At 43.5% G+C, this 71,406-nt stretch overlaps 4 protein-coding genes and 1 pseudogene across 5 annotated transcripts in view; 3 read left to right on the top strand and 2 right to left on the bottom strand.

Annotated features, from left to right (window-relative positions):
* Positions 1 to 1,449: 1,449 nt before the first annotated feature.
* On the top strand, positions 1,450 to 38,027 carry LOC115129980 (collagen alpha-1(XXVIII) chain-like). Its single transcript, XM_029660771.2, has 36 exons — positions 1,450 to 1,757; positions 2,041 to 2,210; positions 3,511 to 4,085; positions 6,949 to 6,969; positions 7,100 to 7,159; positions 9,806 to 9,859; positions 9,948 to 9,992; positions 10,180 to 10,206; positions 10,297 to 10,341; positions 10,835 to 10,879; positions 11,083 to 11,136; positions 18,531 to 18,599; positions 18,699 to 18,767; positions 18,913 to 18,981; positions 22,740 to 22,808; positions 24,216 to 24,284; positions 29,083 to 29,151; positions 29,266 to 29,334; positions 29,443 to 29,514; positions 29,630 to 29,698; positions 29,832 to 29,903; positions 30,004 to 30,072; positions 30,163 to 30,231; positions 30,363 to 30,431; positions 30,516 to 30,584; positions 30,712 to 30,780; positions 31,552 to 31,620; positions 31,756 to 31,824; positions 31,911 to 31,991; positions 32,123 to 32,158; positions 32,251 to 32,287; positions 32,424 to 32,981; positions 35,894 to 36,153; positions 36,742 to 36,973; positions 37,276 to 37,467; positions 37,568 to 38,027. Exons 2-36 carry the CDS (start codon positions 2,060 to 2,062, stop codon positions 37,570 to 37,572), a joined length of 3,657 nt encoding a protein of 1,218 aa, XP_029516631.1. The 5' UTR covers positions 1,450 to 1,757; positions 2,041 to 2,059; the 3' UTR covers positions 37,573 to 38,027.
* A 4,055-nt stretch (positions 38,028 to 42,082) lies between these two features.
* On the top strand, positions 42,083 to 47,255 carry LOC115129766 (kelch-like protein 41b). The gene is made up of 6 exons (XM_029660462.2): positions 42,083 to 43,342; positions 43,598 to 43,755; positions 43,879 to 43,986; positions 44,871 to 45,056; positions 45,239 to 45,385; positions 45,783 to 47,255. Exons 1-6 carry the CDS (start codon positions 42,233 to 42,235, stop codon positions 45,892 to 45,894), a joined length of 1,821 nt encoding a protein of 606 aa, XP_029516322.1. The 5' UTR covers positions 42,083 to 42,232; the 3' UTR covers positions 45,895 to 47,255.
* A 456-nt stretch (positions 47,256 to 47,711) lies between these two features.
* Positions 47,712 to 55,454, top strand: LOC115129981 (2-oxoglutarate receptor 1-like). 2 transcript variants are annotated; one of them, XR_010463889.1, is made up of 2 exons: positions 47,712 to 47,792; positions 49,495 to 49,777. XR_010463889.1 is itself a non-coding variant. In XM_029660773.1 (2 exons), exon 2 carries the CDS (start codon positions 54,167 to 54,169, stop codon positions 55,223 to 55,225), a length of 1,059 nt encoding a protein of 352 aa, XP_029516633.1. In that variant the 5' UTR covers positions 47,730 to 47,792; positions 54,127 to 54,166; the 3' UTR covers positions 55,226 to 55,454. The 2 variants fall into 2 exon arrangements, 1 of the variants encoding a protein (XP_029516633.1); XM_029660773.1 differs by lacking the exon at positions 49,495 to 49,777 and adding an exon at positions 54,127 to 55,454 and having other exon boundaries at positions 47,730 to 47,792.
* On the bottom strand, positions 50,030 to 51,753 carry LOC115129872 (uncharacterized; annotated as a pseudogene).
* Positions 55,455 to 58,474: 3,020 nt separating the features above from the next.
* LOC115129767 (heparan-sulfate 6-O-sulfotransferase 3-B-like) overlaps positions 58,475 to 71,406 on the bottom strand; it is a 76,964-nt gene continuing 64,032 nt past the window's right edge. The window contains exon 2 of the mRNA XM_029660465.2: positions 58,475 to 60,487. Coding sequence (XP_029516325.1) covers positions 59,722 to 60,487 — 766 coding nt within the window. The 3' untranslated portion in view covers positions 58,475 to 59,721. The remainder of the gene's footprint in view (positions 60,488 to 71,406) is intronic.

Genomic DNA, 71,406 nt, shown 5'->3' on the forward strand with positions numbered 1-71,406 from the left:
ACCTTCCACAGACATGTTCTAGATTGGTTAGTGCTATCCGGGATCCATGGGACATCCCTACACTAAGTCCTAACCTGCTAGGAAATCAAAGAGAACGCCAACTCTACAGATTGCAAGCACATTGTGAATTGCATTAAGTGTTGGTTGAGAATGTGCAGAGATGCTATGGATTGATGATTTTTAACCACCTGGCTGCTCGACTTTATGTTAAAATGATGTCATCAGCTATCAGGAAAAGGTGAATTGATGTCCTTGCCAAACTCCTTTTCAATTCACTGCACATGTGTACATGCACCACACGATATGTACATCACACTGGGAAAAGACGTCAGATCACCATCTTGTCATTAAGCATGAATTCAACTTGAAATGAACCAAACTGTGAAACATTATAGTTGCTAGATGGTTGAATTGAACTGTGCAGAGATTCCTTTGGGCTGATCAGCACCATATAGGAAGTGTTAGAGAGATCCTCGCCATGTTTTACTTGTCTCCCCATGAAAGGGAATGGTATCTGAACCAGATTTGAGCAGGCCTATTTCTCATGACGGCATTCTTGCGTGGCAGCTCACCTCTGATTGCTTTCTGCCTCCAGGTTTGGAATACTGTGAGCTATAAAAAAAAACACGCTGTCACCACCAAGTGCACAGCTGGAGAAGAGCTGCATGATTCTCCTTCTGGCCGCCAGAAGTCTGCGTATGGATTTTCACTACCTTTGCATGAGCTCTATATTCCAGATATGTTTGAACTCAGAGTGGAGTGAATCAAAAGTTCAAGAAAAATGTTTTCCTATTTAAAAAATGCCAATCCATAAAGACAAGGTGAACGGGGTATTGTGAACTGAAACTGATTGTTGGAGTGCTAAATTCTCTGGAGGAGCAGCTACAGCTAATGTCCTAAACAGTTTTATAGTCTTGCCTCACCCCCTGCAGCTGCAGCCAAAGACTAGTGCCTTCATATGAATGTGAATCATGGAAAATTGTGCTAGCAAGGTGCGCTGCCTAGAGCCCTAGAAGTAAATCACTACCAGTCTCCTTACAAAAAAAGCTTTGCTTTGTTCTGTGGGTGAAGCTTCCGGAAGCTATTATTCCCAGAATGAGACATCAGGGCAATATGGGGCAGAAATGGGAATTTACCCTGGTCACCAGTGGATAATAGTAAAAGATACGAGGCAACAAACAAGAATGGACAAAGGCCCATAAACTGATTACAACTATAGTCTTAATAAATTGGATCTTTGCTATTACAGCCCGGAGGTGCCATCCCAAACTCCATTTATAAAAAAATTAAAAAACGATTATAAAAATAATATTTCACCCCCACACTTTACCCCAGCTTTTAGCCCTGCCCCGTGAGAGCTCTTTGCCCCACCCTTCTCCAAACATGGAGTGGCTGTGAGTGAAAGGGGGCTGGTTCTGCCTCTACTGTACTCACTGTGTCTGTGTGAGGATGGCTGCAGCTAAAGAAACCTCAGGAAACCCAGTGTGAACCAGAGCACAGACCTCCACAGACCCTCTACTCACTGCTGCCGTACTGCAGACATCCTACTTGACCTGACCAGCTCCCATCCTGCAGACTGACACCATCACAGGAGCAGGAGTCTAAGTGGAACTTAACCTGAACAACACTTGAAACTGTCTTATTTTTTCCTCTGCTTCTCTTGCTCCCTCTGATTCTCTCTTTCTCTCATGTGCATCTTTCCCAATCCTGAACACTGAGCTGAGTATATTGGAGACCTGAGCCTGCAGCACTGTATTGTGAGTATGTGCAGGATCAAGTTACAATGATACAGGTTATGGGTCTCAGTGTTGGTGTGCAGATTTTCATGTGAGACAAGTTTCTACCTGAACACAAGCTGAATTTGCTGTTCTGGCTGCCCCCCCCCCTCTCTCTTTCTTGTTCTCTCTCTCTCTCTCTCTCTTTCTTGTTCTCTCTCCCTCTCCCTCTCTTTCTTGTTCTCTCTCTCTCTCTTTCTTGTTCTCTCTCTCTTTCTTGTTTTCTCTCTCTCTCTCTCTCTCTCTCTCTCTCTCTCTCCCTCAGAGGAGGAGAACAGGTGGTGATGTCCCCTTCTCTGTACTGGATCTTGCTGCTCTGTAGACTCCACAGTCTCTGGGCTCAGGATGACTATAGCACCCATGATGATAGAACCATGGACAGGAGAGCCAAGAACCAACTACTGACAACCAACGTCATACCCAAGAATGGCCAATGTAAGAGTCCCAAAAAGTATTTATTTGTTTTAAAGGAGAGACACAGAAAAGTTTTTCTTAGACATAGTGTTGGCTAGAAATGATAGGATATGTTCACTTCTGAAAATATTACATGGGTAAAGCATCCATCACCGAAAAAATGTGTGGCTACAAGAAAATCTCATTTTAAAGAGTCATTGGCAAATGATGGGATCCACTTAAAAAATGATTATATCTCACAGCCAGGCTTAGAATCCCATCCATCTCAGTGGCAACCATTCTGTTCCTTGAACGTTTTTCTCCCTCAAGAGCTGGGTATCCCCGGGCACATTCTTTCGGACACGTTTCTTTGAACATAAATATGATTTATTCCCGGTTTATATTGGATATGTGCCCTCGCTCCTTGAAAAATATTGTAGGTTAGGATGCCTTGTGTGACTCGTTTCTCCGAGAGCCTTTTAGATATCAGACAGGAATCAGGAACATCAGTTCACAGTTCAAGTCATGGCTCCCCTCCAAGCTTCACTTCCACCTTGATAAATAAATCATATCAGATCTTTTCTGGGTTCAATCTTCTCTCTGAGTCATTAAGGTTCAGTATCTCAGAATTTAAGCTTCTGAGTGGCTTTGGTCTAGCTTAAGCTTCAGAGTTGTGGTTAAGTCGTTGGTCAATGTTGGTCTTGAGTTGGATGGGAGAAAGTACCTAGCTTGACCCAGACCACCCCCTGTATTTTGGTTAGCGCACCAGGTGGTGCTAAGTTAGATAGGTAGTGGGTAGGCAGGTTAGATAGGATAGGGGGCTTTCATATTTACTTTCTTTGCTTTGGTTCCGTCCAGCCCCTTTTTCCCCATATTACCGTGTGACGGAATAAATTCCTTGTAAACGGTACCACTATCTCTGCCTTTGTCATCCTTACTCACACCTACAGTCCCATACCTCTTTCACTTCACGGGGAGTTGAGTTGTAGCAGGGTGTTGCGTTCCCTCTTCACAGAGGCGTGCGTAACACTGATCTCCTGTTTTGAAATGGTAGTGACCCCCAGCTCTGTGAACCACTTACGTAATGTAGCTAGCTAATGTTGTACCCGGTACGTACATGATGATTGAACTGATGAATGATCCTTCTTTGGTGTTAACGGTGGACATGAGAAAATATCCAGTTTTACCCATATCGGATCTCCTGCTTTGAAATGGGGTTGACCCCAGCTCTGCCCTCTGCCAACCAAAGATTGACAAATTAGCGGTAGCTAGCTACGTCTTGTGTAATGTGCATGGTACATGATATATTAACAATTGGTTAACACTTTTTTCATGTTCTTAGCACTTTTGAACGATGACTGTGGCCTGGAGCTGGCCTTCCTGGTGGACAGCTCGGAGAGCGCCAAGGACAACCACGCCCAGGAGAAGAGGTTCGCCACAGATGTGGTTGAACGCCTGCAGGGGGTCAATCTCCAGACGGGCCGGGCTCTCAGCTCGCGAGCCGCCCTCCTGCAGTTCAGCAGCCATGTGATCATCGAGCAGACCTTCAAGCAGTGGCGGGGATTGGCCAACTTCAAGGCTCACATCGCACCCATCGGATACATCGGCCACGGCACCTACACCACCTACGCCATCACCAACCTGACCAAGATCTACATGGAGGAGTCAGAGCCAGGGAGCATCAGGGTGGCCATACTGCTGACGGATGGCATCTCCCACCCCAGGAACCCAGACATCTTCTCCGCCGTGGTCGACGCCAAAAACCAGGGCGTGAAGTTCTTCATGGTGGGCATCACGCCCGCGGCCAATGACATCTCCAACGTGGCACAGCTCCGTCGGCTGGCTAGCTCCCCAGCCAATCGCTACCTCCATAACCTTCAGGACAGGGGCATCGTGGAAAAGGTCATCAAAGAGATTGTAAGTGCAACATCATCACGTTTCATCATCTGGTTCAGGTTGTGGTTCGTTGAGATGTAAATTCAGTCCACATTTTTCAGGTGTCTAGAGAAAAAGGTCTCTGTAGTTTGCTGAATGTGTCTTATGGCTGTATAACTGCTTATGGTAGGGAATTTTAAATCTGTGTGGACTCCTCCCTCTTGGGAATTGGCATTCACCATCGGAATGACAAATCAGGCTTTGTCAAAACAGGGCGCCCTCAGGGCCATATTTAGCTAATCACTCTTTGGATATTACCATGTATACAACAAGCTGGGCGTTGAAAATGGTTTGAGAAGAAATGAATGCAAATATATTTGGATTACACAATATTATGTAGGCTTACTCATGTCAAGACTTGCATGCTTTATCTTTGCCGTTTGAAGAGGACTCATGTATATTTAGTGTTTAAGCATCTCCTAACAGTCTAGGACAAAGAATATTTTAGGCTTTTTGGGGGCATCCTATGTGGTGTCAACTCGCTGCGCCTGCTAAGGTTGTCATAGTTGCTGGTGATTTGGTCCCCTCTGTCATCACAAACACAGTACCGTTATATTCATACTGTTATCGCTCTAGCACCTTGTTTAGTCTTCACTTGACATGGGGAAATGCAGACATCAATATTTTTGACTGTGGCCCCTGGCTGGTGTTTCTGAGGCATTTTGTTGGAAACCATTCCGTTGTTTCAAACTATTTTAACAACATTCTTTTTGAACTGAAACCTCAGGTAAAAGTAGTCATGGAAATGAACCCTTTGATGTCTGTCCAATAAGACGGATTCGGGCATGAAACAGTACAGTAGGTCTAGAGACACAATATGAGTTCAGGACCTGTTTAACTATACCATTGGTTCTACGTTAAAACTCTGTGGAAAACTGCTGTGTGCAGTAGAAACGAAGCTCAGCAAGATCACGCACGGCTGAATAGCTCAACGAGTCTCACGCACACCCCTCGACTTCTCAACCAATTGTTGACGCAGGTGTTAGACATAACACAATCAAGAAAATCGGGTCATGAAATCCATATTAACCAGCGGCACTTGCATTAGCTACGCGCTCTACTGCTAGATCCATATGGACTGATTCGAGTTGCGTTCGGGTACCCAGTAGCACCCAGTCAACACAGCGGCTTCATCCTGTTTCAGGCGGCATCTGTATGTCATAAGTCTGTCTGTCCCATTAGCTTGTCTTTTTGTCTCTTGTATGCTTCCGTCTCCGGCAGGATCAGCTCCAATCCTCTCACGGTAAAAAATAAACAGACCTTCTGTGGCGGCTTCAAGTGCTTCTCTGCGAGCAGAAATATACTTTGGATGCTCCGAGACCATTGCACGTGGCTTGTGTTTGTTTCTGTTGAATTTCTACCATTCCCCCTCCATATAGAATGTGGCTGGCTTTCATGTCCAGACCAAACAAAACAGTGTTTGGAGAAAAACAGATTTTGGGCAACAGAATCATTCTTCTACCAGTTTTTTTTAGGATTAGGCCTCCAGCTGACAGGATCAGGTGCTGAAGGTTGTAGTAGACTTGTACAGTGAGATGAAGGCAGAGATTGAGATAGACTGAGAATTAGTCACACAGCTGAGTTTAGAGAGCCCTGGGAAAACTTGTCACTCCTGTAATGAACACGATGGCAGCGCAGAGCGCAGCAGGTGTTTATTTGTAAAGGACCACATGAGGCGGCAGGTAGCTGGGTCCAGGGGCAGGCAGAGGTTCATACACAGAGGGTCCAAAAGGGCAACAGTACAGGTTAGGGAAAAGGATAGTAACCTCGTCAGGGAGATCAGGCAATAGGTTGATAACAGGAAAGCCGATAGGCTAAAGTACAGGCAGGGAATAGGCGTCGTTAGTGAGGCAGATTCAATCACAGGAACCTCAGCACTCCAACTAGAAGTGTGTCACAAAACAAACAATACCTCACAATGATGGGGTGCAAAGAACTGAACTACATAGTGTGTGATAATGACAAACAGGTGTGTGAACAGGTGATCAGAATTCCGGTGATTGGGATCTGGAGAGTGAGCTGCGTTCAGGGGATATATGTGTTTGAGAGTGTGAGCTGGAAAGTGAGCTACGTTCAAGGGATCTACGTGTTTGAGAGTGTGAGTTGGAAGCAGACCTTACAACTCCAGCCTAAACTCTCCTGAAATGAGTAACTTGAACAGGTTAGATGCCCAACCCCATATCACTGGGATAATCCAAAATGCACCTAAACAGGTATTTCATCAATCAACATTAAAATAACCAGTCCACAAAACATTCCCCAGTGGTGTAGCCTACACGTCGTTGATAAAATATAACTTTAAACTCGAATAAATGTTGTTAAACGTTAAAGCTAGGCTGCTCGTGTTTAATCTTCTGTACAACAATAGAAGTAGGAATCTGATTGAAATCGCAAGCAACATGAATAAACATAAGCAAACATTAGCAATCCATGTTTGTCGCCAACATTTAAGGAAAGGAACCATTGGGCAAAAGTTGGTTGAATCAAAGTCGTTTCCACATAATTTCAACAATAAAATTCAATTTGATGAAGTTGAATTAACATGGAAAACTGATTGGATTTGCAAAAACGTCATCAAAGTGAGGGAATTGCATTTTCTACACCCAACTTTTAACCTAAATCCAATGACATGGTGACATTTTTTGTCGATTTCACGTTGAATTCACACTAGTTGACACCTCAACCAAATTCAAATCAAAACTAGACGTTGAATTAACGTCTGCGCCGAGTGGGAGAGGAATGTCCTGACTTTGTTCAACAGTCACTGTCTCGCCATGAGATATGTGTCGAATAAATATGAAGTGCACTAAATTTTGACCAATTATTTGTTTTTCTCATTTCACAGACAGAGTTGGCTGATGAGGGGGTAAGTCCTAGTTATCTAGGCCTACTAATCTTGATATACTGCAGCCTTCTCACACAGTATTCAATGAACTCTCCTCTTTAGGAGTCTGAACTCCTGTCTGACCCCCTATGTTGTGTCCTTGTGGTTTTAGTGTCCTCTGGCCCTGAAGTGTGCGTGTGACAAGGGAGAGAGGGGACCCATTGGCCTCCAGGTAAGTGTCTGAACATGACCAGCATCATCCTCAAGCTCCCCTCGACATCAATACATTGAGATCACAGACCCCTTTCGAATTGAACATCCTGTAGTGGATGATTACTTCAAAACTGAAGGACAGTACAGTACCAACACACAAAGCCTGCCTTGATGCTTACACGTGACATAATTGAGGGGCTTTGGTAGGCTTTAGTGATTTGTATGGTTAGAGGCGATTCATATCTGCTTCCCTGAAGCAGTGATAGTGTGGCAAATGCTTAACATTCCTGCTTCACTTTATGATCAGCAAGCTGGGACAGATATCGGCTTGGGAAAATCTGCAGAATTCTGCTGTTATAGGTTACATTAAAAAAGTATGTTTCCGGTTGATCTAATAAGGATGCATTTGTTTGTTTTTTAGTCATAGGCAGTCACAATATCCACATAAGTAAATACAGTTGAAGTCGGAAGTTTACATACACCTTAGCTAAATACATTTAAACTCAGTTTTTCACAATTCCTGACATTTAATCAGAGTAAAATTCCCTGTCTTAGGTCAGTTAGGATCACCACTTTATTTTAAGAATGTGAAATGTCAGAATAATGCTAGAGTGAATGATTTATTTCAGCTTTTATTTATTTCATCACATTGCCAGTGGGTCAGAAGTTTACATACACTCAATTAGTATTTGGTAGCATTGCCTTTAAATTGTTTAACTTGGGTCAAACTTTTCGGGTAGCCTTCCACAAGCATCCCACACTAAATTGGTTTAATTTTGGCCCATTTCTCCTGACAGAGCTGGTGTAACTGAGTCAGGTTTGTAGGCCTCCTTGCTCGCACATGCTTTTTCAGTTCTGCCCACGAATTTCCTATAGGATTGAGGTCAGGGCTTTGTGATGGCCACTCCAATACCTTGAGTTTGTTGTCCTTAAACCATTTTGCCACAACTTTGGAAGTATGCTTGGGGTCATTGTCATTTGGAAGACCCATTTGCGACCAAGTTTTAACTTCCTGGCTGATGTCTTGAGATGTTGCTTCAATATATCCACATAATTGTCCTTCCTCATGAAGCCATCTATTTTGTGATGTGCACCAGTCCCTCCTGCAGAAAAGCACCCCCACAACATGATGCTGCCACCCCCGTGCTTCACGGTTGGGATGCTGTTCTTCGGCTTGCAAACATCCCCTTTGTTCCTCCAAACATAGCGATGGTCATTATGGCCAAACAGTTCTATTTTTGTTTCATCAGACCAGAGGACATTTCTCTAAAAAGTACGATCTTTGTCCCCATGTGCAGTTGTAAACCGGCTTTCTATTGGCGGATTTGTGGATATAGATACTTTTGTACCTGTTTTCTCCAGCATCTTCACAAGGTCCTTTGCTGTTGTTCTGGGATTGATTTGCACTTTTCGCACCAAAGTCCGTTCATCTGTAGGAGAAAGAATGTGTCTCCTTCCTGAGCGGTATGATGGCTGCGTGGTCCCATTGTGTTTATACTTGCGTACTATTGTTTGTACAGATGGATGTGGTACCTTCAGGCATTTGGAAATTGCTCCCATAGATGAACCAGACTTGTGGAGGTCTACATTTTTTTTCTGAGGTCTTGGCTGATTTCTTTTGATTTCCCCATGATGTCAAGCAAAGATGCACTGAGTTGGAAGGTAGGCCTTGAAATACATCCATACTTACACCTCCAATTTACTCAAATGATGTCAATTAGCCTATCAGAAGCTTCTAAAGCTTGATCGGCTATGAAAAGCCAACTGACATTTACTCCTGAGGTGTTGACTTGCTGCACCCTCGACAACTACTGTGATTATTATTATTTGACCGTGCTGGTCATTTATGAACATTTGAACATCTTGGCCATGTTCTGTCATAATCTCCACCCGGCACAGCCAAAAGAGGACTGGCCACCCCTCATAGCCTGGTTCCTCTCTAGGTTTCTTCCTAGGTTTTTGCCTTTCTAGGGAGTTTTTCCTATCCACAGTGCTTCTACACCTGCATTGCTTGCTGTTTGGGGTTTTAAGCTGGGTTTCTGTACAGCACTTTGAGATATCAGCTGATGTAAGAAGGGCTATATAAATAAATTTGATTTGATTTGATAAAGCCATGACATCATTTTCTGGAGTATTCCAAGGTGTTTAAAGGCACAGTCAACTTGGTGTGTGTAAATGTCTGACCCACTGGAATTGTGATACAGTGAAATAATCTGTCTGTAATCAATTGTTGAAAAAATTACTTGTGTTATGCACAAAGTAGATGTCCTAACCGACTTCCAAAACTATAGTTTGTTAACAAGAAATTTGTGGAGTGGTTGAAAAATGAGTTTTAATGACTCCAACCTAAGTGTATGTAAACTTCCGACTTCAACTGTAGGTCATTGTAGTATTTCACCTAACTGACCATTTCTACTGTAGACTGTTCACTTGGTGACCAGACATTGTAGAATATTATAGTCTATCCCCACTGGATGTACATTGATGTGCCTGTACTTTAATATTAGGGCCTGTGCACAGTAATCACTGCCATTATCCTATAACAGACCAAAAATGCAGTTTGTCAAACCAGATGCAGCTGCCACACACTGATCAAATGCTACTACACCACAAATTAGGTTTTTCTCTCCATACCATGCTGATGTGATTCCACTTCCCTCCACAGGGCAAGAAGGGGAATTCTGGGGATGATGGGAACCCAGGTGTTAAAGGATCGAAGGTACTGGTGATTTGCTTTGCCTGTGTGTGTCTTCTTCCAATTAGTCTGTCATTCTGTTTTCAAAACCTTAATTCTCTCTTTCTTACAGGGTGAGGGCGGGCTCAGTGGACTTCCTGGTCGAAATGGGGAAGAGGTCAGTACAGAGGGCATACCCTAAACACCTGCTGTTATATTATTAGATGAATGTACACAGCCAATTGGCAGAGACTTCAACAACTCAACATTGCTAACTGTAAAGACAAGGATTGTGTTTTGTGGTCGGTGACAATGTTTTGATCACTGTCTCCTTGCTAATCAAGAGTGTGTTGTTTTCTACTCAGGGCAAGCCGGGCTACAAAGGAGAGCAGGTAGAGTATGAACCTCCAGATCAATATCCCTCTGGGTTTCCTAGTATTTAGTAAATATGACACAATGTACCTACCTCATTTTTCTTGTAGGGGGAGAGTGGAGAATGTGGCACGCCTGGAATCAAAGGAGACAGGGTACAGTGTCTTTTTGTTTTGTTTTGTCATCAAATGTTTTTTTAATCCCACCTTTACCAAGGACCTAAGGCAGGGGTGTAAAACATATGGCACGCGGGCTGGATACGGCCCACGAGGGGGGCCAATCCCGCCCTTGGGAGGTTAGAGTAATTTTTAAAAAAAAAAGTGTTTTAATTAACTAAGTGAGTTTGACACCCCTGACCTAAGTAAGGGACCATTGGGTCAAAGTGTCTTCTTTAGCTCCATAAATGCGAGCAGCTTTGTATTTTTGTTTAATGGTATTTTATGTGTTTAGCTTTAGTGTCACTACATACCACTCTGTTTATACTTTAGCCAACCAATAGTGTTGTTGGCTAGTTTTTGTTTGTCTGGGCTATGATGTTGCACTGATGAATGCAGACAGTGTGGAACCCATACTACTATGTGTTGACTGTGCCTCCTATGTTTGTTTGTCATGTTTTGACATGAACTGATTGACCCCCTCCTTCTCCAGGGGCCTGAGGGGCCAGTTGGCACCAGGGGAAACAGAGGGCTACAGGTAAGCCTCTGTTCTAGAATCCTCTGTGTCGCCCATCTTTGTTAAGACTGTCACAAGCTAGGTAGTTTCAATGGTTAGTCACTGACAGACCCCAGTTTACTATCTAAGTAAAAAATGTCCTTCAAGCTGTCCTCTAAGTTTCAAATTCAATTGTGTTTGTATACTTGTCCATTTGTAGACTACTTTATTCTGTCTTCACACAGGGGTTACCTGGTCCACATGGCGATGCCGGGCCTGAGGGTCTCATAGGGAAAAAAGTGAGTTTTATTTCATAAAACCTAATACATTTTCATTAAGAGAGTGTCATTCACAGAAAGCCATTAGTTAGAGGAACCACATCTGCCCTTAGGATGGAAGAGAAAGCAACTACTTTGTGACTGACTAACTGGTCTGTCTTACGTGTCTATTCACTAAGTCAGGGCCAGAATTTCCCCCACTTAGCTTCAACCCATTGATCAAAGGCAACCTTCTATCTCAAATCCATACAGATAACTAGATTATAGTTTATTGGCTGGACAACATCAATTATGTCTGGGTGTATGGAATCTGGTTTGGATCAGGTCTTTGGTTTCTTGGGTTCATGGTTGAAGAAAATGGCAGTCAGACACCAAGTCCAGACCGTAACCAGAAAAATGCCAAGTCCCAATCAAGGCCACGATAGTAATTTTGTCAAATCACCACCATAATAAGAGTGTTTCTGTGTTCATATTTCAGAACAACATATGGATTCTTTAGACATACAGAATAGTGAAAAAAATGCATGCCGAGAGAAAATAGAGCCACTCTACAATTTATTACAGCGGGGAAAATGGGCCTTCTATGTCTTAAAAGAAGGGCTAAGGATTTATAAAATTATTATTATTATTATTATTATATTATGCTTTTCAATGATGTTCTGATTTAATCTCTCCAGTTTTTGTTGGAAAGGAAAGGGTTAACACTGAAGTGAAAAAAAGATCCAATCAGGATTTTCCATTGTCTAGTTAGCTTTTGTTGTAGACTAGTTTGCAGCAGGAGTTGTTGTCGCTAATTTGTTGGCTTCCCCCTTTTCAAAAATAACTTCAACAATAAGTTAAGTTTCAAATGATCCTCATCTGGTGAGTGGAATTGTGTTTTTTTGTTGCAGCACGCTTGCTGTTGTTAGCCATCTCTTTGTTGCATTCAAACTTTAGGTGATCAGTTACTTTGTGTGCTAAACTTGAAATTATTTTTTCAATGGGAAGTACTACATGTACATTTCGATTGGGAAATGCTTAATGGTTGTGTTTTTGTATTCTTATGATTGGGACCTACTGGCTTATTATGTCCGAGTGAATGGACTACTTATCCTTTAACATCATGCTGTGTGTGACTGTTGTCTTTCCATCGGCCTTATGCAGTGGTGTAGTGGTGACTGAAGAAGCGGGTATACTTTAATTTTGCCAAAAAGTTCCCAAACAGTATGAAGGAGCCTAGTCACAAAAACACACACAGCCATTTTCCAGCCAAAGAGAGGAGTCACAAAAACCAGAAATGGAGATAAAATTAATCACTAACCTTTGATGATCTTCATCAGATGACACTCATAGGACTTCATGTTACACAATATGTTTTGTTCGATAAAGTTCATATTTGTATACAAAAATCTGAGTTTACATTGGCATGTTATGTTTAGTAGTTCGAAAACATCCGGTGATTTTGCAGAGAGCCACATCAATTTACAGAAATACTCTAAATAAATATTGATAAAAGATACAACTATTATGCATGGAATTATAGATACATGTCTCTTTAATGCAACCGCTGTGTCAGATTTCAAAAAAGCTTTACATGAAAAAGCACAACATGCAATAATCTGAGTACAGCGCTCAGACAACAAATCAAACCATACAGATATCCGCCATGTTGTGGAGTCAACAGAAGTCAGAAATAACATTATATATATTCACTTACCTTTGATGATCTTCATCAGAATGCACTCCCAGGAATCCCAGTTCCACAATAAATGTTTGATTTATCCAAAAGTCCATAATTTATGTCCAAATACCTCCTTTTTGTTTGCGCGTTTAGCCCAGTAATCCAAATTCATGACACGCGAGCAGACAAAAAGTAAAGAGGTTCTGTTACATTCCGTAGAAACATGTCAAACGAAGTATAGAATCAATCTTTAGGATGTTTTTATCATGAATCTTCAATAATATTCCAACTGGAGAATTCCTTTGTCTTCAGAAATGCAATGGAACTCAAGCTAACTCTCACGTGAACGAGCGTGGTCAGCTCATGCCAGACCTCTGACACAATCCCTTCTCATTCCCCCCTCCTTCACAGTAGAAGCATCAAACAAGGTTCTAAAGACTGTTGACATCTATTGGAGCCTTAGGAAGTGCAATTTGACCCCATAGACACTGTATATTCGATAGGCAAAGAGTTGAAAAACTACAAACCTCAGATTTCCCACTTCCTGGTTGGATTTTTTTCTCAGGTTTTTGCCTGCCATATGAGTTCTGTTATACTCAGACATCATTCAAACAGTTTTAGAAACTTCAGAGTGTTTTCTATCCAAATCTACTAATAATATGCATATATTAGCAACTGGGCCTGAGTAGCAGGCTGTTTACTCTGGGCACCTTATTCATCCAAGCTACTCAATACTGCCCCCAGCCATATGCAGTTAACATTTTTGTATTTTTTCTATACCAAAACAATATGTTCAAGTCCTCAATAATGCTTGAACCAGATCAATCTGATTGGGTGGACCTGGGCAGTAGCGGTGCGTGGGCAAAATCACTGAGGAAGCCAAGCCAGTAAAAAAGCCAAATTACAACCCATGTTGTGATAATTGCGTTGTTTGCTCCCTAACCCATTCATTCATACGCCACGAGATATATAATAAGGCCGTGACAACAAAAAGACAAGTCGCACAGTGGCGGCATAAATTCAACTACACATAGACTTATTTCATCACAAAACCGAAGAGCAACATCTGTCTGGTGAAGTCCACAAAGCTAATATTGCATATCAACAGTTACAGTTGAAGTCGGAAGTTTACATACACTTAGGTTGGAGACATTAAAACTCGTTTTTCAACCACTCCACCAATTTCTTGTTAACATACTATAGTTTTGGCAAGTCAGATAGGACATCTACTTTCTGCATGACACAAATATTTTTTTTACAACAATTGTTTACAGACAGATTATTTCACTTATAATTCACTGTATCACAATTCTAGTGGGTCAGAAGTTGACATACATCAAGTTGACTTTGCCTTTCAACAGCTTGGAAAATTCCAGAAAATTATGTCATGGCTTTAGAAGCTTCTGATAGGCTAATTGACATCATTTGCGTCAATTGGAGGTGTACCTGTGGATATATTTCAAGGCCCACCTTCAAACTCAGTGCCTCTTTGCTTGACATCATGGGGAAATCAAAAATCACCCAACTTATTATGGGAAGCTTGTGGAAGGCTACCCGAAACATTAGACCCAAGTTAAACAATTTAAAGGCATTGCTACCAAATACTAATAGAGTCTATGGTAACTTCTGACCCACTGGGAATGTGATGAAAGAAATACAAGCTGAAATAAATAATTCACTCTACTATTATTCTAACATTTCACATTCTTTAATATGAAGTGGTGATCCAAACTGACCTAAAACAGGGAATTTTTACAAGGATTAAATGTCAGGAATTGTGAAACTGAGTTGAAATGTATTTGGCTAAGGTGTATGTAAACTTCCGACTTAAACTGTATATCACCTGCAGCATGGTCAAGCAAGTTTATGTTTTCGACAGTTTACTTTAAGCTTTTGTTGTCATATGCTACCTAGCTAAAATACTTGCTAGCGTGACCTCCTTGCATGGGCAACAATGAACCAGCTAAGTTATCTAGCTAGCTAGTTAATGTGAGACTACTAGTCTACATATTGAACTGTAATCATCTCAGGCCAGTGGCACAACATATTAATTTATGGTTAGATCAGAATCCATGTCATAATCATTGGCCTGTACAGACAATTAATTCAAAACCACAAGTCCAAATCCCAATCTCCATCCATGGTTTGCCAAAGGGCCGATTTAGTAATCTAGCTACTGCAGGACATCAACACAAGCAGACCAGAAACAGACATGTTTTTCTGAAAATTATGATTGCAAAGGAAGTGATTTAATTGGTCTGAAGCCAAATCCAAACTGGCCTCTTTATGGGTGCATTTTGCTGCACCGGGACAACCCACAGTTTGTTGGCTAATTATTTTATGTATTTGTTTTATCAAGGGAGTCCAAACGCTTGCTGGCATCAATGAAATGGTACGGCGGCAACATGTTATACTCTTTTGGTCTTGCCAGAATCATATACATGGGCTACACATACTGAGATGGAGGGGCGCTGTTTCCCTCACTCGGATGATTTCTCCGGTGAGATTCAGCCACTTGTGAATTGACGTAAAATTACGAAAATACAGAGAGAGGCAAAAGATACATGATTTTATCATTTAAATGTTTTTATTGGTTAAATATTTGGGGAAGCCTGACTTCCCTTGGCATACATGATTAAACACCACTGGGCCTGGCAGTTCCTGGCTCCCCAGCGGGTGGGACTGTGTCCGCCCATGTCTACGCCCCTGATGCAAACAGCACATGATGACAATTGCACATCACAAATAGCCTACTAAGCAACACTTTGAACCAAACCTTTTCAATACCTGGTTTGCAAACCCAACGTTGCCTTAGTTAGCATTTACTGGTAGATATCATAAGTTGAAATGTCTTTCCTACCCTACCGGCTACCGATGTCATTCTTCTGTGAGCTGTTCCATGTGACAACCAGTTAAGAGCCTCTTGCTGCCTGCAGATGATATTCCACTGAAACTAGGCTGTGTGCTGCGCGCATGTGAATATATTTCACGTGCTTTGTGATTGTGTAGACTACTTTGTGTATGATTTCTCTATTGCACAACATAATTGAAAAGTCGTATACCTCTACTACGCAATGCCAACTGAAAAAATAAATACAAATAAAGTGGCTTGTACGGCTTATACTGTACCTGCATATACCCTCCACTACACCACTGGCCCTTCCTGTTTTACAAAAAGTGCACTCTCCTACATGAGTGCTCTGATATTATGGTTGCTGTACATTCAGAATCACGAACCTGTCACACACTGGCCTGGGTCCAATAGGTTTGCGACTGCACATAAATGTCTATAATAGATATAAAGACTATTAAGATATGAATGTTTCAAGAAAGGACTGTATATATTTTGCCCGTTGAAGTGGTTTTATGGCTGACTGAATGGGAGCTGATAATTCTACATTAAAAAAAAAAAGTCAAGACCAAGTACACATGTATCCAACACCGAGACAAGACCGAGATACTCAATATGTGGTCTTACAACACTGGTATCGGTCCCACTGAGTAGACCGACTAGATCTGGTCCAGGACGTTCCGTGTGGCCCTGAACCAGAGCTACTGACAGACAGATTCAAGTGGGGCCCAAAAGCAGACGGCAGATGATTGACCATGTATGTGTGCACTAATGTTTTGAATGGATACATTACTTGCTAAGTATCATCAGTCATTGCACGAACGCCACAGACCCGTTGAGGGATTATAATCGTGTTATTATCTTGTCAGTTTGTTTTTCAAACTTCTCTCAGCAACACTACTGCCAAGTCTGACATATGCCCACACTCCCAGTCAAGCATTCAGAGGCTTAATTGTTTTGAAAGAATGTTTATGTTGCTTGTTTGACTGTCATCCTAGATTTTTAAAAATGAATGGCAGACTAATGTCTTACAAAGAGAACAGTATGTAGACTAGCCTACGCACTGAGATATCTCTGCCGTCTCCTCGCACTGTTCTTGTTATCGTAGAACTAATGTCTTACAAAGAGAACAGTATGTAGACTAGCCTACGCACTGAGATATCTCTGCCGTTGTAATGATCAAGGGTCAAGGATCAGACCAAAACTCAGCGTGGTAAGTGTCCATGTTAATTTTAATAAATAAACTGAACACTGCAACAACCAAAAAACAACAAAGAGAGAGAGTGAACGAAACAAAACAGTTCTGTGAGATGAAGACACACAAAACAGAAAACAACTACCCACAACCCATAGTGGGAAAACAGGCTGCCTCAGTATGGTTCTCAATCAGAGACAATGATTGACAAAGGCCTCTGATTGGGAACCATACCAGGCCATACACATAGAAATCTAACACACAGAACAAAACAGAATGCCCACACCAACTCACACCCTGACCAAACTAAAATAGAGACATAAAACAGGAACTAAGGTCAGGACGTGACAGCCGTCTTCTCACACTGTTCTTGTTATTGTATAACAGCATGTTGATTTACTTCTATTATAATGCCATATGTCATTATTGGAACAGTGAAGCATGTTTTCTTCTTTTGGCTCTATACTCCAAAAGTTTGGATTTGAAATCAAACAATGACTAGGAGGTTAGAGTGCAGACTGTCAGCTTTAAATGTAGGGTATCTTCACCCATATCTGGTGAACCGTTTAGAAATTACAGCACTCTTTGTACTTAGTCCCCCTATTTTAGAAGAGCAAAAGTATTGGGACAATTTCACTTATGTGTATTTAAGTAGTAAAATGTTAAGTATTTGGTCCCATATTAATAGCATACAATGACTACATCAAGCTGGTAGCTCTACACATTTGTTGGATGCATTTGCTCTTTGTTTTGGTTGTGTTTCTTTTTGCCCAATAGAACTAAATGTTAAATAATGTATTTTGTCATCTTGGAGTCACTTTTATTGTAATTAAGAATAGAATATGTTTCTAAACACCTCTACATTAATGTGGATGCTACCATGATTACGGATAATCCTGAGTGAATCATCAATAATGATGAGTGAGAAAGACGCACAAGTATCATACCCCCAAGACATGCTAACCTCTCACCATAACAATTTAAGGGAAGGTTAGCGTTTTTGGAGGGGGTATGATATTTGTGTCTAACTTTCTCATGGAGAGACTATATACAAAAAGTGCTGTAATTTATAAACAGTTCACCCGATATGGATGAAAATACCCTCAAATTAAAGCTGACAGTGAACTTTTACCTCATAGTCATTGTTTGATTTAAAATCCAAACTTTTGGACAATAGCGCCATAAGAGGAAAACATGATTCACTGTCCCAATAATTACGGAGGGCACTGTGTTTGATTAATGGCTTTTAACAATAGTGATTTGAATTCTCGAGGAGTTTCAGAACACCTAGTGCTAGCCTGAACCCCTGGTAGAATTTGATTGATGGAAGATGTGTGAAGGGAAAAATGTTAACGTTTGAGGTCAGTGTTTGGTGGTGTGTGTGGTGTTGTGTGTGTGTGTGTGTGCATTGGTTTATGTGGTGAGGTAATGGCTGGGTTAGTGATGGTGGTGTGAGGTTAAAGCTAAGAGGAATTCAATGAAATGATGTCACCTCGTTCAAAGAGTTCTGCTCTTGTTGGCCTATAGTGGAGGAGAAGGAGGGAGAGAGACTTATGAATTGTTGTTGTGCCAAACACATTTAAATATGAATTTCCTGTATACTGAATTGTGTGTGTGTGTGTGTGTGTGTGTGTGTGTGTGTGTGTGTGTGTGTGTGTGTGTGTGTGTGTGTGTGTGTGTCTCTGCATGGTTACGTGTGTGTTTTGTAGGGTGAGCGGGGACATTCTGGGCCACCTGGAATACAAGGAGAAACTGGGATCGGGCTTCCTGGACACAAGGTATCACTCCATCACCCCATTGTTTTGAAAAATTAGAATTACATTTTCCCCCAACCACCTGTCGTATCTCACCTCGCGGGTGTTCAACTCTCTCTGCAGGGTGATGTGGGGTTCCAGGGGCGACTGGGGCCTCCGGGACCACCTGGCTTAGGGGAACCTGGACTACCGGTGAGTTAGCGCTACCACAATGTACGCATGCATTTATGAATACTCATAAATGACTCAGTGAAATGGGTGTTCGTGTAGCTGTATGGAGTCTATGGTTATTCAAGTCTGTTCATCATTGGTTGATTTGTTTGTTTGTGTTTCACAGGGGCCTCAAGGGCCACAGGGCGTCCAAGGAGAGAAGGGTCCAATAGGAGAAGGCTTCGCCGGGCCAAAGGTATGACTGAGCGTCTGCAGACATGTGTCCCGGTCTGGGCTCCAGATCTGTCGCTGTAAAACCAGGAACATCACACGCATGATGGTTATAGGAGAAGACGCAGCGCCATAAAAGTCCATCTGAATTACACCTCTATTTGGTATCACAGTGTCACATGCAATGGATCTATCGATCAGTGATTTATTTTTCTACTACGGAGTAACTTCCAGCATGCAGGTAGGCGAAGTTCATAGTTCAAGAGGACGTCAGGTGAACCCATACAGGCCCTGGGCTGTGAAACCCCCAGAAGCTATCCAGAACCTCTGTAGAACATGAAAGGAGTGAGTCACTCAACCGAGACCAGAAGGAAGGAATGAGTCCATCTGCTTTTCACTGGGTTGCTCAGGCACACATGGGCTACATCTGCCCAAACCAGACCTCTCTCTTTCTCCCTGCTCTTACATATCCTCTGAACTCAAGTGTTACCAGGATACGGCTATGCTATTTGCATTGCAGTGCGTGTCTTGCCTTCATAAAGATATTATGTTCTACTGTAGCCTACGCCCTTGTTTTGCGACTTGTAAGAGAATGGTCGTAAAAGCATCAATGCAAACATGCCATTCCTTTAGAAAGAGATCTGTGTTACGGTATTGACAGTATTACATACAGTGGGGAGAACAAGTACTTGATACACTGCCGATTTTGCAGGTTTTCCAACTTACAAAGCATGTAGAGGTCTGTCATTTTTATCATAGGTACACTTCAACTGTGAGAGACGGAATCTAAAACAAAAATCCAGAAAATCACATTGTATGATTTTTAAGTAATTCATTTGCATTTTATTGCATGACATAAGTATTTGATACATCAGAAAAGCAGAACTTAATATTTGGTACAGGCACCTTTGTTTGCAATTACAGAGATCATACTTTTCCTGTAGTTCTTGACCAGGTTTGCACACACTGCAGCAGGGATTTTGGCCCACTCCTCCATACAGACCTTCTCCAGATCCTTCAGGTTTCGGGGCTGTCGCTTGGCAATACGGACTTTCAGCTCTCTCCAAAGATTTTCTATTAGGTTCAGGTCTGGAGACTGGCTAGGCCACTCCAGGACCTTGAGATGCTTCTTACGGAGCCACTCCTTAGTTGCCCTGGCTGTGTGTTTCGGGTCGTTGTCTTGCTGGAAGACCCAGCCACGATCCATCTTCAATGCTCTTACTGAGAGAAGGAGGTTGTTGGCCAAGATCTTGCGATACATGGCCCCATCCATCCTCCCCTCAATACGGTGCAGTAGTCCTGTCCCCTTTGCAGAAAAGCATCCCCAAAAAATGATGTTTCCACATCCATGCTTCACGGTTGGGATGGTGTTCTTGGGGTTGTACTCATCCTTCTTATTCCTCCAAACACGGCGAGTGGAGTTTAGACCAAAAAGCTCTATTTTTGTCTCATCAGAGCACATGACCTTCTCCCATTCCTCCTCTGGATCATCCAGATGGTCATTGGCAAACTTCAGATGGGCCTGGACATGCGCTGGCTTGAGCAGGGGGACCTTGTGTGCACTGCAGTAGTTTAATCCATGACGGCGTAGTGTGTTACTAATGGTTTTCTTTGAGACTGTGGTCCCAGCTCTCTTCAGGTCATTGACCAGGTCCTGTCGTGTAGTTCTGGGCTGATCCCTCACCTTCCTCATGATCATTGATGCCCCACGAGGTGAGATCTTGCATGGAGCCCCAGACAGAGGGTGATTGACCGTCATCTTAACTTCTTCCATTTTCTAATAATTGCGCCAACAGTTGTTGCCTTCTCACCAAGCTGCTTGCCTAATGTCCTGTAGCCCATCCCAGCCTTGTGCAGGTCTACAATTTTATCCCTGATGTCATTACACAGCTCTGGTCTTGGCCATTGTGGAGAGGTTGGAGTCTGTTTAATTGAGTGTGTGGACAGGTGCATTTTATACAGGTAACGAGTTCAAACAGGTGCAGTTAATACAGGTAATGAGTGGAGAACAGGAGGGCTTCTTAAAGAAAAACTGTGAGAGCCGGAATTCTTACTGGTTGGTAGGTGATCAAATACTTATGTCATGCAATAAAATGCATGAATGACTTAAAAATCATACAATGTGATTTTCTGGATTTTTGTTTTAGATTCCGTCTCTCGCAGTTGAAGTGTACCTATGATAAACAATTACAGACCTCGACATGCTTTGTAAGTAGGAAAACCTGCAAAACCGGCAGTGTATCAAATACTTGTTATCCCCACTGTAGGTTTATATTGCCTACGAGGATAACATTACGCTTCCAGTGGCAGGTGAGGGAACACAGATCAACAATTGTTCTGATCATTCCTGAACGGTCTGGGAAAACAACCGCTTGATTACGTTTTGGGAACGCACTTAAGTAACATCACGCCAAATGTAATCTCTGTTTGGCAAAAGTTGCAACTTCGACTCATAATAGTCCAGTCAACTGACTGAGGAGACACATCGTTTTATTGCATTATTTCATTGAAACTCCTATCATCAGAGATATTTATCTGGCAGTTTACTCTGGAGAGAGTGACGGTGTGAGTTTCCACCAGTCATCTAGAAGCTTCTACTATTAGAGATGGCCTCAAGGCTTTTACTTTCCTGCATTGAGACTGAGCCCAGAGACACAGCTCTGGTTATGAGCAGCAGTGCTTTGTTGCTAGTCACAAGTTCTGACAAGTTCCAGATTCATGAGAGCTGAAGAGTTTTTCTTTTTTTAACTGCTACCCTTGTCATCAGCACCTGCTGGGGTGAAGAAATGGAAGATTATGGGGGATTAATGTGTACATTTTATCTAAGCTCCGTTGCAGGTATATTCTGTTGCTGGTTTGTCCTCAGGTATTGCTAATGCTAATGATGTAGCTGCAGAGTGTATTCTCCCTAGACCTGAGGTAACCTCTGAGGTAATGGGATATGTTTTGCACACATACAAGGCTCTCACTCTCTCTCTCTCTCTTGGCTTCAACTTTGATTATTGTGTAATTTACTTCGTTTTTTTTCTTTTAGTTTGGCGCGTGACTCTTGCAGTGATTAAGTACAAAGAACCTTCAACGACATTCAGCTGGTCGCTGTGGTTTCCATCTCCACCAGTGCTGATCGACTCTCGCTCGGTGCCAAACACTAAACATGTCCTCCGGCATCTCAACAACCCGCCTCGACCATGTGATCTCCCTGGAACGTTCCTTGGAGGTCCAGAGTGGATGCATGCGAGGCTGGGAAGATATCTGAAGAAGTTTCCAGAACACCTTTCACGTTCCTGTTTAGACTTCCTGTCTCTCACGCAGGAACAGACACAGTAAACGGACGTCCGTTGTCACCTTGCGCACCAGCCTCGGCGTGGCACATAGATAGACTTTAACACAAATGACAACAGAATGCTTGAACCTTTTGCCAAAGTGGAAGGAAAAACTCAGTTTAACGTTTCCAGAATGTTCCATTGTTCCCATCAGCCTTGTGGTTTTTCGTTCGCGGGATCATAATTGTTTTCCCGTCAATTAATAACTATCTGTGTTGCTGTTAGCTGTCATAGGGCAGAATCCTAATTTGAAATCTAAATTTGAAATCTAAATCTCTCATTGACATCAGTATATGAAATTCTGAGTTATGGGCACAGATCTCAAATTGGGATTCTGCCTTCACTGTGTGGCTGGTGTGAGTTTCTCTCACACCAGCCACACCAGCCAGAGAGAGAGAGAGAGAGAGAGAGACTGAAGAGTTGAAGAGAATTATAAAGAGCTGTGTTTGTCTCTCCGCAGGGGGACCGGGGCCTGGAGGGGCCAAGGGGACCCAGAGGACAGCCCGGCGCTGGACTGAAAGGAGACAAGGTACAGTATAGACTGTAAATAAACTAAATCTGGGTGAATGGCCTTCACACAAACACGCAGTGTTCCCCAGGAACACATTAAGAGCCTTGGGTAGGGAGTGCCCAGAAGCACTGGCATCTAGGTCTCATTCAGACTGAGGTTATATATGAGGCCCCTATGGAATCTGTGTGGTGATGAATCACACAGGGGTCAAGGCTAATGTAAAGGGTGCATCTCAATTGTCTAAAGTGGCCTCCTCTCCTCATCTTGCCTTCCTTGAAACTGGTGTTAATAAAGATCTGGACATGTGGATGGAAAGTCCTGGTTCAGGAGGATTCTTGTCTTTTGCTTTCACCTAGTCTGTGTTTTCAGATAAAGGGGAGGAGACAAGGAGAGAAATCTACTTAACGCTATTTTGATGCAGCCTCATTCTACCTGAATAACGTTGTGTACTGTCAGAAATAGAATCACGGTCCCACACTGATTATGGGATATGAATTGATGACATTTATAAACTGGGTGGTTCAAGCCCTGAACGCTGATTGGCTGACAGCCGTAGTATGTCAGACCCTATACCACGGGTATGACAAAAGTTATTTTTACTGGTCTAATTACGTTGGTAAACAGTTTCTAATAGCAATAAGGCACCTTGGGGGTTTGTGGTATATGGACAATATACGACGGCTAAGGGCAGTGTCCAGGCACTCCGTGTTGTGTCGAGCTAAGAACAGCCCTTAGCCGTGGTATATTGGCCATATACCACACCCCCTCGAACCTTATTGCTTAAATATACCATTATGAATGAAGCAAACACTGATAGAATTCCGGTAGCTGAGGATCATTTTCACAGATTTGAACATTAATTGACCTTAAAATGGTGTTTGTTTTTGGCCCAATTAGTCTTGGCAAGGTTAGCCTTGTGGTGAAATTCATTATTGGGATATTGGCAGTGCTTTCATCATATGAGGCCAATCCTTCAGCAAGAATGCTGCTAACGGTTTGGATGAATGTTGCAGTTGGCTAACATTCTGTGTTTACGCCATGTAACTTTATAACCGCCCTGTTGACACTATAAAGTGAATCATGCTGGCATTTTATAGCTGAGGCATGCATGTATTACTGGGTCGTTGGATCTGGAGTTTGTTTACTTTATTGCCTATCAAAATAGTCAATTGTGTGAACATTCTCAATATTTAATAGCAAGGGGACTAGCAGGAGGATTTTTAACACAGTAATTGTGTTATGTTGACAACTTTCCCTTAATTTTATAACAGATAATGAAAGGGTGATTATCCAGACCAATGTATATAAATTTATATGTACTTTTTGTATATTTATTTCATTAACTTTTCCTGGAAAACATCCGCGAGCTGGTGTTGGTGTAATTATAGCTATGATGCCAACAACGACTCTCTTTGTGACCCTCAGGGTGGCTTTGGCCCTCCAGGTTTTCCAGGGCCTGTCGGCCTGCCAGGCCTGGGCATTCAGGGGGAGAAGGTACGTAGGCCCACCTATTCATTATTACAGGTTTCACCAAGTATCACCCATACATCAATCACCGTCTTCTTATCGGCAGGCTCAACAGCCTTGGTTTCTCAAATGACCGCCTCGCCTGGTTCATCAACTACTTCTCAGATAGAGTTCAGTGTGTCAAATCGGAGGACCTGTTGTCCGGACCTCTGGCAGTCTCTATGGGGTACCACAGGGTTCAATTCTCGGGCCGACTCTTTTCTCTGTATATATCAATGATGTTGCTCTTGCTGCGGGTGATTCCCTGATCCACCTCTACGCAGACGACACCATTCTGTATACACCTGGCCCTTCTTTGGACACTGTGTTAACAAACCTTCAAGCGAGCATCAATGCCATACAACACTCCTTCCGTGGCCTCCAACTGCTCTTAAACGCTAGTAAAACAAAATGCATGCTTTTCAACCGATCACTGCCCGCACCTGCCCGCCCGCCCGACTAGCATCACTTCTTTGGACAGTTCTGACATAGAATATATGGACATATACAAATACCTAGGTTTCTGGCTAGACAGTAAACTCTCCTTCCAGACTCATAGTAAACATCTACAATCCAAAATTAAATCTAGAATCGGCTTCCTATTTCACGACAAAGCCTCTTTCAGTCACTCCGCCCTCATAAAACTGACTATCCTACCGATCCTCGACTTCAGCGATGTCATTTACAAAATTGCCTCCAACACTCTACTCAGCAAACTGGATGCAGTATATCACAGTGCCGTCCGTTTTGTCACCAAAGCCCCATATACTGCCCACCACTGCAACCTGCATGCGCTCGTCAGCTGGCCATTGCTACATATTCATCGCCAGACCTACTGGCTCCAGGTCATCTATAAATCTTTGCTAGTTAAAGCTCTGCCTTATCCCAGCTCACTGGTCACGATAACAACACCCACCCGTAGCATGCGCTCCAGCAGGTATATCTCACTGGTCATCCCCAAAGCCAATGCCTTCTTTGGCCGCCTTTTCTTCCAGTTCTCTGCTGCCAATGACTGGAACGAATTGCAAAAATCGCTGAAGTTGGAGGCTTATATCTCCCTCACTAACTTTAAACATCCGCTATCTGAGCAGCTAACCGATCGCTTCAGCTGTACATAGCCCATCTGTAAATAGCCCATCCAATCTACCTACCTCATCCCCATATTGTTTTTATATACTTTTTTACTCTTTTGTTCACCAGTATTTTTACTTGCGCATCATCATCTGCACATCTATCACTCCAGTGTTAATTTGCTAAATTGTAATTACTTCGCTACTATGGCCTATTTATTGCCTTACCACCTCACGCCATTTGCACACACTGTATATAGACTTTTTTTCTATTGTGTTATTGACTGTACGTTTGTTTATTCCATGTGTAACTCTGTGTTGTTGTTTGTGTCACACTGCGTTGCTTTATCTTGGCCAGGTCGCAGTTGTAAATGAGAACTTGTTCTCAACTGGCCTGCCTGGTTAAATAAAGGTGAAATAAAAAAATTAAAATAAAAAAAGTTTCAAATCAAATCAAATCAAATGTTATTTGTCACATACACATGTGGTTAGCAGATGTTAATGCGAGTGTAGCGAAATGCTTGTGCTTCTAGTTCCGACAATGCAGTAATAACCAACAAGTAATCTAACTAACAATTCCAAAACTACTGTCTTATACACAGTGTAAGGGGACAAAGAATATGTACATAAGGATATATGAATGAGTGATGGTACAGAGCAGCATAGGCAAGATACAGTAGATGGTATCGAGTACAGTATATACATATGAGATGAGTATGTAAACAAAGTGGCATAGTTAAAGTGGCTAGTGATACATGTATTACATAAGGATGCAGTCGATGATATAGAGTACAGTATATACGTATGCATATGAGATGAATAATGTAGGGTAAGTAACATTATATAAGGTAGCATTGTTTAAAGTGGCTAGTGATATATTTTACATCATTTTCCATCAATTCCCATTATTAAAGTGGCTGGAGTTGAGTCAGTGTCCGTGTCAGTGTGTTGGCAGCAGCCACTCAATGTTAGTGGTGGCTGTTTAACAGTCTGATGGCCTTGAGATAGAAGCTGTTTTTCAGTCTCTCGGTCCCAGCTTTGATGCACCTGTACTGACCTCGCCTTCTGGATGATAGCGGGGTGAACAGGCAGTGGCTCGGGTGGTTGATGTCCTTGATGATCTTTATGGCCTTCCTGTAACATCGGGTGGTGTAGGAGGTGTCCTGGAGGGCAGGTAGTTTGCCCCCGGTGATGCGTTGTGCAGACCTCACTACCCTCTGGAGAGCCTTACGGTTGAGGGCAGAGCAGTTGCCGTACCAGGCGGTGATACAGCCCGCCAGGATGCTCTCGATTGTGCATCTGTAGAAGTTTGTGAGTGCTTTTGGTGACAAGCCGAATTTCTTCAGCCTCCTGAGGTTGAAGAGGCGCTGCTGCGCCTTCTTCACGATGCTGTCTGTGTGAGTGGACCAATTCAGTTTGTCTGTGATGTGTATGCCGAGGAACTTAAAACTTGCTACCCTCTCCACTACTGTTCCATCGATGTGGATAGGGGGGTGTTCCCTCTGCTGTTTCCTGAAGTCCACAATCATCTCCTTAGTTTTGTTGACGTTGAGTGTGAGGTTATTTTCCTGACACCACACTCCGAGGGTCCTCACCTCCTCCCTGTAGGCCGTCTCGTCGTTGTTGGTAATCAAGCCTACCACTGTTGTGTCGTCCGCAAACTTGATGATTGAGTTGGAGGCGTGCGTGGCCACGCAGTCGTGGGTGAACAGGGAGTACAGGAGAGGGCTCAGAACGCACCCTTGTGGGGCCCCAGTGTTGAGGATCAGCGGGGAGGAGATGTTGTTGCCTACCCTCACCACCTGGGGGCGGCCCGTCAGGAAGTCCAGTACCCAGTTGCACAGGGCGGGGTCGAGACCCAGGGTCTCGAGCTTGATGACGAGCTTGGAGGGTACTATGGCGTTGAATGCCGAGCTGTAGTCGATGAACAGCATTCTCACATAGGTATTCCTCTTGTCCAGATGGGTTAGGGCAGTGTGCAGTGTGGTTGAGATAGCATCGTCTGTGGACCTATTTGGGCGGTAAGCAAATTGGAGTGGGTCTAGGGTGTTAGGTAGGGTGGAGGTGATATGGTCCTTGACTAGTCTCTCAAAGCACTTCATGATGACGGAAGTGAGTGCTACGGGGCGGTAGTCGTTTAGCTCAGTTACCTTAGCTTTCTTGGGAACAGGAACAATGGTGGCCCTCTTGAAGCATGTGGGAACAGCAGACTGGTATAGGGATTGATTGAATATGTCCGTAAACACACCGGCCAGCTGGTCTGCGCATGCTCTGAGGACGCGGCTGGGGATGCCGTCTGGGCCTGCAGCCTTGCGAGGGTTAACACGTTTAAATGTCTTACTCACCTCGGCTGCAGTGAAGGAGAGACCGCATGTTTTCGTTGCAGGCCGTGTCAGTAGCACTGTATTGTCCTCAAAGCGGGCAAAAAAGTTATTTAGTCTGCCTGGGAGCAAGACATCCTGGTCCGTGACTGGGCTGGATTTCTTCCTGTAGTCCGTGATTGACTGTAGACCCTGCCACATGCCTCTTGTGTCTGAATTGAGATTCTACTTTGTCTCTGTACTGACGCTTAGCTTGTTTGATAGCCTTGCGGAGGGAATAGCTGCACTGTTTGTATTCGGTCATGTTACCAGACACCTTGCCCTGATTAAAAGAAGTGGTTCGCGATTTCAGTTTCACGCGAATGCTGCCATCAATCCACGGTTTCTGGTTAGGGAATGTTTTAATCGTTGCTATGGGAACGACATCTTCAACGCACGTTCTAATGAACTCGCACACCGAATCAGCGTATTCGTCAATGTTGTTATCTGACGCAATACGAAACATATCCCAGTCCACGTGATGGAAGCAGTCTTGGAGTGTGGAGTCAGCTTGGTCGGACCAGCGTTGGACCGACCTCAGCGTGGGAGCCTCTTGTTTTAGTTTCTGTCTGTAGGCAGGGATCAACAAAATGGAGTCGTGGTCAGCTTTTCCGAAAGGGGGGCGGGGCAGGGCCTTATATGCGTCGCGGAAGTTAGAGTAACAATGATCCAAGGTTTTTCCACCCCTGGTTGCGCAATCGATATGCTGATAAAATTTAGGGAGTCTTGTTTTCAGATTAGCCTTGTTAAAATCCCCAGCTACAATGAATGCAGCCTCCGGATAAATGGTTTCCAGTTTGCAAAGAGTTAAATAAAGTTCGTTCAGAGCCATCGATGTGTCTGCTTGGGGGGGGATATATACGGCTGTGATTATAATCGAAGAGAATTCTCTTGGTAGATAATGCGGTCTACATTTGATTGTGAGGAATTCTAAATCAGGTGAACAGAAGGATTTGAGTTCCTGTATGTTTCTTTCATCACACCATGTCTCGTTAGCCATAAGGCATACGCCCCCGCCCCTCTTCTTACGAGAAAGGTGTTTGTTTCTGTCGGCGCGATGCGTGGAGATAGCGTCTCTCCAGTGAGCCATGTTTCCGTGAAGCACAGAACGTTACAGTCTCTGATGTCCCTCAGGAATGCTACCCTTGCTCGGATTTCATCAACCTTGTTGTCAAGAGACTGGACATTGGCAAGAAGAATGCTCGGGAGTGGTGCACGGTGTGCCCGTCTCCAGAGTCTGACCAGAAGACCGCCTCGTTTCCCTCTTTTTCGGAGTCGTTTTTTTGGGTCGCTTTTTTGGGTCGCTTTATGGATTACTGTCTTAATGTGACTGCCCTGTGCTTCCCGTCCTACCAGGGTATAGAGGGGCCACGGGGGCCACCAGGGGGCAGGGGCCCACAAGGAGATGGATATCCAGGGCCCAAGGTCTGTGTTTGAATGCTTCTTCCTTGACTTTACATTTGTATCAATTGTGGTTATGGCATGTTTAGGCTATCGCTAATACTAGTGGCTGTGTATGGGTGCTCCTCTCATCCATAGGGTGACCAGGGCTTACCAGGGGAGCTTGGTTCAACAGGAGAGAGAGGGGCTGGCGAACCTGGGGCTAAGGTGAGTCCTCCAATGGAAATGCAATGTGTAGTTTGTCCTCGGTGTGGTGTCACATTTGGATATGTAGTCGATGCGATGTGAGACAGACGACCAACGATCTCTCTTCAGGGTGAGCCAGGAGCGTCAGGATTGGCTGGTTTTCCTGGCCTCCCAGGAGAGGATGGGGCCCCGGGACAGAAGGTATTTCACCTTCTGCCATCTCTCCGGGAACCATAGGTTGCTACTGTACCTCTTTGAATGTGACCATTGGATTCATATGCTTTGCTTGTGTGTCTGTTTGTGTTTGTCTATATAGGGTGAACCAGGTGTTGGTGGTCTGAGGGGGCCAGAGGGAGCTGCGGGAATTGGCACCCAGGGTGAGAAGGTAAGAAGATTCCCAGGTTTTTCTCCTCACATCACTGCTTCAAGATTTTCATCTTCATTAATCTGGACAGCTGTGGTATTCCGAGGTTGCTTTTCTGTGCTGTTTTTTTGACGAATGATGCCTCTCGCTATAGGGAGATCAGGGCCAGAGGGGCATTCGGGGCTTGGGTGGGCCTCCTGGAATCGCCGGGCCCTCTGGAGCAAAGGTGAGGACATAATCCTCAATTATCATCAGTCTACACTCTGTACTGTAGTGTAATGTGGTCACACTGCGAGCTTTGACTTCTAACCTCTGACCTCTTCTAGGGGGAGCCTGGGACACCAGGTCGACTGGGTATGCCAGGACTTCCAGGGCGGGGAATCATAGGACCTAAGGTAACAGCCCTCTGTCCCAAAATGCCTGCAATTCACCATGTAGATGAGGTTTATGCCATATCATAACCATATTGTAACTGTCTGTCTCAGGGAAATCTTGGCCCACCTGGTCCATCTGGACCAATAGGAGAGACGGGCTACGGGCTGCCTGGTCCTAAGGTCACACTCTGCCACACTATTAGAATAATAGGGATACTTTTTTACCGGAATAATCAGCGTAATTCATTGATTTACTGATATTTCTTTACTTGAATCTTACTGTACTTTTATTTAATCACATAAACTTTTAGGGTGATCGTGGAGGTCCTGGTCCGTCTGGTCCATTTGGGCCCAAAGGCGATGGTTATCCTGGCACTACGGTGAGCAACACTGCTGCTTATTAACGTGTTGCTATTGCATGAGTTGTACCAGTGTTGACTCTAGTGTTTACCTGGGGTTTGTAGGGAACTCCTGGTCTACCGGGGCTTCCTGGTGAACCAGGCCTGGAGGGGCTGGGCATCCCTGGACCGAAGGTAAAGATATGGTCTGTGTGAGGGTGTCGGATCTGGGTTATTTTGGATAGTGACAACAGCCCTGGGTGAACAGAAGACCTCAATTAGCAGAGGACATCATGATAGCTGTGTGTTTTCTCCCATTTAGGGTGATATTGGCTTCAGGGGCTTTCCAGGTTTAGCAGGCCCCCCAGGCGAGGGGCTACAAGGTCTACCGGTATGTATTGTAGTCTGACATGAAGAAACTAACCTGCTAAACAGTTGGCAAAGAATCAATCCCAGCTCTGATGCGAAACCCATTTAGCCTTGTTCAGCGCCATCATAAACCCACTGAGTCATGGTGATTGATACTAGTATTACCTCATGCTGGCAGACTCCACATTTCAGATCCACCTTGTACGTGTGAACACATATCCCCAGGGACCTTGTATTCAAAGACTGCGATAATCAGCGTTTCATTCTCACGAAACATATATCATTTTAACACACTTCCAAGAACGTGTGAATATATCCCAACATAAGGGTCTAATGAGAACCATTGGGACCAGGGTGCCTATAACCAACACAATACCCAGAGCCAGCAGTCTAGCTTATAATATTACGTCCAGGTTTGTCTTCAGGCTTTTCATCTTCTGTAGCCCCAGAAGCCCTAGGGAGCGGGCAGACCTGGGGGTTGAGGTACCCCTGTCCATCACATCAGTAGGTCTGGTCTCATACAGTAAGCTTGCTTATATGTGTCAGACTATGAACAGTAAAGCCAGAGACACTCGAGTTGTGAAGTTACCTGCTCGTGACACGGTTGCCCTGTGAAATTGGGTCACTTTTAATGTCTAGGTTTGTTAAGTAAAAAGTGAAGGGTTTGTCCCTTAGCTTAGCTTATTTTGCATGGCTAGCTAGGTTTGACACAGGTAGTGCAGTGTGGTTGGGCTATGTTGTGCTGACACCTTTTGATTGATGTTGTACACATATAACTTCTGCTCATTTCTAGGGTGGCATTGGACGACTGGGCCCCCCAGGGCCAACGGGGCCCCCTGGGCAGGGTATTCAGGGGCCAAAGGTAGGCCTCGCTCTTGTTTTCAAGTGGTACTTCTATAGTAATTCGAACTAAGCAAGCAAACAAAAATGTTCTTGTTTCTTTAAAATGTTGGGTTGAGCACGGCAAATCTTCTCTCTATTTTGTGGACCCTTTCAGGGTGAGGCAGGGTCTCAGGGCGTGACGGGCCCTCGGGGGCCACCAGGGGAAGGATTCACAGGGGCCAAGGTGACAACAGACACAGTGATTTGAAGCATACGGCAGTGTATTTGAATTCGTGACCTCTGACCTTGTGTTATCTGGCTCTATGACAGGGTGACCGCGGCTCTGGAGGGGAGAGGGGCCTGAAGGGGGTCAAAGGTGATTTGGGTGACCCTGGAGTTCCTGGCCAATCAGTGAGTCATGTCATGGGTCGCTTTTATAATCAGGGCTATTCATTTGATAACATGGATACATGCTGTAATAAACAATTAACTGCAATCAGAGGAGAAACGGATCAGACCAATGTTTTACTGCTTCCTTTTAGGGCAGACCAGGGTTCAAAGGCGACATGGGCCTCACAGTAAGTTCTCAGTCTTTAGCTGTCTTTTGAGTTCACATAGTCTTTTTTTCATTCCATTTAGTCACCATGTCAATCTGGATTTTGACCCACAGAGAGAAGACATCATTAAAATGATCAAGGAGATTTGTGGTGAATAAAACATTATTTGTTGTGCTTTGTGTAGTATCATTTAACATCGATTGCAACATACGGCAGGCCTTTGTCGAGAGTGCACTGGAAAACATCCTTTCTACGTCCGAATCGTATACCTCTGCCTTGTTTCCAGGTTGCGGAATCAAATGCAAGGAGCGGCCCATGGAGCTGGTGTTCGTCATTGACAGCTCGGAGAGCGTGGGGCCGGAGAACTTTGAGATCATCAAGGACTTTGTGGCGGCCCTGGTGGACCGCGTGACGGTGGGCCGCAACGCCACCCGCATCGGCCTGGTCCTCTACAGCCTGGAGGTCAAGCTAGAGTTCAACCTGGCGCGCCACATGACCAAGCAGGACGTCAAACAGGCCATACGAAAAATCCCTTATATAGGTGAGGGCACCCACACGGGCACCGCCATCCGCAAGGCCACCCAGGATGCCTTCTACAGCTCGCGCAAGGGGGTCAGTAAAGTGGCTATAGTTATTACGGACGGACAGACGGATAAGCGGGAGCCGGTGAAGCTGGATATTGCGGTTCGGGAGGCACATGCAGCCAACATCGAGATGTACGCATTGGGGATCGTGAACACGTCGGACCCCACGCAGCCCGAGTTCCTGAGGGAGCTCAACCTGATCGCGTCGGACCCTGATAGTGAACACATGTACCTCATTGATGACTTCAACACGCTGCCAGGTAAGGCTGGTTTATCGTGTTGGTGTAGTCATATCAGAGTGATTCCTCACAAAACCCAAACAAAAAAGACCATGATTTTTGGGATTATTTTTTTTTATTTATTTTTTTTATTTCACCTTTATTTAACCAGGTAGGCTAGTTGAGAACAAGTTCTCATTTGCAACTGCGACCTGGCCAAGATAAAGCATAGCAGTGTGAACAGACAACACAGAGTTACACATGGAGTAAGCAATTAACAAGTCAATAACACAGTAGAAAAAAAATGGGCAGTCTATATACAATGTGTGCAAAAGGCATGAGGTAGGCGAATAATACAATTTTGCAGATTAACACTGGGGTGATAAATGATCAGATGGTCATGTACAGGTAGAGATATTGGTGTGCAAAAGAGCAGAAAGGTAAATAAATAAATAAAATAAAAAAACAGTATAAAAACAGTATGGGGATGAGGTAGGTGAAAATGGGTGGGCTATTTACCAATAGACTATGTACAGCTGCAGCGATCGGTTAGCTGCTCGGATAGCTGATGTTTGAAGTTGGTGAGGAGATAAAAGTCTCCAACTTCAGCGATTTTTGCAGTTCATTCCAGTCACAGGCAGCAGAGTACTGGAACGAGAGGCGGCCAAATGAGGTGTTGGCTTTAGGGATGATCAGTGAGATACACCTGCTGGAGCGTGTGCTACGGATGGGTGTTGCCATCGTGACCAGTGAACTGAGATAAGGCGGAGCTTTACAGCATGGACTTGTAGATGACCTGAGCCAGTGGGTCTGGCGACGAATATGTAGCGAGGGCCAGCCGACTAGAGCATACAAGTCGCAGTGGTGGGTGGTATAAGGTGCTTTGGTGACAAAACGGATGGCACTATGATAGACTGCATCCAGTTTGCTGAGTAGAGTGTTGGAAGCCATTTTGTAGAAGACATCGCCGAAATCGAGGATCATAGTCAGTTTTACTAGGGTAAGCTTGGCGGCGTGAGTGAAGGAGGCTTTGTTGCGGAATAGAAAGCCGACTCTTGATTTGATTTTCGATTGGAGATGTTTGATGTGAGTCTGGAAGGAGAGTTTGCAGTCTAGCCAGACACCTAGGTACTTATAGATGTCCACATATTCAAGGTCGGAACCATCCAGGGTGGTGATGCTAGTCGGGCATGCGGGTGCAGGCAGCGATCGGTTGAAAAGCATGCATTTGGTTTTACTCGCGTTTAAGAGCAGTTGGAGGCCACGGAAGGAGTGCTGTATGGCATTGAAGCTCGTTTGAGGTTAGATAGCACAGTGTCCAATGACGGCCGAAAGTATATAGAATGGTGTCGTCTGCGTAGAGGTGGATCAGGGAATCGCCCGCAGCAAGAGCAACATCATTGATATATACAGAGAAAAGAGTCGGCCCGAAATTGAACCCTGTGGCACCCCATAGAGACTGCCAGAGGACCGGACAGCATGCCCTCCGATTTGACACACTGAACTTCTGCAAAGTAATTGGTGAACCAGGCAAGGCAGTCATCCGAGAAACCGAGGCTATTGAGTCTGCCGATAAGAATATGGTGATTGACAGAGTCGAAAGCCTTGGCGAGGTCGATGAAGACGGCTGCACAGTACTGTCTTTTATCGATGGCGGTTATGATATCGTTTAGTACCTTGAGCGTGGCTGAGGTGCACCCGTGTCGGAAACCAGATTGCACAGCGGAGAAGGTACGGTGGGATTCGAGATGGTCAGTGACCTGTTTGTTGACTTGGCTTTCGAAGACCTTAGATAGGCAGGGCAGGATGGATATAGGTCTATAGCAGTTTGGGTCCAGGTGTCTCCCCTTTGAAGAGGGGGATGACTGCGGCAGCTTTCCAATCCTTGGGGATCTCAGACGATATGAAAGAGAGGTTGAACAGGCTGGTAATAGGGGTTGCGACAATGGCGGCAGATAGTTTCAGAAATAGAGGGTCCAGATTGTCAAGCCCAGCTGATTTGTACGGGTCTAGGTTTTGCAGCTCTTTCAGAACATCTGCTATCTGGATTTGGGTAAAGGAGAACCTGGAGAGGCTTGGGCGAGGAGCTGCGGGGGGCGGAGCTGTTGGCCGAGGTTGGAGTAGCCAGGCGGAAGGCATGGCCAGCCGTTGAGAAGTGCTTATTGAAGCTTTCGATAATCGTGGATTTATCGGTGGAGACCGTGTTACCTAGCCTCAGTGCAGTGGGCAGCTGGGAGGAGGTACTCTTGTTCTCCATGGACTTCACAGTGTCCCAGAACTTTTTGGAGTTGGAGCTACAGGATGCAAACTTCTGCCTGAAGAAGCTGGCCTTAGCTTTCCTGACTGACTGCGTGTATTGGTTCCTGACTTCCCTGAACAGTTGCATATCACGGGGGCTATTCGATGCTATTGCAGTCCGCCACAGGATGTTTTTGTGCTGGTCGAGGGCAGTCAGGTCTGGAGTGAACCAAGGGCTGTATCTGTTCTTGGTTCTGCATTTTTGAACGGAGCATGCTTATCTAAAATGGTGAGGAAAATTATCACTCAATGTAATCCATAGAATAGTCCTTTTCAGGATTGTTGACAAATATTTGACATTTCTATCTAATAACATAAATACATGAATATTTATGACATTTTGATCCTACCCAGGCCTCCTTTAAGACACCATAGTGTTTCATCTGTAGATGGTGTCATGTGAAGCTTTAGGTCGTTACAGTGTTAGCTGAATGTTGAATGGCCCTGGTCAGCTGACATAGTGAAGAAAAACTTCTGCCCCTATGTTAGCAGTAGGTCTACTGTTATTATACGGTGTGGTCTGTACATTTACCTAATGTACCAAGTTAACTGCATCAAGTTGCCGCGAAGTCTCCAAGGCTAATACCAGTACAATGTGATTCATCTCCTGTTCCAAGTCATCACAACTCCTGTTGCTCTGTGGCTCTCTCTCTCAGCTCTGGAGTCCAAGCTCGTCAGCAAGTTCTGTGAAGACGAGAACGGTGGTCTGATATACAACCGTGTCACCAACGGCTACGGCAACAATGGATACAGGAACGGGAACAATGGGAACTATGGCAACGGGGGCAATGGCTATGGAACCACCAACCAGGAGGACTTCAACAGGAGGCGAACAGTCACCACTACCGGCACTCAAAGTCAGGGTGGCAGCGTAGACCTGACCCAGCCTATCAACCCTGGCACTGCCACAGTACAGGTCTTTACAGCACATTAACAGACATTTAGCAGAGGCACTGGCCAGAAAACAACCTACTCTCAATGTATAGTTGACATGACTTGCATGCTCCATTGAACTAATGACAACACTGTCTCCTCTTAGTCTACTGTACATTATCTCACTATAGTAACACTGTCTCTTCTTAGTCTACTGTACATTATCTCACTATAGTAACACTGTCTCCTCTTAGGCTACTGTACATTATCTCACTATAGTAACACTGTCTCCTCTTAGGCTACTGTACATTATCTCACTATAGTAACACTGTCTCTTCTTAGTCTACTGTACATTATCTCACTATAGTAACACTGTCTCCTCTTAGTCTACTGTACATTATCTCACTATAGTAACACTGTCTCCTCTTAGTCTACTGTACATTATCTCACTATAGTAACACTGTCTCCTCTTAGTCTACTGTACATTATCTCACTATAGTAACACTGGGCTTGTTACTCTGTGTCAGGCTTTAAAACGGTGTATTTGTGTTTTGCTACTAATTGACAATAGGGTAAGGACTTTGTTGGTCCTCATATTTTTCCTTGTGTGTTTGAATTCCTCCGGGTCCAGAAAGGGCAGCGTGAGGGAGGCCAGGATGGAGGTGTTTACACCCCAGATTGGGGGACTGGTCGCGGGGACGTTCCCACGTTGAACCGCAACACATCCTCCTCCTCCAGGGATTCCTCATCTTCCAATACAGGAGGGTCCTCTTCCTCATCATCATCAGGAACGTCATCTTCATCCTCAGGGTCCTCAGGCTCTGTCCAGTTAGTGCCTGCATCACGACCCGCACTTCCCAAAGGTATGTTGCAACAGCTGGGAGAAGTGCTATGTCTATGTGGTCATAGAAGTCTACCCTGTGTCTGTTCATTAAGCTAACGGATTGAATCATATGAGCTGTTCAGATTACTACAAAGCCTGTCAAAATCAGTTACTGAATGATTCCAACTGAAATTGACCCACATTTTGTTGATGCTTTAGCTATATCTGCCAATGAACAGAATCAGTATACTAGTGTGCCATGGCCCCTACATCCTGATATAACATCTATTTATTTAGTGGGCCTTCACTAACGGTCTTCTCTCTGTGTTCTGCCCATGTCAGAGTATGTGCCTCTGGACCCTCGCTGTGCACTGGTCCTAGACCAGGGCCCCTGTCGGGACTACAAAATGCGCTGGTACTACGACAAGCAGGCCAACGCATGCGCCCAGTTCTGGTACGGAGCCTGTGAGGGGAACCAGAACCGCTTCGACACAGAGGAGGAGTGTAAGAGGACATGCGTGCAAGGCAGAGCAGGTACTGTATAGCTCATCGTTCAATGATCTTTGGTTTCCGTTGAATGTTCATCAAGTATGGGATTTTGTATGAATGCTTTTGTGTGTTTTCTTCACAACAGGCTGAGAAGACATCTCACTCAATTCAGTCTTTAAACGGATGTTCCATGGCACCATGTACTTCACGATGGAAGGAGGTCAAGTCATGACAGTATGTTGTACTATTGGATAAATGCTTGTTTGACACTCCCTAGTCCCCCCCCCCTACCCTTGAACTAAAACTCTACGCACTTATTATAAATATTCATATACTAATTCCAGTGTCTGATCTGAACTTTAATTTTACCGCCAATCTCTGTAAAAATGTTTCATTAAAGGTCCAATGCAGCCGTTTTTATCTTAATATCAAATCATTTCTGGATGACAATTAAGTACCTTACTGTGGTTTGGAACTCTTTCTTATTGGTCTATTAACTAATTTACCACCTGGTGATTTCACCATGGAAGGCCAAAACTCCATCCCACCAAAACAGGCTGAAATTTTAGGCACTCTTTCAAACAACTCTTACACTAAAGGGGCATTATCAATATTTTCACAATTTCACAGTAATCTTTCAGCCTCATAATGTGGAAACATATATAAAACACAAGCAAATCTAGTTTTTGACTGCACTGGGCCTTTAATTTAACATTACCATTTTCATTCAAAATGAATGGATAGCTCATCATATAACATCATTTTATCACACAATTCAGTCAATCTCACTCAGTTATGTAGTCAAGAAATAGTAGAAAATACCACTTAGTATTAGACACTGATTAATTAATACATACAGTTGAAATTGGAAGTTAACATGCACCTTACCAAATACATTTGACCAAATTCAAATACTTTTTTCACAATTCCAGTTTTTCACATTTACTCCTAGAAGGTCTTAGGTCAGTTAGGATCACCACTTTTTATTTTAAGAATATGAAATGTCAGAATAATAGTAGAGAGAATGATTTATTTCAGCTTTTATTTCTTTCATCACATTCCCAGTGGATCAGAAGTTTACATACACTCAATTCGTATTTGGTAGAATTGCCTTTAAATTGTTTAACTTGGGTCAAACGCGTCGGGTAGCCTTCCACAAGCTTCCCACAATAAGTTGGGTGAATTTTGGCCCATTCCTCCTGACAGAGCTGGTGTAACTGAGTCAGGTTTGTAGGCCTCCTTGCTCGCACATGCTTTTTCAGTTCTGCCCACAAATGTTCTATGGGATTGAGGTCAGGGCTTTGTGATGGCCTCTCCAATACCTTGACTTTGTTGTCCTTAAACCATTTTGCCACAACTTTGGAAGTATGCTTTGGGTCATTGTCCATTTGGAAGACCCATTTGCTACCAAGCTTTAACTTCCTGGCTGGTGTCGTGAGATGTTGCTTCAATATATCCACATAATTTTCCTACCTCATGATGCCATATATTTAGTGAAGTGCACCAGTCCCTCCTGCAGCAAAGCACCCCCACAACCGGGGGCACCCCCGTGCTTCACGGTTGGGATGGTGTTCTTCGGCTTACAAGCCTCCCCCTTTTTCCTCCAAACATAACGATGGTCATTATGGCCAAACAGTTCTATTTTGGTTTCATCAGACCAGAGGGCATTTCTCCAAAAAGTACGATCTTTGTCCCCATGTGCAGTTGCAAACCGTAGTCTGGCTTTTTTTATGGCGGTTTTGGAGCAGTGGCTTCTTTCTTGCTGAGCGGCCTTTCAGGTTATGTGAATATAGGACTCGTTTTACTGTGGATATCGATACTTTTGTACCTGTTTCCTCCAGCATCTTCACAAGGTCCTTTGTTGTTGTTCTGGAATTGATTTGCACATTTTGCATCAAAGTACGTTCATCTCTAGGAGATGAGTGTGTTGACGGCTGTGTGGTCCCATGGTGTTTATACTTACGTACCATTGTTTGTACAGATGAACGTACCTTCAGGCGTTTGGAAATTGCTCCCAAGGATGATCCAGAATTGTGGAGATCTACAACAAAAAAATTCTGAGGTCTTGGCTGATTTCTTTTGATTTTCCCAAGATGTCAAGCAAAGAGGCACATAGTTTGAAGGTAGGCCTTGAAATACATCCACAGGTAGACCTCCAATTGACTAAAATGATGTCAATTAGCCTATCAGAAGCTTCTAAAGCAATGACACAATTTTCTGGAATTGTCCAAGCTGTTTAAAGGCACAGTCAACTTAGTGTATGTAAACTTCTGACCCACTGGAATTGTGATGCAGTGAATTATAAGTGAAATAATCTGTCTGTAAACAATTGTTGGAAGAATGACTTGTGTCATGTACAAAGTAGATGTCCTAACCAACTTGCCAAAACTATAGTTTGTGAACAAGAAATTTGTGGAGTGGTTGAAAAACAAGTTTTAATGACTCCAACCTAAACTTCCGACTTCAACTGTACATGCTTCAAGTGGCAAATCAGTATGGTCTATAGATTTTTTGACAGCATTTTTTGACAGCATCAGTATGTAATGTATATATCCCGCATCATATCATAACTCTTTTATGCTGATCACTGATTTTATATTGCTAACGTAATTGTAATATCCACATTGTTCAAACTGTGAAATAACAACATTGGTGCCATAACGTGTTCCTGCAATAATGCTATTCATCTAGCTTGTGACCCAATATTTACACGTTTACAGAAACTATGAGCAACTCATTTTATTTCCAAGAAGAACCAACCCTGTATCAACTCACTGTGCTGTCAACAAACCACGCTAGGAAATGACAACGGTGCTCTACCGTTCATGTCTAGGGATAGTTTTGTGCATTTGAATGTGTTTTTTTAACAAAGATTTTTAGGAATAAAAATGTGATTTTGTTTTATGTTTGTCTGAATTTGCGATGTTTGTCATACAAGTACATTACCGTACAGTTTTCTACATTACAATTGTTGCCTTTCATTTCACGCTGGTTCATGTGGCTTATACTGTAGATGTATGGTGTCCTCTACTGGTGAAAAGTTGCCTTGCCTGATGCACACTAGAAGCTAGTGTTCGTCAAGGGTTCTTTGGGAAAGGTGATGGTTCTCTGTGGAACCATGATGACTCAAAGAACCCTTTGAGCTCTTCAATTTTGCTCTACAGTTCACAAAAAGCGTTACTTGCTCTTTTAGTGATAATTAAAATGTAGGTTCGCCGGCTCATTAGAGTATTTTTTGGCATGTTTTGCTCTTAGCTCTTTTTGTGCAGCCGTGAATGAGAGTGTCATCATTCCAGTTGATGTAATCTGTTGTGTTATCCTGTTAAGTCATTTATATGTCTATGGCCAGTGTAGTGTCTTGTGAAAGACTCACATATGACCTTGTGTCCATTGAGAACAGTTGACTAAATCAGTCAATGGTTCTCAATTCTCTCATCAGGAACCCCCAGCTGTTCCATTGGTAGCTCACTTGATTCAGATTGTAATTTAACACAAATATAACGTCTATATAACTTTTAATAATATAATATGTGCACATGTTGCTACTACAGTTGCTACTACTACATGTTGCTACTTATTTTGTTTTAACTATGACCATTTGTTCTGACAATCTATTTGATAGATAGAGGACCGTTTTGAAATGTATCATGCTCTGAGAAAATGACTTTGCTTAGAGAGTAAATAAACGTCTGTGAATTTAACTCAACTAAATTGAACTTAATATTTTCATCAGTACAAACAAGATGAATGTACTTTGAAAGTCTTCTCTAAATCTCACTTTCTATGAATTTAGGAACCTGTTCCTGTAGCCACCGCAATCGATAGGTATCCATTTCTGATATTGGCGAGGTGACACTGCTGTCTGTGCACTACACTATATTTATATTACGTGTGAGACACTCCACTCCTGTCCAAATGGTCTATCTTTAGTGTCCTCAACTACAGTGTCCACATTGCCACCCATTTCCAAACACTTTGACTTATAATCAAGCTAAGTTTACCTGCTTTATATATTTTATCTGTAGCCACCTAAGTTTAAACAGAGATGAAAGCCTACACTGAGGGTACAGTATAATTCAGGAAAAAGTGTCTATTTTCAGGGCTTGAAGTTGAATGCCTCGCCCCTATGACCCCCCCCCCCGAACAATGAAGAGAAAATTACGAGGAATGTTGATAGGTGGAGAGGCCTGTCTATCAGCTGCTGCTGCTCAGCCCTCCTCAACTTTTCTCAACCATGCTCATTAGAATCCAATCCTAGTCAGTCTTAGGGCTAAATTCAATTAAAACGATAGTACATTGTATTTTGCACAGTGGCATAGGGACATAATATCCTAGAATCCACTTTAAATAGTTTAATTGAGAGGTATTACCCTAGCTTGAATGGTTGTTTGGAAATGAATGAATGGGAATGAGATACAGGGTGGAGACACTAGTCTAAACAACCAATATTGGGTTAATAACCAGTAGCTTTGACAGCATTATCCCTCTTTAGCCACTACTATACCAATGACAGTGTTGAGGCTGAATCATGGTAGTGGACTATAGCCCAGAACACCCCAGTTGCTTCTTTCAGTCTGTGACAGCTGTATGAGTCGGTCTCCGCATTCAGATTTGGAAGAGCTGAGATTCCTACCGACTGAGGCAGGCAGGCAGCTATATTTAGAGGGGAAAGTATTAAATTGCAGTCGGCAGTGGGGGCTTCAAGCTGGGAACCTTTTCTCTGCTCAGCCTTTTCTAGCCTGGACTGGGTGCCAAGAGGACCTGTGGCCACCATTTCTTCCCCTCTGCAAGCCACTGATTTCCCAACATCATGGACCCGAAAGCCATGAAGGAGGAGCTGCGCCTCTTCCAGAGCACCTTGCTCCAGGATGGCCTCAAGGAGCTGCTGAACGAGAACAAGTTTGTGGACTGCACTCTGAAAGTGGGCGATCGGAGCTTCCCCTGCCATAAACTCATCATGGCTGCCTGCAGCCCATACTTCAGAGAGATATTATTTTCCGAGGATGGCAAGGAGGTGAAGGCCAACAAGGAGGTGGTCCTGGACGATGTCAATCCCGCAATCTTGGACATGATAATTATGTATCTGTACTCGGCCGAGATCGACCTCACTGACGAAAATGTGCAGGACATACTTGCTGTAGCCAATCGTTTCCAGATACCTTCAGTCTTCACCGTGTGTGTTAATTATCTTCAGAAGAAGCTCTCCGTGACCAACTGTCTGGCAATCTTCAGGATGGGTCTGGTCCTTAACGTGCCCAGGTTGGCGGTGTCCGCCCGTGACTACATCGCAGACCGCTTCGATATCCTCTCTAAAGACGAGGAGTTCCTCCAGCTGGCCGCTCATGAACTGTTCGCAGTCATCGGTGGCGACTCGCTCAATGTGGAGAGGGAGGAGATGGTGTTCGAAGCCCTCATGAAATGGGTCCACAACGACAAAGACAAACGTGTCCAGGTACTGGGTGACGCCTTTGAGTGCATCCGCTTCCGCCTCATGCCCGAGAAATACTTCCACGACAAAGTGGAGACAGACGAGATCATCAAGGCTGACCCAGAACTCCTGAAGAAGGTCCAGATGATCAAAGACGCGTTCCAGGGGAAACTCCCAGAGAAGAAGGAGAAGGTAGCTGGGGATAAGGGGGCGGACGGTGAGGGTGGCGAGACAGAGGAGGTTTTCCCAGGTTTCCTGAACGATAACCGTCGCCACGGCATGTACGTCCGCGACCTGATCCTGATGATCAACGACACGGCAGCGGTGGCGTACGACGTCAACGAGAACGAGTGTTTCCTGGCGGCCATGTCGGAACAGATCCCCCGGAACCACGTCAGCCTGGCATCACAGAAGAACCAGCTCTACCTCATCGGAGGACTGTTTGTGGACGAGGAGGACAAGGACGCCCCCCTACAGTGCTACTTCTATCAGGTAACCAATCATTGTTCATTTAGAGTTTGGGCAACTTCTTTTGATGCTTTCAAATCTTCTATTGGTAATATTTGCCTTTCGAGAATCTATGTTAGCTCACTAAGTTACATCGACAAAAGTCTTTGTTTGATGTTAGAATAAATGATGATGTCAATAGCACAAAACACTCTCTTTATTCAGAATACTTATTTGTAATAGATTAATGCAGTCATTACATCAATCAATCATTCATTCATTCAACCCTGTGTATTTCAGTTGGACACTCTTGCAGCTGACTGGGTAGCTCTGCCCCCCATGCCTTCCCCTAGAGCCCTTTTCAACATGGGAGAGTGTGAGAACCTGCTGTTCGCTATTGCTGGAAAAGACCTCCAGAGCAACGAGTGTTTGGACTCTGTGATGTGCTATGACGTCCAGTGAGTGGAATAGCATTCAACGTCTCATTCACACAGTACAGTAGAAACATATAGGACTACTCAGGTCTTTACCATTTGAAGTGTGTGTTTTGACCCTCCTGTTCTGTAATGGCTTTCCCAAAGGAAGATGAAGTGGAGTGAGACCAAAAAGCTTCCCCTGAAGATCCACGGCCATTCTGTGGTCTCCCATAAGGGTTTGGTGTACTGCATTGGAGGAAAGACTGATGACAAGTATGTGTGTGTGTGTGTGTGTGTGTGTGTGTGTGTGTGTGTGTGTGTGTGTGTGTGTGTGTGTGGTCTTATATCCTTGTGGGGACCTGAATTCCCCCAAAGTCCCCACAAGGATAGTAAAACAAGGAAAATTCTCTCTTGTGGAGACATTTCCCATGTCTCCACGAAGATAAAGGTTATTTTAAGCTTAGGGTTTGGGTTTACAATTAGGGTTAGGCGTTAGGGTTAGGTTTAGGGGTTAGGGTTAGGTTAGGGAAAATATAATTTTAAATGAAAATCAATTTCAGGTCCCCACAACAATTGAAAATCGTGTGTGTGTGTGTGTGTGTGTGTGTGTGTGTGTGTGTGTGTGTGTGTGCGTGCGCGTGCGTGCGCGCGCGTGCGTGCGTGCATCGTGCTAAAGATATGGTGTGAGCTGCAGCTGTTTGTAGTCTATCATTCTAAGACCTGAGCATGTCAGACCATAGAGCTAGTGTAGAAGTCATTCTTTTCATTATGGAACTACACATGGTAAAGTAAACAGTTATTCATACGTGACCGTAGTGAAAATAATGTGTTCTTTGGGTTACATGTGAGCAGTGGAGGCTGCTGAGGGGAGGACAGCTCATAGTAACGGCTGGAATGGAGTAAATGGAATGGCATCAAACACATGGAAGCCACGTCTTTGATGTGTTTGATACTATTCCATTGACTCCATTCCAGCCGTTACTATGAGCCGTCCTCCTCTCACCAGCCTCCACTGCATGTGAGCCCGTATTGTAATACATGTTGTCTGATTTATAGGATCCAAACCGTAACTGCAAACCCATCACAGTCTTTCTATACTGTTGCCAGAAGGGCATTTCCTGAGATCTGACAACCCTGTCTGTCATTCTCCCGCGCAGCAAAGCCCTGAACAAGATGTTTGTATACAACCACAAGCAGTCAGAGTGGAGGGAGCTGGCTGCCATGAAGACAGCCAGAGCCATGTTCGGAGCCATCGTTCACAATGGAAAGATCGTGGTGGCTGGTGGAGTCAACGAGGAAGGCCTCACTGCTGCATCTGAAGTCTACGACTTTGGAACAAATAAGTATGTAGCATTTAGTTTGGTGATAAATCAGTTTAAGAACTTGTTACACCTTTTTATATCATCCACCATAACAATACCATTTGCTGGTTCTGGATGTTGAACGTTATTAGTCTTCTTGAGTCAGGATGGCCTTAATTAGAAAGAGTCCCCCTGACGCTATCCCTAATCACCTTGTTTTGCAGATGGGAGGCATTCACAGACTTTCCCCAGGAGAGGAGCTCAGTGAACCTGCTGAGCAATGAGAGTACCCTGTACGCCGTGGGGGGCTTCACCTTCATCCAGAATGACAACAAGGAGGTGGTCCCCGCAGAGATTACTGATGTTTGGCAGTAAGTACCCTCTTTTAATGTTATGTTATCAACCTGGTTTCAGACCCGGGTCTTCTTCATGCATTCAACAGGACTGTGTTAGCCCATTGTGCTAAAGCCTAGGCATTAACTCTGTGAGCTAACAGAAGTTTGCATTGTTCCGCCCTGTTAGTTTAGTTGTGGGTTTGTTATTTTAGATGGCTTACATTTCCATACCTGTGGACAAACAAGTTGAACTTATTCATCTTGGTTCAATTATAATAATTTGTTATATAAATGTATGATAAGAAATAAAGTTGAAACTAAATGAAAAAAGAAATGAGAGGGCCCTACTTGGTCAGTGGTACTGTACAAACAGTCAGCTACGTCTTGATTTGTTCTGTTCCTCATCACTGTATCTTCATTTTCCCTGTGTTAGGTACGAGGAGGACAAGAAGGAATGGAGCGGGATGCTGAGGGAGATGCGTTACGCCGCTGGCTCCTCCTGCGTGTCCATGCGCCTCAATGCTGCCAAGATGCCCAAACTCTAGACCCTCGCTGCCCAGTCATGATTCCCCATGATGCCCTCTGTCTGCCCGGATTACCACCATCTCCTCTGGGTAGTCTTTCCATTTCAGGAATAGAGGGGGTGTCACATGACAATTCAAATGTGGACTCTTATTAGTTGATTGTGTTGTGAGTTTCTTTTTGCCTCTTTCTGATCTCAGGTGATTTTCTGTACAATAAAAACATCTACTTTGCTTCAGTGAAGACCGCATCAGTATATTAGTTTCCCTCATTATAGAGTAACCCACAACGTGTATTTAGCTAGCTTTTTTGTAAAATAAACATTTGTTCAAAAACTCCTGTTATGGTTGTTTTGAATTTGGAGAAACAGTTGTCGCCATTTTTATGGCTGGTTAAGTTTAAACATTTGTCTGTGCATTGCACGCATGTTTTACTAGAACTAGATTCAGGTCGAAGATATGGTATATCAGGAAATTAAATCTAAGTGTGAGCCAGTTGGTATAGTAAAAACTAACATGGGAAACACCTACTCATTGGCAGGTTTAAACAACTGCCATGCATTATGCATACACTATGTACACTACATTATGTGTCATACCAAGGCTGTAGGTCCCAGTAGATTTCCACAGTAGGTTTGACATACAGTAGGTTAATCTCATTAACCCACAGTGGTGGAAAAAGTACCCAATTGTCATACCTTAATAGAAAATGACTAAAGTAAAAGTGAAAGTCACCCAGTAAAATAATACTTGAGAAAAAGTCTAAAAGTATTTGGATTTAAATATACTTAAGTATCAAAAAGTAAATGTAATTGCTAAAATATACTTCTGTATCAAAAGTATAAATCCTTTCAAATTCCTTATATTAAGCAATCCAGACAGCACAATTCTCTTTCTGCTTTATTTAGGGATAGCCAGTGGCACTCTCCAACACTCAGAAATAATTTACAAACAAAGCATTTGTGTTTTTTGAGTCCGCCAGATCAGAGACAGTAGGGATGACCAGGGATGTTCTCTTGATAAGTGTGTGAATTGGACCATTTTCCTGTCATGCTAAGCATTCAAAATGTAATGAGTAATTTCAGGTGTCAGGGAAAATGTATGGAGTAAAAAGTATATTATTTTCTTTAGGAATGCAGTGAAGTAAAAGTTATCAAAAATATAAATAGTAAAGTACAGATACCCCCAAAAACTACTTAAATTGTACTTTTAAGTATTTTTACTGATGTACTTTACACCCCTGGTAACCCAGAACTGGAAATCTCTGTCTGTCCTAGAGATGAAATGTAGGTGAACTAGGTAACATTTTTGACATGCGTTATTCTGGATTGTTTTGTTGTTATTCTGTCTCTCACTGTTCAAATAAACCTACCATTAAAATGATAGACTGATCATTTCTTTGTCAGTGGGCAAACGTACAAAGTCAGCAGGGGATCAAATACTTTTTTCCCTCCCTGTATCAACCTGCCGGCTGATGCTAAATGCAGGACATGTGACATCATAGTACAGTAATACTAAGCCACTAAACACCCAGCACTGAGGGGGAATAACGCCGCTTAATGTACTCCATGTTATTCCTCCCCTTATTTAACTGCTGCACAGGAATGTTGTACTGTACCCATAGTGAAGAGGAAGTAGTACTGTACTTCTCGTATATTTTCAATACATTCATGTCAAATACAGAAATAGGATCGGAATTCTTTGTGAATAAGGGTTTTGAAGCAGAAGTCAATGAGGTAACACCCAACAGTGCGTGACATGCTTGTGTTTCCCCGTGGTGGGGGCCAGACAGTGCTGTAGGAGGTTAATGTAGCTGAAAGGAGGGACCAGAGGTGGTTGATGTATAAGAGAGAGGAGGAGGAAAATCTCAGAGAGGATACCGATGACTGAGGGAGCAGCACTGTCTGACTGACTGACTAACTGTAAGTTGCCATATGTTGCCATATCACAGTTAAATGGAGAAGAGGGAAGGAAAGGGACCATTTCAGTGTATTGGGACAGGAAGACTGTATCTCTAGCCTTGCTTATACCTGATGCTAACATGTGACTTCTGTCCTGATATTTGCCACATTCTTATTGTGCCCACATTGTAGCCATGGCATCTACAAATGGTATTAAAATGTGTATTTTGCCTGCATTGTGACTAGATTCCCTTGTGCCTCCCAGTATGCAGATTATTTGACAGATATTCTTTCAAAATAATATGAATGTATGTATTTTAAGACATGGTGTTTCCTGTCAATTTTAGAGACCGGTATAGTGATGATAATATCCAAACACACTGGGTCCCTGACTACCTCCGGAGGTGGTCAGGAAGATCTGATCACGGACAGATCACAATGCGTATTTTAATCATCTACACCTGTCTAAAAATGTGGGCACAATCAGAATGTGGACAAGACCAGGACAAAGGACACATTTTATAACCAGTTATCAACGGGGCTTCTGACTCAATGTGTTCAGTACAAAGAAACTCTAAGTATAATTTTTTAATTTTAGTATAGCGTTGATCATACTTACTAGGTGGCTTCACATGTTACAGTATTTTCTAAAAGGAAGAATACATGAAGTGCAGAGTGAAAAGTAAGGAACAAGATGAGAAAAAAGAATTAGACCTGAGGTATAAAATTTGCAATGTCATGGTGTGGATTTTTTTGGTTTATTTATGCTGCCAGAAAAACCTGACACTGTCTCACACGTTTTGTGATAATGAGAGCAGAGGGAAGTAAAAATGGTAATTTTTTATGAGTATTTTTTATGTTAATAGAAGATGTTTAGAAGTTGAAATTGTTAGAGGCTAGTGTTGAAAATTGAGGGTAAGTGACTGTATTAGAAATAGTAATAGTACTGTAGTAGTAGTAGTAGTAGCAGTAGCAGTATCAGTATCAGTAGTAGTAGTAGCAGGAGTAGGAGTAACAGTAGTAGTAGCAGTAGTAGTAGTAGCAGCAGTAGTAGTAGCAGCAGTAGCAGGAGTAGTAGTAGCAGCAGCAGGAGTAGTAGTAGCATCAGCAGTAGCAGTAGTAGTAGTAGTAACAGTAGTAGTAGTAGTAGCAGTAGCAGTAGTAGTAGCAGTAGCAGGAGTAGCAGTAGTAGTAGTAGCAGTAGTAGTAGCATCATCAGCAGTAGCAGTAACAGTAGTAGTAGTAGTAGTAGTAGTAGCATCATCAGCAGTAGCAGTAGTAGTAGTAGTAGCAGTAGTAGTAGCAGTAGCAGGAGTAGGAGTAGTAGCAGCAGTAGTAGTAGTAGCAGTAGTAGTAGTAGTAGTAGTAGCATCATCAGCAGTAGCAGTAGTAGTAGCAGTAGCAGTAGAAGTAGCAGTAGTAGCAGGAATAGTAATAGTTATAGTAGTAGTATACTAATAATAATTCAAGGAATATTACTCAGAAACGTGAGGACTACGGATTGTATCCATTTAAAAGTAATCCGATTTATTCCAGTTACGCAATAAGAATACAATTAGCAAATGGTACATACCAGAAATCTTCACGATAAAAATAATACAAAATATCCTAAGTCTTTAACGGCATAGAAAATTCACTACTATGACATACAAACGTACATCAGGAGATCAGTTTACAAATGACTCCATGATCAACGTTTAACCCCATCTTTTTTTCTTCCAAGAATGGCAAATCCCAGTATCTCCCATCATCTAATTAACATCACTTTGCAAGGCCCAAAAAAATCTCAACAAAAGGTATGAAACTTCACACGCATTCTCTAATCACCACATCTCAACACTGTGATAAGAGCACACCCCTGTGTCGCTCCTTTTTGAACTATCCGCCGTCCGACCAACAGAATAACACAGTGTCTCTGTAACAACAAATCCATAGCACTTACAGTACAATAAAATACATCATAATTCATAGCTCTTTGTGAACTCTTGAAACAATCCAAACATGATCATTTAATTCACACAATAACATTAATTTCAAGTTTAATCAGTCTTCACCTCTCCTGCCTTCAGCGACCCTAGGATTTCTGTGGGAATGTCTCTTCCTCGAGATTACCACAGATAAGGTGTGTTTGACCCATGTGATAGCCCACTGATGGTCTGCCATTCAAACAATGTCATAAATCGTGATTGAGTCATCATCCTGGGCCTCGGCGCCAGCAAGTCGCTAGACGCGTCTTCATCACTGGCCTTCATCATCGTTCATATTAGTTTACTCTCTCTATTTTCGACTACAATAATCTCCTGTTTGGCACCTCTGGGCCAGGAAAGAACCAGGGGTGCCATAACGAAAGAAGTAGAAGTGGTCTCACGAAGAGAGGTGATCCAATGTCTGCAAAAGCAACACCGTGTTAAAGTTATAGTTACCACAAGCAGGCTTGCCAAGTTGGAACGCGCGGTACACCCAGTCCCACCCTGTGTATGCGTATTTGGCTGAGGCAATGGAGACACTAATCGGGATAGTTGACGTCTTCTTGACCAGGTTGACTTCGACCTGGGAGCGTGCAAGATGGTAGCAGGTCTCCTGCAGAAGCTCCTGTACCATGGCCGTGGGTTCCGTCAGAGACCTGGTGCTCTTCTCATAGAAGGCATCCTCCCACCAGGGTGCAATGTCAGTGTACATGGATACCCGTCCGAGAATATTCAGCTGTCCCATTGTGAAATCTTCAGTCATTTTCAAGCAGAGAGTGTGGTTAGCTGGACAGGTCAGCCCCCCCTAGGAGAAAGAATTATATCTCACTTATCACACGCCACTGGGTATGAGACACTTGGATAGCATCAGAATAGCATGCGATGATCGTACTCTCATCAGTTTAGTATCGTCAAAAGTTACCGGTGGTAATGTATTACAGGTGCAAATTACATATTTATTACAGTCGCATGACAACAAGACCGAGTTGTTACCAACATATCAGTACCCTTCACCCAACAATAGCCAGCAAAGTGATCCCTTTTTTATGAATTGGTCTTTAACAACCACTCACGAAGGGCAGATGGAGCTCGAGTTGAAAATGTTGGGTCCGGAAATATAAAAGGGAAAGTCATATAAAAACAAATACAACCAAAATATCCTCTAGAATTGTGCATCTTTTGGTGGCTAACAGTTCTGCATATTAAATATTCTGAATATTGTCTGACTTGAACCATTTCTCTAGTTCAAGTGAAACAATGAGGTCGTTCAGCGCATGGCGCAAGCGCCTTACCCAGGCGGAGATCCAATATGTCCTGCCGTGCAGCTGTGAACAAGTCCTGTGCGTAAGTTATACAAGCTGTATTGTGTTCCACAGTGTGGGTTTGGACAAAAACAATGTGACTAAGCTTCAATAATGTCTCAGCTTATGACTTGACGGCCTTGATGATACTATCATCACCAAGCGCCAGGTGCTGAAAACCAGTCGCTATTCGATTTGAAATCCATGCAGTATATGGTGTTTGTTTAGCCAGCTGATATGTGTTAGACATGGAGTTACCAGCCCCAAAAAGGCCGGTCAAAGCCACGATTAAGTCTCGCTTTGTACGTGTGTGTGGCTTGGATAGCAAGTCTGCCCTTGTAACCAGAAATGAAATCCTCAATAAGTGTCTGCAACCATGTGTATGTTCTACCATTACTGCTACAATGAGCCTGGAATGCTGCCAGAACATTAGATATGCTGTAGGATACATTAACCGTAACTAGACTAGCATCATGCAAGAGGGTCTTGTTAATGTTTCTTTTAACAGGACCCACTTTAGGGACTGGATATGGTTATGGACACTGTGTCGGTTTGTGATAGCCCGCGTGTAGCACAGGAGGTTGGTGGCGCCTTAATTGGGGAGGATGGGCACTTGGTAATGCCTGGAGCGGAATGAGTGGAAATGTCTCAACGACATCAAACACATGGTTTGCCATGTGTTTCGTGCCTTTCCATCAGCTGCAGTCCAGACATTGTTATGAGTCGTCCTCCCCTCAGCAGCCTCCACTGACATGAAGTACGGTTAAAACAATACTTGGTTGACCATGAACAATACTTTGCATTTGCCCAGGCTTGTGAAATCAGCAGCTCACGAACCAACACAGTACATACCATCCCTGCAGTGTTGTCCAGACGAATGGTCTGGGTCTGCAGAGGTCACCTATAGGAAAAGCTTGATAATACAATGCAATAACAATGTTATGATGTGTCCTGTTATGACGTGCAACACACTTGCACCTATATGTGACAGGAAGCAGATCTGTCGCGTGGTAACATGCAATGAAGGGTCTGTAGTGATGTGTGCAGGCACTTTCACTACATTATGATTATGGACAGTCCTGAATAAATCATGAATAAATTACAGATGCACAAGCGGAGGGGGGAGTTAGATTCATTCAGGATTTTCCTTAATCATGGTAGCATTCACATTCATGTAGAAGTGTTTAGAAACATATTATGGGACCAAATACTTCACTTTCTACTACTTCAATACACATAGAAGTTAATTGGTCCCAATACTTTTGGTTCTCTACTACAGTGGGGCAAAAAAGTATTTAGTCAGCCACCAATTGTGCAAGTTCTCCCACTTAAAAAGATGAGAGAGGCCTGTACTTTTCATCATAGGTACACTTCAACTATGACAGACAAAATGAGAAAAAAAATCCATAAAATCACATTATAGGGTTTTTAATGAATTTATTTGCAAATTATGGTGGAAAATAAGTATTTGGTCACCTACAAGCAATATTTCTGGCTCTCACAGACCTGTAACTTCTTCCTTAAGAGGCTCCTCTGTCCTCCACTCATTGCCTGTATTAATGGCACCTGTTTGAACTTGTTATCAGTATAAAATACACCTGTCTACAACCTCAAACAGTCACACTCCAAACTCCACTATGGCCAAGACCAAAGAGCTGTCAAAGGACACCAGAAACAAAATTTTAGACCTGCACCAGGCTGGGAAGACTGAATCTGCAATAGGTAAGCAGCTTGGTTTGAAGAAATCAACTGTGGGAGCAATTATTAGGAAATGGAAGACATACAAGACCACTGATAATCTCCCTCGATCTGGGGCTCCACGCAAGATCTCACCCAGTGGGGTCAAAATGATCACAAGAACGGTGAGCAAAAATCTCAGAACCACACGGGGGGACCTAGTGAATGACCTACAGAGAGCTGGGACCAACGTAACAAAGCCTACCATCAGTAACACACTACGCGGCCAGGGACTCAAATCCTGCAGTGCCAGACGTGTCCCCCTGCTTAAGCCAGTACATGTCCAGGCCCTTCTGAAGTTTGCTAGATAGTATTTGGATGATCCAGAAGAAGATTGGGAGAATGTCATATGTTCAGATGAAACCAAAATATAACTTTTTGGTAAAAACTCAACTCGTCGTCTTTGGAGGACAAAGAATGCTGAGTTGCATCCAAAGAACACCATACCTACTGTGAAGCATGGGGGTGGAAACATCATGCTTTGGGGATGTTTTTCTGCAAAGGGACCAGGACGACTGATCCGTGTAAAGGAAAGAATGAATGGGGCCTTGTATTGTGAAATTTTGAGTGAAAACCTCCTTCCATCAGCAAGGGCATTGAAGATAAAACGTGGCTGGGTCTTTCAGCATGACAATGATCCCAAACACACCGCCCGGGCAACGAAGGAGTGGCTTCGTAAGAAGCATTTCAAGGTCCTGGAGTGGCCTAGCCAGTCTCCAGATCTCAACCCCATAGAAAATCTTTGGAGGGAGTTGAAAGTCTGTGTTGCCCAGCAACAGCCCCAAAACATCACTGCTCTAGAGGAGATCTGCATGGAGGAATGGGCCAAAATACCAGCAACAGTTTGTGAAGACTTACAGAAAACGTTTGACCTCTGTCATTGCCAACAAAGGCTATATAACAAAGTATTGAGATAAACTTTTGTTATCGACCAAATACTTATTTTCCACCATAATTTGCAAATAAATTCATAAAAAATCCTACAATGTGATTTTCTGGATTTTTCCCCTCATTTTGTCTGTCATAGTTGAAGTGTACCTATGATGAAAATTACAGGCCTCTCTCATCTTTTTAAGTGGGAGAACTTGCACAATTGGTGGCTGACTAAATACTTTTTTGCCCCACTATATGTACAAAAAGCTCTGTCATTTCAAAACGGTTCACCCGATATGGATGAAAATACCCTCAAACTAAAGCTGACAGTCTGCACTTTAACCTTATAGTCATTGTATAATTTCAAATCCAAAGTGCTGGAGTACAGAGCTAAAGCAACAACAAATTTGTCACTGTCCCAATACTTTTGGAGCTCACTATATACGTATATAATTATATAACACTGTCTCTGTTTAGGTTCCTCTTCTAGGCCGATAACAACACTCACAGCACGGTCATGTCTAGCGTCATCTACAGCAGGAACAAATCCGACCATAACTGCACCAACGTGGACAGCCTGATGAAACTCTACTACCTGCCTATCATGTACAGTGTCATTTTCGCTGTGGGGCTGCTGGGTAACATCACCTCCATCGCCATCTACTTGGCCAAGCTACGACCCTGGAAGTCTAGCTGTATCATCATGTTCAACCTGGCATTGACGGATCTTCTGTATGTTCTGAGTCTGCCTTTCCTGGTCTACTACTACACCAACGGTGAATCCTGGACCCTGGGCAACTTCATGTGTCGCTTTGTGCGTTTCGGGTTCCACTTTAACCTATATGGTAGTATACTGTTTCTCACCTGTTTGGCTGTGTTTCGATATGTAGTCTTGACAAATCCTCTGAGGACGGTGCAGGTGCAGCAGAAGAGGTGGGGTATCTTGGCGTGCGCCGCAGTCTGGGCTATAGCCGGGGCGGAGATTGTGCCCATGCTCACCATGATCACCATGGAGAATAAAAACAACAAGACCCAGTGTTTGGACTTTGCTAGCGGCGACCCGGCTTTAGTGTGGTGGTACAGCTGGCTGCTGACCGTGCTGGGCTACCTGCTGCCCCTGGTGGTGGTTGTGTTGTGTTATGCCGGTATCGCCCGGGAACTAGCCAAAGGGCCCCACACCCACAGCCCTTGCCGGGTGCGGGCACGCCGCCTCACCATACTGATCCTGGTGGTGTTCGTGGTATGCTTCCTGCCGTACCACGTCCTGAGGATCCTAAGAGTAGACACCAGGATGAAGCCTGAGTCGTCATGTATGGTGGAGCACTGGGTCCACGCCGCTTATATCATATCCAGGCCCATAGCGGGGCTCAACACCTTCTTTAACCTGGCTCTGTACACCCTGGCCGGGGACAAGTTCAAGCAGGCCTTCCTCAGTGTGTTCCACTGGGGCCCCTGGTGGATCAAGTTCAGGACTCACCTCAAACTCAGCCAGGCTGTCGTCAGTAAGCCCAGTAACACAGCTTCAGCCGTAAGGACAGTAGCCACGGATATGGCCATCCATAGACAGGAAATATAATACAGTGTTCTACTTCATTCTGTGTGGACATTACTACCATGGCAATATATTGTCCTACAATACTGTGTATACTGTACTGTAAATAGAAAACCTTTTATCAGATTTTATTATATGCCAGTATGAGGTTTACAACATTGATGTGGTTTCTATAAAAATATTAGATACCTATAAAGGGTGACTTTATATATACTGTATACTCTAATTGATATTGCCATATCACTTCATTATAAATAAACATTTAACAATCAACATTTAACCATCCGATATCTGTCTCAGAGCTCAGTGGGTATTTGATGCATTGTTCTGGTATGACTTGAGAGAAACAAGAACATGATACATTTGGCCCAGAACCAGAAACATGCCAATATGATTCAGAAACCAAATGTTTTCACTTCTATACCCAGTGTTGTCAGGTATTTATTTCTCCCCTACTTAACGCAAGCAACAATGAGATGAGAGTCAAGGAATAAGGAACACATTGGCTGGGGGGGGAAAGGAGTGGCTGGGTGGATGAGGAGGGGCTGGGGGAAAAGGAGTGGCTGGGGGGGAAAAGGAGCGGCTGGGGGGGAAAAGGAGGGGCTGGGGGAAAGGAGTGGCTGGGTGGATAAGGAGGGGCTGGGGGGAAAAGGAGCGGCTGGGGGAAAAGGAGAGGCTGGGGGAAAGGAGCGGCTGGGGGAAAAGGAGAGGCTGGGGGAAAGGAGCGGCTGGGGGGGAGGAGCGGCTGGGGGGAAAGGAGTAGCTGGGGGAAAGACGTCCTGCTGTTAAAGTTCTGTCTGTTTTATATCTTACATTATGGAGAATCACATAATCACTTCCTAATAAGGAAACTGATAGTAAACTGTATCATCCTGCTTTTTGTCTGGAGGCTATTTACTGTAATACATTATTCATCCAATTGAATTATTTCAACACATTTCATCATTTGATAGTATCAAATAGCCAACAAACTAGTGTCAGATTAGTGGTGCTTAAATGTTCATTTGAGGCTGTACTATTTGAGTCCAACATCAAAGGGGGGTAATGTCCACTGTCCATCCTACCTTGTGGGAGCCCAGACCTCACTTCAAATTCAAAGCTGAAAGCAAGTATCTAATGCAAAGAAACACTTGAGTGAACTCTGACAGCAAAAAAGACCTCAGTATAGTATCTTGCTACCATAACACAATGAGAACAATAAAGAGGAGTGACAGGCTAGGATGGAAACTTGAATATGAATATAAATGAGTTGGGCTATCTATGCGTGCAACAAGTTCCTCCTGTCTCTAGTTGCAATTGATTGTTGGATATTGTTTCTTGTCAACCTTTCAATCTCTTCCTCTACCTTTCCAGTAAACATGGTTGAGAAGCTCCTTTGATGAATTCCCCAAATCACTGGAATCTGTGTTATGCATTTGACCCTTTTGAGAATGTGCAGGTGTATGCCAACAGGAGCATGCGGTCTCCTATCATAGTATCTACTGTCATTCAGCAGTGTTCAGATGTACAGATTTTTGCCAATGACATCATACTTCACTACTCTCAACATGGTGTAACGTGGATGTGCATGTACTTTTGTACACATGGACGTATACGGTCACTGCATGCGATTCCAACTCAGTGGTTTATTCTGTAGTCAGTGTACTCCCAGGCTACTCAGGGCCTGTGTCCCAAATGGCACCCTATTCCCTATAGTGCGCCACTTTAGATCAGAGCCGGATCAAAAGTAGTGCACATATAGAGAATAGTGTACCATTTTGGAGGCATACAGAGATCGGTGCTGTGTTTCACACTGACTGGGAACCAGGAAGGAACTGTTTCTGTCTGGTAAAAACCCTTTCCAGTGTTTGTCTCTTGCTTCCTGCACACCTCCCTTTCTATCCACATATTTTCACGTTTCTCGATTAACCGCTTGTCTTTCGATCAGCACCCGCCCTTCCCATATAACTCAACTGGAATGTAAATCGACAAATCTTTTGTTTTTACAGGCGTCTCTACAGACCACAGATACTTTACTATAAAAAAAAAAGTAAAAAGTCGGATTCCAAAACATCAATTTTACATAACGTGTTGAATATGACATAAGTGTACTGCGTATAAGGACTCCGTGTGGTTCAGGGCTGGCTGCATTTCATTTCAATGTATATTTAAGGTGGATTAGTCAACCCCGAACCACCGGAACGACCCATTTCAATCAACAGTGAGAGATCTTCAGAAAATAAGAGTGACTGGATAGCTTGTTCTTTAGAAATGATGTCACCAAAGGATTCTACCGAATGCCATATGTCATATCCCTCCATGCTCCACAGACCATTTCACAGTGCTCGCTCATGTTAATGATTGTAAAAGTGAAAGAGCTCCTCTGGTTAGAACAAGTGCCATTTGGAGAAGCGATGGACTTGACACGGGTTCATTTTGGTCTGAATTCTTGCAACAATGGATTTCTACTGGGATCCCACTGCTTTTTAAAAAAAAAGCTTCACATTCTAAGTGTTATTCAGAGTAGTGCATGGTAGTAGTTATGGAGAAAAAACAACTTCTCTCACTGTTACTGGGTTGACTTTATAAGAAGTAATGATGGTTGTAGAATTATTGACCTCAATAAGTCTCTCTTTCTCTCTCCTACTGCGATAGCAATTAGATAGCCTGAGAACTGCAGCTGGGCTGAAGAGAGGCTATTTTGGGGTAAGAACACACTGACTTTCTCCTCCTTCCCTCCCTCCTCTTCCTCCCCTCCCTCCTCCTCCTCCTCCTCCTCCATACATCACTGGTTCTGTTCTCTCTTCATCACATCACACCAGCCTCTCTGGTATGTAGAAATCCCCAGAGTGACTATGTACCCCGATGGAGGAGAAAGGTATGCAGATAGCCTACTCTTTATTGTGCTGCGTTGGAGTCAAGCTCAATCGCACATTAAACGCTTTCAACCTGAACTGCCTGTAACCACAACTAATGGCTAACGGCTGCTCTACACCACCATGATGTAAGAAGGCTCTAATTGGTTCAGACAGCCAGCCTATTGTGCCCCCCGGTATTTATTTCTATCTTAAACAGAGTTCCATCACACAGTGTGTGTGTGTGTGTGTGTGTGTGTGCGTGCGTGTACGTGTGTGTGTGTACGTGTGCGTGTGAGTGTGTGAGCGTTTGTGGATTTGACAGAGAAAGCGTGCAAAGAGAAGTGGATGTCATCAAGACTTTTCTTTGTCATGAATAACACACAATGTGAACGGAAGCAGAAAAAAGGACAGCTTTTGGAAAGCTTGGAAATCAGTGGTACGCTGCATACATTTAATGCACAACTTTCCTACAGGTGAACGTCTTGAATACCATCATACTGTACATACTAACTCATAGTTGGAAAGCAAACTTACAAGGTAAACTAATACAAGTCCTGTCCTAAATAACCAAAGTATGGGAGGGTGGTAAATGAATAATTTATTGTGTTATTTACTAACATATCTTACTTTAGAAATCATGAGCAAGTCCTATGTTGTAAAGCTAGGTTAACGGAATCTTCAGTAATTTTGGTAATTAAAATGTAATCTTTGGTAACTTTGGTAATTCAATTCATAAATAACTTTACAAATATTTATATGCATATATGTATACATTTTTTTTTTTTAAATATCTGTGTCCGTATTGTCCATGAGTTTCTAGTGGATAGATCATATGGTTCAAGAGAAAATAGCCTAATTAATGAAAAAAGCATCTAATTAAGAATGGCATTATTTTCATCTTACTCTTGCAACTCTTCCAACTATTGACTTTTTTTCACAACTGCCACCACATTGGCGCCAAAACATTTACAACAAAGACATAGTCAAATAAATAAAAGCGTGTGAAAAAAATATAAAGGTGTTTAATGCTGAAACCCTCATATTAAACACCAATGGTTTTGATTGATGGTTTATATTAGGATAATATTTGACAGGTTTTACATTTAATTTCTTATTTTAGAATCATCTTACTTGATTATTTTATACATTTTACATGTGATAAGGCCACATAGAGGGCCACAGATAATTACTGACACCTGTGATAATCTGAAGTACCCAAAATGGCCAGTAGATGCCATCTGATAAAATATAAAAAGAAAGCTACCAAAATCCTGGTAGTTTACTGGTAAACTTCGAAAGTTTCCAGTAATATACCCTCCCTTTGCAAAGCTAACCAAACCACATTACTTTTCAAGAATCCTGAGGCGCTTCTTTTGTTTACGTACAGTCCCATGGAGATTCTGATCAAATCTTGTAGAATGTCCATTTGACACTAGAGTTGTTCACCTACTTTGAAGAACAGACAAGCATTAAAAAATGAACACACACAATAAACTCTGCATGAGAGGAGAAACAAAAGTTGACAACATCATGATAAATAGTAATAATAAATACATCTATTTGAAAGATTAAGACACCATTGGGCAGCCCAAGGCAGAGAGAGAGAGAGAGAGAGAGAGAGAGAGAGAGAGAGAGAGAGAGAAACTGACAGGAAGTACTAGTCCTTGCATGGGTGTTGCGGCCTCACCATCTCACCACCTGGCTGCTGTAGTTCTCTGTGGTGGCTACACCTCCCACCTCCTCCCCTTCCACCCCCTCTATCTCCCTCTCCTCCTCCTCCCTCCTGGCTTTGGAGATGGGGGCTGTGTGCTGGTGTAGCCGCTGCCTCTCCTCCTGCCTCTCCTGCCTCCTCCTCAGCCTCTGCTCCTGGTGCTGTGTCTGGCGGCTGTACTGGTACCTCCGGAGGAACAGCTCCTTGGCGTACTCGTACAGCTCCACGTCCAGGGCGTTGAGCCCCTCGATGCGCCGCCGCAGAGCCCCATCCCCCACCCCCACGCTGGCCGCCCGCGTGCTGTTGATCTGCGTGAAAGCCTGGATGAAGCGCAGGCCGAACGTCCGCTCAAACAGGTACTGCGTCTTGCGCTGGAACTCGGTCAGGCCATAGAAGGCCATGTTGCGGAGGTTGTTCTTGGCACTGGCTAGTAGGACACGGCCGCGCTCCCGTTCGGCGCCGATGGTGGAGACGTTGTAGCAGCCCACCAGGCTGAGGTCGGCCAGCATGCGGACCTGCCGGTTGTTGGCCAGGTTGGAAGGACAGTCCATGAAGTTGGTCAGCGTGACCCCGGTCCAGTCGTCACCACTGTAGCAGGCGGGCAGTTCGTCCTGGGTGGGAGAGCGGCCGTCACACATGTGCAGGGCTGTCTTCCAGGTGGCGCCACGCTGCACGTGCTTCCACTCGCTCAGGTAGCGGGAAACAGGGTCCCTTAGCATGGTGATGTAGTAGAAGTTCCTGCAGCAGCAAAGACAGAAAAAGACATTCGTTTCAATACTTCCTTCCTTTCCTTGTCTCCTTTCCTTGTCTCCTTTCCTCCGTGCTCTCCAATCCGTAATGACAGAAGTGGGAAGTGGGAAAAGTGGGAGCGTTAGAGAGAGTGAGACTGGCACACGTCTTTCACTTTCCCTCCCTCTATGTAACACTCGCTGATGAGCTAGGTGGCAATGAGCTATAATTATTTGACCATGTGAGAGAGAGAAAAAGGTGGAAATGGGGCGATGAAAAGAATGAAGAAAATATCATATTTCTCACATTTAAAAATAGCCAGCATTAGAAGATAGGAAACTCGAATAACGCTCTCTCTAAACAGTGATCCTAATGAGCTGAGAGCACAGTGGGCTATCTCATTTTTCATACTGAATAAGAGACATTTCTCATCCTATTGCCAGGCCTCCCTAGCTCCTGAATATGCGTACCTCGGTACCTTCCTTTCACTGCGTAACAAATAGCTACATTTAAGTAGCATGTTGCGCTCTACTGTCCTTTTTCTGAAAACGATGAACTTATCGAACATCCAAACCTTGCAGGATTTCTGCTAAATCAAAAAAAGGGAATATAGGCTAAAGATGAGAGTGTAGTGTATAGAATCACTTTTCTTCTAATACAGATCACACCGCACTACAGTATTTTTTCTACATTATCCCGTAGTCAAATAAAGTAGGGGAACCGTTTTGGGCCCCCGACAGGTACAACGGGGAGTTTGAGAATTGAGATCAAGACTAAAACCTTGAAAGCTGCAGCTACACGGCAAAGGCAAAGTAAACATCTTGTATGTGTCAAATGCAGAGCGCTGCTTTGTTTTCACTTCGAGATTCCTGACGGGCAGAGCTGCTAGAGATTCTTGAGGAGCGGGTAGCAAAAGAGTTGAGACTGCCAGAGGAGACGAAGCGTCACAAAGCATTCACTTGTACATTCTGATGGAGAAGGAACAGACGCTTTATACGATAGAGATCATAGTCAACACTGAGCCGCTAACATTTTGCCTGAACAGAAACTGAATTGCTTGAACAGGATTTTCTCAACGGTGAGCAATGGGGTTGAGTAGTCAGAGTATGTCAGATGTTGTCTCTATACTGATCAACAAATATTGATTTCGACCAAAACTCTTAGGGGTAATTAAGGAAAGGGAAATGTCAGTCTGCACCACTGAAGTGGTAATAATGGCTCGGTGACTGCCATTTAAAGAACCATCTGACTGTTGACCTTTTGGTGCAGGGGACACACACACCACCCTCAAAGGTAATTAGGAGATTATTGTCGGGTGGCAGACTACCATCGACCGATATTTTAATGTGTCAGCAGAAATAGATCCTAACAAAGTTTTTTTTCATGACACACACGCGCAAGCGTGAGCGCACACGCACACAGACACACACATACGCACACACACGCACTCACACACACACACACACTCCAAGCCGTAATGGATATTCGACCACAGCACAGGCTGTAAATGAATTAAACTGGCACTGAGAGTGTGGGGAGAAATGGATACACACCCAGAGCTGTACAGAGAGATGGACACACACACCCAGAGCTGTACAGAGAGATGGACACACACTCCCAGAGCTGTACAGAGAGATGGACACACACTCCCAGAGCTGTACAGAGAGATGGACACACACTCCCAGAGCTGTACAGAGAGATGGACACACACTCCCAGAGCTGTACAGAGAGATGGACACACACTCCCAGAGCTGTACAGAGAGATGGACACACACTCCCAGAGCTGTACAGAGAGATGGACACACACTCCCAGAGCTGTACAGAGAGATAGACACACTCTCAGAGGTGCACAGAGAGATGGACACACACTCCCAGAGCTGTACAGAGAGATGGACACACACTCCCAGAGCTGTACAGAGAGATGGACACACACTCCCAGAGCTGTACAGAGAGATGGACACACACTCTCAGAGCTGTACAGAGAGATGGACACACACTCTCAGAGCTGTACAGAGAGATGGACACACACTCTCAGAGCTGTACAGAGAGATGGACACACACTCTCAGAGCTGCACAGAGAGATGGACACACACTCCCAGAGCTGTACAGAGAGATGGACACACACTCCCAGAGCTGCTGCCTACACAGTGTTTCTGGGAAGAGGGCATTTTAGACACCCATTACAGATGTAGGATCTTTATTTGATCACTCTTTTGTTGCTGAGAATTTTCCTGCACCGCTGGATATGCATACATTCACAGAAAACCCGCACTAACGCACAGTTCTATTAAGAGTATTTCACTTTTCATGTTACTACATTTTGACCAGCTAATAGCCTAACCACTGTTCAAGCAACATTATGGACTAACCGTTCAAATCCTGTTGCTGCAGGATTATTTTGCTGTGACAATACTGGTCCAATTAAGATTCTACATAACCACAGGACAGGCCCATCAATATGTCTCCGCACAATCCAGACATTCTAGCTCCATCCTTCTATTCTTCCATAGTGACCTATTGACATGAATGGACGAATGTCAAAGTGCTCCGATTACTCGTGTGTGTGTGTGTGTGTGTGTGTGTGTGTGTGTGTGTGTGTGTGTGTGTGTGTGTGTGTGTGTGGGTGTGTGTGCGTGCGTGTGCGTGTGCATGTGCATGTGTTCGAGGGACAGAGTGGTTGGGAAGGTCGGGGCATCAGTCAACAGTTAATAGAGTCCGTCATCAAACAATTGAGTGTTCCGCTTTATCTTACTGGGCAAAACAACAGTGCACACACACATTGTTTCAACATGCACACGTTTGGCATGTAATTGACCTGGGACAACATCATATTCTGTAACAGGATGGATGTTGACTTACAGACGGGCTACACTCCATGCATTTACATATATACTGTACAAAAAATATAAACGCAACATGTAAGGTGTTGGTCCCATGTTTCATGAGCTGAAATAAAAGATCTCAGACATTTTCCATACCCACAAAAAGCTTATTTCTCTCAGATTTTGTGCACAAATGTATTCACATAGTGAGCCTTTGCCAAGATAATCCATCCACCTGACAGGTGTGGGATATCAAGAAGCTAATTAAACAGCACAATCATTACACAGGTGCACCTCTCTAAAATGGTCCGTTTTGTCACACAACACAATGCCACAGATGTCTCAAGTTTTGCGGGTGTACCATTAGCCTGCTGACCGCAGGAATGTCCACCAGAGCTGTTGCCTAACGAATTCATTTCAATTGACTGATTTCCTCATGCGAACTGTCACTCAGTTAAATAGTTGAAATTGCTATGTGTTGCATTTATATTTTTGTTCAGTATACTAGTTTCATTTCTACAGCACAGAAGAAACTCCAGTCACTTGAAGCTTGACCAGAGCCTAAGGGCTTGCTTTTAACTAGGCAAGTCAGGTAAGAACAAATTCTTATTTTCAATGACAGCCTAGGAAGAGTGGGTTAACTGCCTGTTCAGGGGCAGAACGACAGACGTCGTTTAGCTGGGGGATTTGAACATGCAACCTTTTGGTTACTAGGCCAACGCTCTAACCACTAGGCTACCCTGCCGCCTCAGTGGCTTTCTTGTTAGCGCCAGTCATCTTTAAAAAGGGGATGACATCTAAATAAAACAAGCTGAAAATGTGAAAGTCCAAAACTATTTAACGCCAAATCCTATACACTCTGTGTGCTTATAGACATTTATTATGATTCCTTATAAATGAGAGTCGAACAATGCTTAGGGCCCATCTGCATATGGTGACAAAAAAAAGAGAGTTTAGCTGGCAGCCACTTTGTTCCCAATCATTTCGACCTAACTAAAATGGAACATTATGCCAACTAAACATCCTCATTACATGGGGAATCTTCTCCATTTCTTCTGTGTAGACCTTTCCTGCAGTCAAATGACCTAGTGGCCTCATGGGTGGAATGTTATTCATATTTTTCCTAATTTCCTAATTAATAAACATTCTTCTTTTTTTTAACACATAAAAATAGTGTGGGTTTATGTCAAACGGTTTTTATATTTTTCCTTATTCCATTATGTATATGAAGTGTAATATTGGGATACAAACTCAAAATGTAATACATTTCAACTCTATATCTGACATGGTGCAGGTGGCTTCTTGTTTTAAGACTACCAAGAAACACTCGGTGAGACCCTTATTCAGCCCACTGCAGTAAAAGGTTCAACGCTGCAGGTACATGGACAGATCTAGCTTACCATCCTCAAACCGGTACATTAACCCCTGACCTTAGATGACCGTCTACACTACAACTGCCTCCCACTGTTTCAACAGCTGTAGCGGGTTGCTACTCCTCTAATGAATACCTGTGATTTCTACTGGGTTTCCATAGTGGAATGAGACAGCTCGGATTCTATTAGCGTGACTGGAGGACTGCTCTTGCCTGATGACTTCCTTGAGAAACAAACGACTATTTCCACAGAGCTCAGTCAGAGAAGTGCAGGCAAATGAGCCCAGCTCCTCTCTGTGTTGCTCTCACAAAATCCCTGTGTCACTTCAATTCAAATTGTGTTGCAACAAGGAATATGAACATGTACTGTAAGAAGCCGATATAATTTACTAATAGTCACTAATATTTATTGAAATAAAAAAGTAAACCACGCAATTTAGGGAAAGTATGTAAATGAGCAAGAATGTAATTCACTACTAGATTATCCTTTTCATTCAGAAGAACACCCCTCCTCATCTTCTGGCATGGTCAATGCAAAGGCCGTGGCTAAAATGGCACCCTATTCCATGTAGTGCACTTATTTTGACAAAAGTAGTGGATTGTATAGGGAATAGGGTGCCATTTCAGATGCATCTGACCCAGTGGCAGAGAGAGGCCTCTATCCACCCTAATAAGATGAGTGCCTCTCAATCATTCATAACGGACCATTCCAACAGTGCATAGAAACACTCTGGGCAAGCAATCAATACTGCCCTGCCACGACTCCCAGTGTCTGTCTGATGGATGGTTGAATAAAGATAATTGGTCAAATATTTAAAAAAAACTAAATGGGCGAAGTTGGCTTATGGCATTTAACACGGCTGGACTTGTATCCACTGGCATTTAGTAAACTATACAGTGTCTGCAGTGTCTGCTGACCTTTTTGACACATTTCTCCGGTTTAGAAATGTCTGAGGGAAACAGAGGGTGTTATGGGTACTCGGACCCATGATAGTCAGGAAGATACTTGGACACAAACTCATATGATTTAAAAAAAAATACAACTCTAAGAAAACAGTATGCTGCTATATCAGACAGAGCACTCAATGACTAACGTAAATGAATGGATGGGACACTTCAAACAGGAGCAAGAGATGTTGAAACACCTTGTATTCCCATAGACCTACAATTCTATGTCTATTTCTACGCCCCTCTTATGGCCTGATCTCCAAGTCTCCTTCATCTGCAGCGCAGACAGCCTCTCATTGATTAACCTGAGTGTGTGGGGCGAACTTGACGCTCTTGCTGTCTCCCCCCTTGCCTCCCCTCACCTCCCCCTCGCTTGCTTAGGCTTTCAAGGAACTCATATTTCCGTAGAGGAAATGCCAAGACAATTCTCATTCATTACCATTAAGGACACACACTGGCTTGATGAGGTGGAATTGAGTCACTTACTGGAAAATGGCTCAAATCAAATACAATTGTATTTGTCACATGCTTCATAAACAACAGGTGTAGACTAACAGTGAAATGCTTACTTACCCAGCAATGGAGAGATTCTCAATAAAAAAAGAATAGCAAGAGGAATAAATGCACAATGAGTAACGATAACTTGGCCATATACAAGGGGTACCAGTCGATGTACAGGGGTAATTGAGGTAGATATGTACAGTTGAAGTCGGAAGTTTACACACACTTAGGTTGGAGTCAATAAAAACTTGTTTTTCAACCACTCCGCGAAATATCTTGTTAACAAACTATAGTTTTGGCAAGTTGGTTAGGACATCTACTTTGTGCATGACACAAGTAATGTTTCCAACAATTGTTCACAGACAGATTATTTCACTGCATCACAATTCCAGTGGGTCAGAAGTTTACGTACACCAAGTTGACTGCCTTTAAACAGCTTGGAAAACTCCAGAAAATGATGTCATGGTTTTAAAAGCTTCTGATAGGCTAATTGACATAATTTGAGTCAATTGGAGGTGTACCTGTGGATGTATTTCAAGGCCTAACTTCAAGGCCTACCTAACTCAGAGCCTCTTTGCTTGACATCATGGGAAAATCAAAAGAAATCAGCCAAGACCTCAGAAAAACAATTGTACTCCTCCAGAAATGGGTCTTCCAAATGGACAATGACCCCAAGCATACTTCCAAAGTTGTGGCAAAATGGCTTAAGGATAACAAAGTCATGGTATTGGAGTGGCCATCACAAAGCCCTAACCTCAATCCCATAGAACATTTGTGGGAGAACTGAAAAAGAGTATGCGAGCAAGGAGGCTAACAAACCTGACTCAGTTACACCAGCTCTGTCAGGAGGAATGGGCCAGAATTCACCCAACTTATTGTGGGAAGCTTGTGGAAGGCTACCCGAAATGTTTGACCCAAGTTAAACAATTTTAAAGCAATGCTACCAAATACTATTTGAGTGTATGTAATCTTCTGACCCACTGGGAATGCAATGAGAGAAATAAAAGCTGAAATAATTATCTCTACTATTATTCTGACATTTCACATTCTTAAAATAAAGTGGTGATCCTAACTGACCTAAGACAGGGAATTGTTACTAGGAATAAATGTCAGGAATTGTGAAAAACTGAGTTTAAATGTATTTGGCTAAGGTGTATGTAAACTTTCGACTTCAACTGTACATATAGGTTGGGTTAAAGTGACTAGGCAACAGGATATATAATAATTAGTAGCAGCAGTGTATGTAATGAGTCAAAAGAGTTAGTTCAAAAAGGGACAATGCAGATAGTGCGGGTAGCTATTTGGGTAACTATTTAGCTGTCTTATGGCTTGGGGATAGAAGCTATTCGGGGTCCTGTTGGTTCCAGACTTCGTGCATCGGTACCGCTTGCCGTGTGGTAGCAGAGAGAACAGTCTATGGATGGCTGGAGTCTTTGATCATTTTTAGGGCCTTACTCTGACACCGCCTGGTATAGAGGTCCTGGATGGCAGGGAGCTCGGCCCCAGTGATGTACTGAGTTGCACACACATCCCTCTGTAGTGCCTTGCGGTCAGATGCCAAGCAGTTGCCATACCAAGCGGTGATGCAGCCAGTCAAGATGCTCTCAATGGTGCAGCTGTAGAACCTTTTGAGGATGATGCTGTTGATGTGAGCCATGACCAGCCTTTCAAAGCATTTCATGGCTACAGATGAGTGCTACGGGGCGATAGTCATTTAAACAGGTTACCTTGGCGTTCTTTGGCACAGGGACTATGGTGGTCTGCTTGAAACATGTAGGTATTACAGACCGAGCCAGAGAGAGTTTGAAAATAGCAGTGAAGACACTTGCCAGCTGGTCAGCTGCTATGAGTACGCAGCCTTATGAATGTTAACCTGTTTAAAAGACTTACTCACATTGGCTATGGAGAGCAAGATCACACAATCGTCCGGAACAGCTGGTGCACTCATGCATGGTTCAGAGTAGTGTTGTACGGTATACCAAAACTTCTGTACTTTTTTGATACTAGGTGCTAGAATTTATGTTACTTTCGGTACTTCTGTCAAATGTGTCTCACGGATCAATTCTGTCTATAAGCACATCCGACCCCTTGTTATAGCGTGCCTGTTCCACTTACTCATTGCTAACCTGCACTGGGAGTCTGGGCGGCATTATGTTAGATACCCACTGCACAGAAGTTAACACACTTGAATAATGTGACACTGCCTGTAGAAATGTTGAAACTGTTAATTATTGTTCACAAAACAATGTCTATACAGGCTAGAACCCTTTACAATGAAATACTGGTAGCATCCAGCTTTGTAGGATAACTTTCCTTGCTAGCTTACAGATAAATCTGACATCAATTCACTACCCTAGTCCTTTGTTTGTGATCAGCCAAATGAAATCAGCAAATAATGCTGATTTCAAAGCTGATTGCCAAAATGTTATTAATTCACTTATTCGGTCTCTCATTAGCGAACTAACTGCATTATGAATGACGTTATTACAGGTTAAAGAGACAGAGCACATTTATATAAAATAAGCTACTTCTATGCAAATGTTGTTGATCAGTGCAATAAAATAAGTCCCAAATGGAAGGGAAACAGATTGTTTGTCATCTGTAGCCCCATGAAATCTGCTAAAACAAGCTCCATAACTCAACACACTCCTATTGAATATGTATTCACCTGTTTTGTGGATAAGGCTACATGTTGATTTACAAAATGTATCAACAGAGATTTACCATTCAAATAAATTATTACCATTATGTAGTTAGATTGGTAAACAAAAAAAAATCTAATTGATTGTATGATTGTATAATTGATTAATTCCCTTATATATGGCTGTCTCTGAAATATGTTGATAAAAAAAAGGCGCTCAAAAGATGCCCAAACATTTAGCAGAGCAGCAGCTGAGTTTATCTGTCTGGATCAGGTGCCATTCTGTGGCATTGGCTAATATGCCTTATTTTTTGCCGTGGTATCGTTTTGGTATCGAGTGTCGTTTTGGTATCGAGTATTGTGATGGTATCGAGTATTGTGATGGTATCGAGTATTGTGATACTAAATCTGGTATTGAAGTCAAAATGATGGTATTGTGACAACACTAGTTCAGTGTTGCTTGCATCGAAGTGAACATAGAAGGCATTTAGCTCATCTGGTATGCTCGCTTCACTGGGCAGCACGCGGCTTGGTTTACCTTTTTAATCCATGATAATTTGCTAAACCTGCCACATCCGACGAGTGTCAGAGCCGGCATAGTAGGATTCAGAACATATTCCAGTCTGTGTGAAACAGTTCTGTAGCTTAGCGTCCACTTCATCGGACCACTTCCGTATTGAGGGCATCACTGGTACTTCCTGTTTGAGTTTTTTCTTGTAAACAGGAATCAGGAGGATAGAGACTGGCTAAAGGGAGGGCAAGAGCATTTGTATGAGTTTCTATGTGTGGAGTAAATGTGATGTACATTTTTGTTGCATTTAGTTGTACAGGTGATATGCTGGTAAAAATGAAGATAAACTCATTTCCGTTTCCCTGCTTTAAAATCACCAGCCAATAGAAGCCTCGCCTCTGTATGTACATTTTCTTGTTTGCTTATTTCCCTGTACAGCTCGTTGAGTGCAGTCTTAGTGCCAGCATCGGTTTGTAGTGGCAAATAGATAGCCATGAAAAATGTAGATGAAAACTCTCTTGGTAAATAGTATAGTCTGCATTAAAGATAAAAAACTGAAAATGGAAAGGGGGATACCTAGTCAACTGAATGTATTCAACTGAAATGTGTCTTCCACATTTAACCCCTCTGAATCAGAGCGGTGCGGACCCTTTACTCAGTACTTTGTTGAAGCACCTTTGGCAGAGATTACAGCCTAAAGTATTTTTGGGTATGATGCTACAGGCTTGGCTCACCTGTATTTGGGGAGTTTCTCCCATTCTTGTCTGCAGATCCTCTCAAGCTCTGTCAGGTTGGATGGGGAGCATCGCTGCGCAGTTATTTTCAGGCCTTCTCCAGAGATGTTCTATCGGGTTCAAGTCCGGGCTTTGGCTGGGCCACTCAAGGACATTAAGAGACTGGTCCCAAAGCCACTCCTGTGTTGTCTTGGCTGTGTGCTTAGGGTCGTTGTCCTGTTGGAAGGTAAAGCTTCTCCCCAGTCTGAGGTCCTGAGCACTCTGGGGCAGGTTTTCATCAAGGATCTCTCTGCACTTTGCTCCGTTCATCTTTCCCTTGATCCTGGCTGGTCTTCCAGATCATCCCCACAGCATAATGCTGCCATCACCATGCTTCACCGTAGGGATGGTTTCATCAGACCAGGGATTCTTGTTTCTCATGGTCTGAGAGTCCTTTAGGTGCCTTTTGGCAAACTCCAAGCGGGCTGTCGTGTGCCTTTTACTGAGGAGTGCCTTCCGCTTGGCCACTCTACCATAAAGGCCTGATTGGTGGAGTGCTGCTGAAATGATTGTGGGAAAAGTCAAGGGGTCGGAATACTTTCCGAATGCACTGTATATTATCCATGTCCTTGTTCAGCCACGACTCAGAGAAACATTGAATATTAAAGTTCTTCAGTTTGTTCTCTCGTGACTGTACGTTCACCAAAAGAGCAGAGGGTAAAGGTGGTTTATTTCCTCGTCAACATCATCTCATCAGAATGGCGGCTCGTCTGCCTGTCTTGCCCTGTCGCTTCCTCTTTCGAGTCCCGGGGATTAGTGCCTGGTCTGGAGTAAGCAGCAAGTCCAGAGCTGTCGAATCATTGAAGTATAAATTGTCATCCAAATCAAGGTTAGTGGTCGCTGTTCTGTCCGGAAACTGTTTTCGTTCATAGGAAATTATGGCGAACACGTTATGCACAAAAAAATAAGAATTGGTCAGGAGCCTGTAAAATGGCTGCTATCCACTGCAGCACCATTTCTTACTCTTCTGCTGTGTTGACTGTTTTAAGTCTGTGCACTGTCCCCCCCATAGGAAGTTTGGCCAAACTGAGACTACTGTCTGTGATTCCAATCCAATGAGGTGAATAAGTCCATCAGACATTTCAATAAATCACGGTTGCCTGACCTGGTACTTGTGTACTAGCGTTCCTACCCTACCCTTACTTCCGCCATATTGTGTGATACGGGTAGATAAAGCGGTTTGAAAGAGGTGGATGTTTCTACTTCACACTGAAGCTAGGGTGATGATGGTTCTCGGGGAGTGTACCACACAACCAGTGCAAATCCAATTCAAACGTGTCACTAACACCACACTGAAGCTACATTCACCCACATAGGGTACACGAGGCGTACCATTTTCTATCATACATTTTCATCTTCA

This window comes from Oncorhynchus nerka, linkage group LG5 (assembly GCF_034236695.1).
Source record: "Oncorhynchus nerka isolate Pitt River linkage group LG5, Oner_Uvic_2.0, whole genome shotgun sequence".
NCBI lineage: Eukaryota > Metazoa > Chordata > Actinopteri > Salmoniformes > Salmonidae > Oncorhynchus > Oncorhynchus nerka.

Excerpts from the sequence above, each read along its gene's own strand:
- LOC115129980 (XM_029660771.2), top strand. The coding sequence starts at position 2,060 with ATGTCCCCTTCTCTGTACTGGATCTTGCTGCTCTGTAGACTCCACAGT. Across the intron at positions 30,073-30,162 it reads GGGGAATCATAGGACCTAAG|GGAAATCTTGGCCCACCTGG; the intron begins GTAACAGCCCTC and ends TGTCTGTCTCAG. Across the intron at positions 36,974-37,275 it reads ACGACCCGCACTTCCCAAAG|AGTATGTGCCTCTGGACCCT; the intron begins GTATGTTGCAAC and ends TGCCCATGTCAG.
- LOC115129766 (XM_029660462.2), top strand. The coding sequence starts at position 42,233 with ATGGACCCGAAAGCCATGAAGGAGGAGCTGCGCCTCTTCCAGAGCACC. Across the intron at positions 43,343-43,597 it reads TACAGTGCTACTTCTATCAG|TTGGACACTCTTGCAGCTGA; the intron begins GTAACCAATCAT and ends TGTGTATTTCAG. Across the intron at positions 45,386-45,782 it reads GAGATTACTGATGTTTGGCA|GTACGAGGAGGACAAGAAGG; the intron begins GTAAGTACCCTC and ends TCCCTGTGTTAG.
- LOC115129981 (XM_029660773.1), top strand. The coding sequence starts at position 54,167 with ATGTCTAGCGTCATCTACAGCAGGAACAAATCCGACCATAACTGCACC.